Raw genomic sequence first — 72,089 nt, 5'->3', positions numbered from 1 at the left:
AAAAAAAACCATGCAATCGATTTCAAAATAATAATAACCGAAATTCCCATCAGACCAATTTTCGTAATATTTGGTCATGCGATCAAAAACTTTCGTATTTCGTGCTACCATGCGTATATTTTAAAATTAAATAATTTCATTTTTGTTTCAATTTCGATTTGTCCATTCTACAATTAATGCTGGTCTTGATGACAAAATTAATTATAGCGGTATTATAAAATAATTAAGAATAATACACTGAGCAAGAAGAACACAAATGTAATTGTTTCAAAATGTAGTTCTTTATTTTAGTATTTTTTTTATTTGTAAATGTGGGCAGTAAATAAACAAGGAATAAAAAAAAACAACAGAACAAGAATGGGGATGATAACATGAAACAAAGTTTCACTGTTATTACTACAAATTATATACTGAAAAATACAATAACTTTGATATACTTTCAGGTACAAGTATCCTGAGGTTCTGAAAATCAGACACTGACTAATTTAAAGTGCTCAAAAAAGTTTTCTGAATTCTGAAAGTAACAAATTTTTACCCACGATGGTTCTTCAAACTTTATCTTCAAAGTAATTCATATTGTAAAGGGAAATTTAATAAATCTCAAATAGATTTTCAGGAAATGTGAATTACAATACTTACTATGCATTTTCCAACTCAGATTTGATCATCAAATATACTTTTAATTAAAAATTATAGGTATCCAGGTCTATAAGAATTTGAATGATTTCAATACATATAATGTGCTTTAGTATTTTCTGTGTATGATCATATTACAATAAAAAGTAGGTAAAGACTTCCGTATCATAGTATAGCACCAGAAATGTCTTGTTATTATAAGAAATAAGAAATGACTTAGATTTTCCATTTCAAGTTTCCTTATTTAGGAATTAATATACACCTATTGCACATCGTATTTATCGATTCGCAAGAGCAGAGTCAAGATTAGACTATAGCTAACGATTGTCTTTAAATAGAGAAACACTTCTGATGAGTTCGGTGATGTTTCAACTATGTCGTCCAACCTCAGCGTTTCAAAAAAGGTGATGCTTTTTTTTTTAAATGTTTGGACTGGGGCACAGCAGCACACAAGATCTGTTTGCCGTTATTTAGAATAAAAAGGTAAAGGATATATAATAGCGCACGATGATGCGTTAATAAAAAAATTGGAAGCGTTTAATTTGTTTCCGTTTTCAATTAAAGAATGCTTAATCTCCCCAAATTCAGAACAATACGAATGTAAGAAAATATTTATGTCTTATTGACGAAATACTTAAGATCAAGAGGAGTAAATACATGGTTTTAATAATTAAAAAAAGATGCTCAACTAAATTCAAAATAATCCTCAACCATAAAATTCAATCCATATAACTAAAAAGGAAAACACTTAACTGTATAATTGAATTAGAAAGACCTTATAAAGTTGCACAGCGTCGGAAATTGCAAAAAAAAAAAAAAAACTCATATATAAGAAGGATATTACCGAAAACCTTTAAAAGTGCTATATTAAAGACATACACTTAACTTTTCGAAAATTTGATGCGTTTACACAGGTGGCGATTTCTGTAACCAAAAAAGGACCTATTAGTCACATTTTTATACCAGATAGGAGCCACACAACTGATTCATCGATGTAATCGTACACTGGAACAGAAGACCTCTTTTATTGGCAATTGTGTTATTTTTTCCCATATTTGAAATATTTACAAAGTAAAAATATATAATTTTCTATACCTTTTTATACATAAATTTATATCCTCAATATAAATAGACTGAAGAAGTCCATGCATCGATTCTTCAACATCAGAATATAGGATACTAGATTCTATGACTCAGATATTACCCATCATAGGTTTTGAAGCCGCCACTTTCAATAAACATTTATCCATGATTGTTAGAGAATATTTCAAAAGTGATTAAATAGGTAACAAGATCAATAATTTCTACCAGTTGACAAAGCAGTTGGTGACATAGTGTTTGTTTGTGCATTGCAGGTATTTGCGGACAATTGTATTAATTAGATCAGCGCAATTCGGAAAGAAAATTGGCTTATTTGGTTGAAAGGATGACTGCACTTAAGGATATTCGAAAAATAAACTTCAAAACAGATTTCTTTCTTTTAACTGCAGAAATGATCAACATTTTATCTACAACTTTACTTAATTACAATAAATAAATTGTGTATTTACGATGTACGAATGTGTTTTTAAAATCGAGGGTCATCAAAATTTCTTCAATCTCCATTCGATAACGAGGACGCCCTCTTTTATACTGGCCTTATACATAGTCAGCGCATGTTTGTCTATTGTTCTCCTTTTAACAGCAGTTGTATATTTGCATTTGTAATGTTATGTAAAAATGAAATTAATAGACAAACATACGCTCATGGTTAAAAAGAGAAAAAAACTGCTTCTTCTTACACTCGCACATAGCTAGTAAATACATGTACCCAGTAGGTGTTTTATTATACCGATGCTGACTTTACTTTCGTTACGTTATAATATATATGCCACAATCCGTATAAAATCAAAAGTTTTCCGAGATGAAAAGCGTGGGAAACAGAATGCTGCCGGTGAATAGTTTGATGACTATTTCACCATGGGCAGATAGCACAAAAACTATTTTATGGTAGGGGCTCTTTGTATTTTTATTACATAAAGCTTTATATAATTTCCAAAAAATGTGCAACTTTGCCTTATTTTCTATTTACATAATGCAGGGAATTTGAAATAGTCATTCTGAGGAAATAGGGTATTGCCACTCTTCAGGTTAATCGTTTGTTTTATACTGTATTTGATTATATATATATAAGCTAATTTGTGCTTCATAATCACATAGTTTGACGACTGTATTATGTTTTGATATTAATTGAAAAAAAAAACTCTTCCAAGAAAATAAAAAGGAGTTATCTTGTAGAATTCTTTGTATTTTGTTAAAAAAATTATTTTAATTAAAAAAAAGTCCTACACACATATGTATAACAGTTGTAGAAAATAGCATACCAAGCAAATCTGAACATTTTCAATAGTCAGGGTTGCGCCATTGCAAACTTTTAGAGAACCCATAAGTCACTTTTAGTGAATAGAATCTTGGCATTTTAAGTCTTTAGTAGCTATGACAACAACACAGTAAAGCACTCCCTTTCTGTTTGTTTTTGGTTGAAAACTTATATCGGGACTGTTTGATTAAGCAGGTTGGAAAATCCTTAACCCCCAATTTGAAGAAAATAGGTTTTAAAGAAGAGATTTCACTTTCCCAGTAAAACAAATTTATCTCCTAACGTATACGTATCTGTTTTCAATGGACACTAAGGTTCCTATTTACATATTTGGTATCTTGTATCTTCCTTTGTCCTTACTCGGATGAATTTAAAGATCTTTATTCTTGATGAATTGGAGTCAAGGTGCAAGAAAGCCCGACCCTACATAGTTTTTCATTATATTTGATAAGAAATGCATGGAATAACAAATATGTTTCTTTCATACATTAACAATGTGCTTGGTTTAATATGAAGTCGTTCCAAAAAACTTCATTTTAGACTGTCAAATATGCAATGCATTGAATTTGTTGTTACATAAAAGTAGACTTTAAGTGTGGTTATGAGTGTGTGATTGGGCATGATGGGATGGATGGTAAAGAGAGAGCATAAAATGAATAAAACTCCTACATTTGCATTTGTGCATAATTCCAAAATTATGGTGAATACATGAAGGATATGGAAATAACGAACATTATTCAATATTAAAGTCTATAAAACAATGCAAAATAGGAGCAGAGCAAACACGGACCTCCAAAACATCGGAGGTGGGGTCAGGTACCATGGAGGACTGAGCATCCCCTGCTGACCGGTCACACCCGCCGTGTGCTCCTTGTCATGATCGGGAAATATCGGAAAAAAACCGTCGTCTATTCAATGTATAAATAATGGATTAACAATTAGTATGAAAAACGTCAGTCAGCATTTGACGTAATGATATACTATACACTATAATTACAATATACTTACAATAAAAAAGGCTTAAGCAATAAACAATTACAAGCAATATAAAATTTTTTTAAAAATGGACTCAAGAAATCGACAGAGATTTTTTCATTCAATTAAAGGGGATGAAGAACGCATGGTCACCTGACTTAGTTTAATTTCGTCATAGTCTCCGATTCTTTAAACCAAAACCTGATTTAAACCATCAGTACGAGTATATTTTTTGACAATTTGTTTTAGTTTAACATCTTATATTTAAAAAACCTAAAAGTTTTAACTATTTTGTAAACATTAATCAATTACGGTATAGATCGATTTTTCTCTTCTGTTTCCCTACTCTGAACGTTAACACAATCCGTGACGTCATACACAATCTCTTTGACAGCAAAGTCATACTCGTTGCATTTACTGGCACTATTATTCTGTTAAAACAGCTTATATTATTTTCCTTAACTAAGAAAGTTCATAAATGCTTTTCCTAACTCTAAGTATTCAATCATATTGATTATCGTTCTTGTCAAGTATTTTAGTTGATGATTGCCCTTTTAACACAAATACATGAGCACGCGTTGGTTGCAGCTTCCTTTATCAATCTTCTAACATCAACTTGGGTCTGTTAAAATTTCCCTATTGTTAGTTGTTGTATCATTAATTAAAAAAAACACATAACCACCACGCCCATATAGAATAGATATTGTATTTTATTTTTGTATTTTCAGACTAAGACTTGTAGTAGATATCGATCACAACATGGCATGAATAATCTAATCAGTCCTTTAACACGTAGGAATGTCGAGTGAAAACTATGATCTTAGGGAGAAGCCAACGGGAATGGGCCAAAAGTAGCTTTTCCAACTAACAAAAGTTTGGACTCACAAGAAATTGAACGTAAAATTGCTGCGAGGATTTTCTGTCCAACTTGTAGGCCTAGAGATATGAAAGTGATTCATTCCAAGAGAAAATCAAAAACTAAAAACCAGGCTTTTTGATATCCTAGACAGCTGCTTTTTCAATAAAAATGAAATGTAAATTTACTTACCTTGTCATAGGTCAGTTGCAAAATTCTTTTATTAAAACATTCTAATAGCACACCAAGTAGTCTGAAGTTGACATCAAAAAGATGCATGAGCTTCTGATTGACAATATCTATGTTGTTTTTGAAGACCATGTCTTCCAACAATCTATTGAAATTCCCATGGATACCAATTGCGCCTCGTCAATAGCAGACCTATTTTTGTATTCATATGAAGAATAATTTGTCCAAAATCTTATACATGAAAAGAAAAAATAACCTGCTGTGGCTTCCAACTCGACATTTAGATGTATCGTCAACGTATTGTCAATTAAGAATGACAATTTTCGTTCTTATGTTTATATATATCCTGGTGATCTCGAGATAAAATGTACAGCAGTCTGATACAACTGTTTCATATTTAGATATTTTACTTGAAAAGACGTTAATGGTAATCTAGCAACCAAGCTCTACGATAAATGCGATGACTTTAACTTTACAATTGTAAACTTCCCTTACTTATGCAGAAATATACCTTCATCACATATGGTCGTTACAATGACCTTGTCAGCAATATAATTTATCATTGAGTCATATGCTGACTGGTGTTTTTCATATTAATTGTTAGCCCATTATTTATACACTGAATTGACGACAAATTTTCCCGATATTTCCAGATCATTACAAGGAGCACACGGCGGGTGTGGCCGGTCAGCAGGGGATGCTGTCTCCTCCATGGCACCTGATCCCACCTCTGATGTTTCGGAGGTCTGTGTTTGTTCTGCTCCTTTTTTGAACCATGTTTCTAGGTCAAAGGTCAAGGTCGTTGCAGAATTATATGAATTCCGGAGCTCCGGACTCCTGGTCCGGAGTATATCTTCTCTTCCCTTTGTCTAATCTGGCTAATACTTCACCCACATAGTGCTTTTGTAAACGGGTGTCCAGGGACCCAGAATCATCTTTCTAGGTTAAAGGTCAAGGTCAAAGCAAAATTATGTGAAAAATCCTTGTTCCGAGCATATCCTCTCTCTCATTTGTCCAATGTGGCTCATACTTCACTCACAAAGTGCAAGTGGTCAATGAATGTGCTGTGACCTTGAGAGATTCTATGTCCAGGGTGAATGTCAAAAATAGCCTCTCTGTTTAAATTCTTTTCTGGGGCATATTTTACTTTCCTAGTCCTAATGTGGTCCATACTTTAAAAAAGAGTGCCTTTTAGTAAAGTGACCTTGAACCATGTTTCTAGGTCAAAGGTTAAGGTCAAAGTAGAATTAGATGAGAATTCCTCGTCCAGAGCATGTCTTCTCTCCCATTTGTCCAATATGGCTCATACTTCACTCAAAGAATGTCAGTGGTCAATTGATATGCAGTGATTTTGAACAAAGTTGCTAGGTCAAAGGTCAAGGTCAATATAGCCTCTCTGTATAAAATCTATGTTCGATGCATAATTTCTTTCCCTTAAATCAACTCAGCCTAAAGCAAATTGACTGGGTATGGAACATTTGTGATTTCCTTCCATATTATGATAGAGGAAATGCAACAATTTTAATAGAGGATCTATTTTTGTATTATTTTCAAGGGAGTAGTTACTTTTTCTCCCCTTTAATCTCAAACACCTTCAAAAGTAACCCTTTTCAGCTACTTTACATTTTCATGTTCATTGCTAAAAGCGGGGCCCTTTGAGATGGCCACCATCTCAATAATATCTAGTTCGTTTTTATTATGAAGTCAGGTACAACCAATTTACAAGTAAAACAAAATTAGTTAATGTGTCAAGTAAACGACGAAAAGTTAAGAATAAATTCAACAATGGATCATGGAGAACTAGAAAAAAATCCAAACAACTTGTCGTTCGGTACCTATTCATTCTATATATATTTCATTATAACCATCGAACATTTATCTCTGCTGGAGGAAAACCTGTCCCAAGCCGAGGATACTTTTCGTTCGGTATCTATTCATTTCCTCATATATTTCATTAATGAACTCTTTTGGGGTCATTTTACTAATGTATTTCTGTTAAACATAATTTCTTAAGCTTGTATATCTTTACACTTATGAGCATAATTTTGGTTTCCGTTATCATTTTGTTGAGCCATTATTTACGCACTGATTTGTATATGGATTTTCGGTTATTTTCCGATCATGACAAGGAACACTAGGCGGGTGTGACTGGTCGGCAAGAGATGCTCACTCCTCTAAGGCACCTGATTCCACCTGTTATATTTTATATTAGTTTAAGAAGTATTTTATTCATAATATACAAAAGAGTATACAATGAACATGGATTGAACAGCAGGTCAACGGCCTATGTTAGTTCTTTTCCATTTAAGATAAAGGTACAAATTACATATTTGAGTTCTACAAAGACATATTCATTAACTAATATTACAAGAATTAAACAGTATATTATATATATTGATATTTTAGAATATTGTATTTGCTCTTCTCCTGCTTTCTATTATCTAATGGACTTTGAATACTGTTAATTATCTCCATTCATTTTACCATTGTAATTTTTTTAAATGACGTATAAATATGCTTCTCCTTTTATACAGTCCCTACTATGAAAGAGTTTTTATGCTATAATTAGCCCATGGTGAAATGTCATCAAGTACTCATGCTACTGTAAATGTATATTTTGGAGGAAAATGATATTTTAAGAGGCTGGCAGAGATTTGAATAGTGCTTTCTGAATGGGCTTTATATGAATATATGTAAAAACGACATTTAGCGATGTACGTGATTTAGAAGAAGATGCTGTTAGCGAAGGCGCTAAATACAAAACACAGCCAAATGCAATCCGTTTACAGTATTCACCCGAATTAATCTGTTTCCCTCGCTTTTTCATCTCTGAACTCTATTGGTTTTATCCGAATTGTAACGTAACACAAGTAAAATCAGCTTCAATATGATAAATTTTTTACTTACTGACTTTTCGGTCAGTAGCAAGTTTAACTTCATTTAACTCGACAGCAAGTATTTTTCTCGGCCGCCCCTCGGGAACAATTGCTGTCTGACGATAACCCTGCTATTGCCCTCATAGCCAGTTAATAGTTGTATACTAATTCATCTTAGGAAATAGAATTCAAATTATACAATTTTGCTTTTTTATCAAAATTTTAAATTTTTTGTGTCAAACTCTATGAGGATGTACATGCAATTGATATTTTGTCGAATCACATCCTTATAAGATTTTTTTGTAACCATACGAGGGTTGTCCGTAAAGTTCGTGGACAAGCTAAGAATTAAATAAAAGTTGCGTCATTGATATTTATTTTTAAGCATGATCCTTTACTAAATGTGAACTGAGAAATGTAAAATCTGATTCAATTTCAAATATTTAATTACAATAATGACTTCAGAATTAGACGTGGAATGGAGACCCGGAGCACCGCAAAATTTTAATTAAAAAAAATAATTATCACTTTATGAATTTCATTTGTATTTCATAAAATTCTGCAGAAATCTGGATGACTTTTACATTATTAGGTTGACAGAAGTTATCACCTCAAACCTGCACAATTTGAACATTCAAAGTTGTAAAATGACTGAACAATCAAAGTTAGAACAAATGAAGACGGATCGGAATTGTTCAAAAAGGGACGTTTTCGGAATAGGTGGAGCAGTGAGCCGTGATAAAATTTTGCTTAGACATCGGATAAACACCTACAGAGACCAATACATTTTGTAAACAATCGGGAAAACATAGTAAAAGAAGCTGTACATTAGTATTTAAGTGGCGTATAATATTTTCGTACGGAAGGAACAGTTTACAGGATCACATGCATGAAGGAAGACCATCATTCCGATATTGCAGTGCTGTTAAAAATGAACTTCTTTACATGACTTTACCGTACTTCCGTAAATAAAATAGTTTTTACACGGACAGAGATTGGAGGATTGCAGGATACGAGACGGGCGTTGTTAAATATTATTTTACGTGCACATATTTATAGCTGGTTAAAGCGACATACAAGAAATATATTGAGTTAAACGGTGACTATATCGAGAAGTTACATATAATGCTTTTGACGTCGGGTTACGTCAAGAATTTTCATTTTAGTGCTCCAGGTATGAGTGTATGTCTTTTTTAATCTGATAAAAATATAAATATTTATGCTTTGTATTTGCTGAAAACTTGCATGTTAATAACATGAAACATGAATTTAATGAAATTATTAGTTTCATATATTATATCAATATTTGTCAGTAATTATTAATGTTGTCTACGAACTTTACGGACAACCCTCGTAATTCAAGGAAATCAATTCCCTTGACTATGAATCTTCCTTGCAGTTCAATGCATAAAATTTGATATGTTTCATAACTTTCTAAAACCATTTAATCCATTTTTTAATGATGAATTATTAATCTAATAATAAAATAACAAATCGGATTTTATTTTTAAATACCGCCATGTGAGCCTTTAACTCTTAATCTAAACAAACTTAATTTTAATTCAATTTATTCGCATATCGTATAACTTAAATCCACTCGACGTGCCAATGGAATATTTACATAACAATACGACTGAGTCAATAGCCCAACCTCAACTCCCTGAGTGTTTAACCGAATTTGCAATAAAAAAAAGTTTGAATAATGACTGATCATTGAAATGTCTTTCTTGAAAAGGACTTTTTCAAAAAAAAAAAAAGAAAGATTTTTATTTATTTACATGCATTCACACGAGACTTCGTTCAGTGGATCTGCGGGCCACAATTTGAACAAATTTGTATCTGAAATGCCTGTCATATCCTCAAAGACCAAAGTTTGAGCAAATATGAATTTGCATTATAAACAGCATTCTTGAATAATCGTTACGGTAACCCTGGTTTTCTTTTCAGAAAATGTGGAACGATTTTTTCCCAATATACAGCTAGACGAAACTTTGATCCTTAGCTATGTAGCTTGAACTAGCCTTTCCCTTCCGGTGTTATATTTAAACCTAATTATATTATGCAAGAATAGGCTTGCATATTGAAGAAAAATGTGAGGGGAAATGGCTTCTTGTTGATTTAAATGTTTGGCATATTTTGATTGTGAATGATATTAGTCTCTTTGTGGTCTTTATTGTGATTAAACAATATTCATAGTTCAAGATGACAGGAAATGACTTCATTGACTTGTTCTCATCCACTTTGGACGAACCGAAGTTAGCTAAAAATTTATTTCGAGATTCTTTTAAAACCAAGAAAAATGCAAAACGAATAAATGAGGTCGAAGTAATATGGATTATGGTACAGCTGAATAGCTAAAATGTTTTGTTTTGTTTTTGTTTTTTTTTTGTAATTTACAGGAAACAAAAACTCAAAATAAGTTAAATGTTCTATAACAAATATTGACTTAAAAAAATATATTAAATGATTATATCTTTTCCATCTTTTTTTCATAATAATAAGCTCAAACCATATTAAGATATCAAAATAATTTTAAAATGAAGAGTGAAAAGATCTTGTAAGGACTGGATTGCAAATGGATTAGTATTTTCCTGATATTTATTGTCACAGCCGTAACAATAAGTAATAAAATCCAATGTTATTTTGGACTTTCTTTACATTTTCTGAATGACAGTTGTATTTTGTATCACAGATGACAAAAATGTTTGAGATATAATTTCAGTATTCTGAATAACACATAGAAGAGTGAAGAACCAGGAATCTTGTTTACATTTTTTCATTTACTTGGCCCGGTTTCATTTTTAATGCATAATTAATTTTTAAGTGTTTTTAAAGTTCTCAGAGAATCATGTCCATAAAATGTTTGAATTTATTTATAATACATTTTAATGCAGACACAATAGATTTTCTTACTCCATAAAATATATAATCTCTTTACTTGAAAAAAAAATTTTGCATGTCTTACATATTGATAAGGATCTGTTGGTTCTTCTTTTTCTTTTCCAGAAAAAAAGTTTTCAATTTCATATTTGAACTTATTTTTATATTATATTTTATATTATTTATTATATTATTTTATATTTCATTATATTTTTCTCAAGTGAATAAAAGACTGACAATGTCTCCTGGAAGATACACCCTCAAGCATTCCAGGATCCTACAAAGCAGACTGAAGCTGAAGCGATTACAACAAGCAAAGCGGAGGCGTTTAGAGCTTAAAAGTCAGAAAGGTCTGCAAAAGATGCATCATAATCTGTTCTTGAAGGTAAGTCAGATAAATACAACTTATCTGAAACTTTATTTATATGTGTGATGTTTGTTTTTATCTATCATTTTTTCCGAACATTTCTATTGCAGCGGATACATACAGCAGCAAAATTGGTTTCAGTGATGAAGTTGATTTGGAAGACATTTCTTTGAATAAATTAGATCAACTACCAAGTACCAACAAATCTTACGTGGTATTTGACCTAGAAACTACTGGTTTATGTTTGTGAACTAGTTTTTTCTTGGTAGAAATATCTAAGGAATATATTATATAAGGTTAAGAAATGAGTTGCATTTGACTTAGAAGTATACACTATGGGAGTTTCAATATTTATTTTATTTATTTCAACCAGGACATCAGACATTGTTCAGATTGCAGCTGTATGTGGAAAGAAAAGAGTTCAACATGTACTTGACACCACAGTCCCCAATTAGTCTTGATGCATCTACAGCAACTGGACTTACTTTTGTTGGTGGTGTGCTGAAGCATAATGGCAAGAAGGTGAAACATAAAGAGCCCTTTGGAGGACTTCAGCAGTTTGTTGAAATTTTGAAGACTGCTGATTGTAAACCTATTTTGGTTGGGCACAACATACAATGTTTTGACTTACCAGTGTAAATGAATCAGCTAGTCAAATTAAACTACTTGACAGTTTTGATAGCACTGTCACTGGTTTTATAGATACTTTACAAGTGTCTAGGAAATCTTTCAGCAAAGTTGATGTTAAAGATTTTAAACAAGTCACTCTTGAAAATGCTTCCATTGTAAAATATTATGAAGCTCATAATGTTATTGCTGATGTAAAGGCATTTGGGAACTTTTTGAAATGACGTTGTTGGCTCTGTGTACAGTTAATGATATGTTCACATTGAATTATTATACCATTAAGAAGTCTTTAGAGCCGCTTGTTAAGGCAAAGATTGAATCTTCCATGATTTCAAAGAAGTTGATTGTAAATTCTCTTAGTTTGTCTAAGTTGGTGCTAATCCACAAGAGTGATCCACATAATGGGTTACGAAATAATTTTAGTGAACCATTATCGGGTTCAAAGCAGCCTAGAATATCTAAGTCATCTAATGTAATCAACAAATTGTTTGAATATTTGAATAGCTATGAATGATAACTGTTTGTATGTATTTTAATTTAGACAATACAGTGTGTTAAAATTAAGGTCTAACAACTTGTATGGGAGATTTCAGTCAACACTCAACCTAACGTTAGACTGTATTTGGTTTTTTTATGTTTCAGTCAAAGGGTGCAAAATGCTGACTTAATATTCTGTAGTATACTATTTTTGTGTATTCTGTTGAACCCATACTTGTATGTACTTTGACTCAGTATTGTGGAAAGAGTAATGCTTCCAAATTGATGACTGATAAGACTGTGGATTTTCATTGTGTCCACTCGAAAAACAGGAACATATACATGTATAATATGTGAAATACATCTGTAATTGATGTCACACAGAAAGTATTATAGTTTTTAAAATTATATTATATTATTAAGAATGTTGTTATTTTTTTTTTTTTTTTTTTTTTTGCAGTTATGCATCTATTAAATGAAATAAAATTAATCAATAGCTATGTATTTTTTATCTTTCCTCATTTGAAATTCAAAAATCTCAATTGAACAAAAAAATGTATAAATAAGTAGTGGTGATGAGAAAAAAATATGCTGTTTTTAAATAGACATAGATGAACATAATTTGAGAATTTGACAGAAAATCACAAGTCGATTTTTTCTCACAATAATTTTAATAGTGTTCTACTTCAAGGTTTTGGGGCTGGTCGAGGGTCGTATTTTGTTCAATTTAGTCCCCAAAACCCAAGGAAAGAAAATAAAACAACAATAAAATTTCACTGTTATTTGTTTAATTGGATATATTTCTTTGATTTTAATAGGAAAAATCATTCATTAGCATCAAAGTTAGTGTTTGTACGTACAAATTCTATGAAACCTTCATTGGAATCTCATATCGTCAATTGACAAATAGGGGTACCTGTGATTGAGAAACTCTCAGTTATAATATTGACACCCCCCCCCCTTTTCCAATTCATCATACCTTACTATGAACAATCTAAATATCTGAGAACAATTTTTTGATAAATCACAAGTAGGTCCAGTACTAGGGACCTACCTTAATTCTCACTTTAATTTTATGATTATAGCTACAGTACTGTAACTGTAAGATCCTTATTTTACGCAAATACTTGATATCACGAAATCGTGAAGACAATGGCTGGCACAGGTCGATTGATCAAGTAATTTATCAAGAATTTCAGAACTAAATAAAAGTAAGTTTCTTTCTTTTTATATAAATTACTTCTCACGCATAATGCCTAGGTCACATTTCCCGGCCGGTAGCTGTAGACCTGTGGTAATCGGTGGTAATCTGTGATGTTAACGATGCCCCGACATCGGTCCACATTGGCCTAGTAGTCCTTAAAGTATCAGTCACATTATCTAGCGTTGGGTATACGATCGGCAACCAATGCATTTTATGATAAAAGTGGCGTGGTTGCCAGCCGGACTTACAAAGGCGCAGCGATTTATTGCTAACCATAAAAAGATGTTCCAGGATAATCGGCCGATGTATATTAAATTGCTCATACATTGGTGGACATCGTTCGCACATCGGTCAACTACGGGCCAATGTTTGGTCGAACATCGACCGATGATCGGTCGTTATCTGTTGAACACCACTAAACTCCCCGATGACCTCAGATTCAACGGATATTGGACGATGCTCGGCCATACATCGGCCGATCCTTGAAAGATGTGTTAATGATGGGTTGCCGATGAGGAGCGTTGTGTTTATGATGGGTTGCCGATGAGGAGCGATGTGAGGCATCGTTGGAGACATCGCTAAATTTTAACTACGAATTATTTCCTACCGATGACCCCACCGATTCGAAAAATGGCCCCAGTCAGCGTCCGATCACAAGTGGTGTCCGGCCGGCAACCACGCCATTTTCATAAAAAAAACGCATCGGTTTCTCATCGTATACCCCATCGCTGGATAATGTGACTGATACTTAAACGAGATAATTATTTCTTCTTGTATATATACATGTACAGTAATCAACAGGATACATTTCAGATTGTGACTCTAATAATGAAATATATTTGAAAAATAATCAACATACCTTTAAAAGATAATACATAGAAAGATTTTTTTAATTGTTTTTTCAATTCAATAGTGCATTCTTATCAGTTAAAACTCTCTCTCTTTTACGTATGTAAGAGTGGGAGGTTTTTTGTTGCCAACTTATTTTTTTTATATACTTCATTTCCAGGCATATTATCAGCGGTTTAATGAATTAGATCCCTTCGTAAAATTTTAGAGATATTAAAAGAAAGTTAAAATCAGTATGTTGTTTCTTCTTAAACTTCTCTTCGTAGATAATTATTATACAGGTCTATATTATTATATGGTCTAAATCCTTCAAATATATAATGTTAGTAGCCTACCAGTGTTTTGGTTTTTGTTTATTTAATAATTATTCTCATAAAATAAGTTTCATTGGCCAGCAAGTCGGTACTTCCTGGTTTTCCTTTTATAAATACCGAGACACCGGTCCATTCACACCACTTTGGGAAACTTAACTCTTGCCTTTGTCACCTCTTGAAGGTAATTTTTTATCAATAAAATTTTTGTAATTTATTTGAAGTATAAGTTTAAGAGATTGTTTTATTTCTGAAAAAGAAAAATTTAAACTATAAGAATACAATTTTTTGGCTTAGTCCATTTCTGATTATTTTTCGAAGTAAGATGTATTTTGCCTTTAGAAAAAGTATTTTTGTTCGTATTTATTATTTTCAAAGTCTATCGCAATATGTTTTGCGATATTGAATTACATGAACGTGTATTTATATATGTTTCAGATCTGTCATTGCTTTTGCACAAGTCTGAACAAGAAATATCAACAAATATCTTTGCAAACTCCCAATATGTTATAAACGTTTGAACCTTTTTTTGGGGAAAAAAAATGTTAAACTGACATAAAACTTTACGGAACAAACCGCATCAGCCAATTAAATTTCCCACCTATTAATCACTGCTTAAAAGAGTCTAAAGTTATCAAAAAAATTGCTTCTATATCTTTATGTGGGATTATTGTGGAAAAATGTCTTCTGCACTTTCAAAAACAGCTATTTGCTGCTTTTTATTTAGTGGTTTAAATTTGTTAACAATTGAACGGTGTCATGAAGGAATATTCATTTATTTTTGCTCCTTTGAAATAGGTTTACCTCAGATTTGAACTTCGAAGTACTAAAAATAATCTGAATTCTTATGACAAAAGGTTTTCGAATTTTATTGTTAAGTCTTGGAAATATCTAGGGAGAAAATTATGGGACACAGAATCGAGTACACGAATTTCAATCAAAGTTAGTTGATTTTTTAAAAATAAATTATGAATAAAATTATGAAATTCGTTGATCAGTCAATGCGCCTATGAGATTTCAACCTGGTAAGTTTTCCTCTTTGTCCTACCAAATTTAAGAGGGTGAAGTAGAAATATTTGAGGAAAAATCTTTATGGAAATAAAATTATAAATGAAAGAGGCTCTTCACAAATGTATATTTTACAGAAAAACAATGCTCCCTACCTAATTGCAAATATAAGATATTTTTAAGTTAGTTGAATATTGAAGGAATATGAGATTCTGAAATTCATTAGTCATGTATATTTGTTTCTACGGTCTGAAGTCGCAGACAAAATCTGGTAGCGAAAATCATCAAACGAACCCAGTGGCACGAGCTACGTTTTCTAATATTATTTCTTCAGCGAGTCCTTCACCCTCACTTAACATTCGTTTCCGAATTCGAGGCAAAATGCACTAAAACCTAATATATTATTTTTGTAACTACGTATTGAGTCATTTTTTATGCCTATGTCATATTTCATAAGACACTTGTCCTTATATGTACCCCTTTTGTAGAATTTTCTATGTTTTCTGGAAGAGCACATATACATTTACTTTATAATGAAACATAACAGCTAGTGCAATTTGTTTCAGGTCCAAAAATATGGAAGCCTCTAAATATTTGCTCATTGCACTGGTGCTTACAATATGTGCAGTTGTTTTTCAACTGATTGGATTGGCGTCGCCTTACTGGACGTTTGTTGATGCAACGATAGTAAAAGTTAATTTCGGTTTGTGGAAGATGTGTACTGAAACTGTTTCGACTGGAGATACCCAGTGCGGAGATGTGGTTATACCAGATGGTTATACAGGTGCATTCTTAACAAAATTTATCATGATTTTTCTAAGATTTGTTTTCGAATGGGAAGTAATTGATGGAAAAATTATTTAGCACAAAATGGATGTCAAATTTTTAAGGATAATAATAAAAAAGATGAATACAAAATTTTATGTTATCACAATAAAGGTTAAATAAGCTAAAACCTCTAAAAAACAACTTTAAATTGAAAACTGTTTTCTGTTGCTATTTGAACATCAAATGTTATTATTACATAAATATATTTTTTTAACAGACGATCTTAACGCCGTCCGAGCAATGGGCATCCTTGGATTGCTGGTATTGGTGGTAGCAGTAATCATGACAGTTTTAAAAATGTTCGTTTTGAAAGAAAAGAAATCAATTTTATTTGGGGCCGTTGGCACAGCTTTTGCTGGAGGTGAGCTAATTTTATTAAGGGGGTATCTGTGGGATTCTATTTTGTTTAAAAATTTCATTTTATCATCATTTTAAGGCTATGTTATAAATACTGTAGACGTACTTTTTTCCACGGGGTCATAATTCCGCGGAATCTCAATTTCTGTTTTATCTGCGGGTAGCTAGATTGTCACTATATGCCTTGTATTTATTTTAAGTACGCTTGGATTAATTTCCGCGGAAAATTTGTGACCGCGTACATAGCGTAAATTAATACCACGCGGAAAAAAAGTACTTCTACAGTATACAGTTCCGCGCACTTTTTTAAAACTCACATGTTTTTTCGCAATGATTGTGTAATTAGGCAACGAGATATAATTTAAAGTGATTGTTTAATTTAATTTAAACTTTATTTTACTAATTAACTAAAAACATAACTCACGCAAAATAATAGATGGGATTTTGATTTGTTCCTGACTGATAGATTCTAAATTGCGTTTCGTGGTTTATCGTCAAATGCAGCCCTCTTTGTATTAATTCATGTCTTTGAAAGCCGTCCTTTGCTTTGTCTATACACAGAAACCGTGCACCTTATGTAACATCTCTATTTTCTGTACTTTAACATAGCCCTAAAGCGCATGGCTGGGTTTCACAAAATAATCCTAACATTTGTCGTAAAATAGATCTTACGACCATCTTAAGAATCATAAGATTTGTCACTGTTATTTCACAAAACTATCTTAAATATATTTCTGTTCATTGAAAAGATATTAATGTAACCTATCAATAAATAAACTACATGTATGAAGGATATGGAAATAACGAACAGTATTCAATCTCAACGTCCGTTAAACAAATATACAAAATAAGAGCAGAGCAAACACGGACCTCCGAAACATCAGAGGTGGGATCAGGTGCCATGGAGGAGTGAGCATCCCCTGCCGACCGGTCACACCCGCCATGTGCTCGTTGTAATAATCAGGAAATAACGGAAAAAATCCGTGGTCAATTCAGTGTATAAATAATGGACTAACAATTGGTATGAAAAACGTCAGTCAGCATTTTATGTATCTCGAACACATCTGGAATTACTTTGGCCATTTTAAAAATTGCTCAAGTTAGCAATGCTTGGTCATAGCTATTGTGATATTCTTTCGGGATATGGAAATCAAATGAAACAATTTTGAATCAAGTAATATATGATGTTTGGATTTTGCATGGCAGAAGAATTGGGGGTGTAATTTCAGTTGGGAGGGGACACAAGCAAAGAAAAAATACATTGAAATAATTAAGTGGAAAAACATAAAGTAGGTACATGTTAGATTTTCTATCGTTTATTTTTTGGCAAATTGTTATTTGCGCCGGGGGTGAGGGTGGGTGTCATCATTCCTTCTGGCCTAATAATGCTCTATCACTAAAAACCGTTTATCTTTAAATATTCCTCGGTTTTAGCCAAAGTATATACTTTCACAAGTTGCACTTTAGACTTAAGACATGCATTTAGTTGTCTGAAGATTTTGATAGATCTTAAAATTATCATAAGATATTATGACAGTTTTGTGAAACAGCTATGGTGCAATCTTAATATAATTTTCGGCCTTTAGACAGATCTTAGTCATAAGATAGCTTTATGAAACTGGCCACAGGATGATAACAGTATTCTCACCTGTTTGACTGCTTTTTAGGTGAAAAAGCTGGTGTTTTTTTTTCAGAGTACTGTAAATGAGCAAAGTACTTAGAAGCATACACATTTTTAAGAAGTCTAAACTCGCTAAGTAAGGTATTGATCCTTACGTTGCGGGTCGGAATCCCACTGTGGGACGTGGAGACTGGTCCTTCGGATCAAACCCTGACTACTATTTAGGCATAGTGCATGCAAAGTACAACACTATAATATAAATAAATTAAATTAATGGAAAGTGATAATGGTATTAACAAATTGAATGACTTCACCAGAATGAACGTAAATCAGACCCAATTCCTGATCATACTAAACAAAATTATTTTCTCAATTTAGTGTAAACTCTACAGTTAATTTGTGCCACCAACTCTCGAACTCGAACAACCACATAACTACGTATTGCTTACGCCTTTGTTATTATTTTTTCCCGATAATAAGTCCTTAAATATTTCAAAATTTATAATTGATCACAATTCATATGTTTAAATATCCCTACTATATGATTTTTCTTTCATTATTCTTTATTAAGTAAAGTTACGCCATTTTGAGAGAATGAAACAATGTACGATTTACTGATTGTCGTAATTTATTAGCATAATTAATTCGTTCAATTATGTAAATCGCACTTCACCCGAGTATACCCGATACACCTGACGCATTTCATAGCGGTCCGGATTTCGTTCTTTATTAGTGTTCTTAAAAATTTCCAATTTAACATGTAATCAAGTATGTAAATATCTTGTGTTTAGTAGTTTAGTAGTAGTGCTAGTTGTTTTTGTTTCTCTTTTTCCTTTGTTCTTATGACTTTTTAACTTTTTTCTTTGTCCTGAGGAAGGGACAGGGCGTCTCGAAAATTTGACAATTTTTATTGTTCGTGTCGTTGGTCATTTTTAGTGCTTTATATATATATATATATATATATATATATATATATATATATATATATATATATATATATATATATATATATATATATATATATATATCTGCTAGGAGACAGATTCCGAAGGTCGAGAGTTCAACCCCGGGCTGGGGCGGAAGTGGGTATCCATGTAAAAGTGAATTTCTTTGTGCTTTCTATATTAATATTTCTTCACTTAGGGCAGTTTTGTTATTTTAAGAGTTGTTGTAAAATGTGCTTTATAAATAATAATAAATTTCATTACAACATTTATTGGTTATAATCCTCTGTGAAAAATAATGTTCAGATAACTGTATCTCACTTCTATTCTCAATGATCGTGTAGTGTAGGGCAGCGCCGCGAGAATTCCATCGGCATCGAAGGCAAGTTTTTTGACTTGCCAAGATAGCCGAGCGGTCTAGCGCGCTGTTCCTGCACTGCTAGGAGACAGATTCCGAAGGTCGAGAGTTCAACCCCGGGCTGGGGCGGAAGTGGGTATCCATCTAAAAGTGAATTTCTTTGTGTTTTCTCTCTCTCTCTCTCTCTCCATATATATATATATACATATATATATATATATATATATATATATATATATATATATATATATATATATATAATTTGTTTTCTTTTGTAGCGGTGTTTATCCTTATTTCAATAGCAATATTTGCAGCCAGAGCGAAGGACTTGGTAACATTGGTTACAGTCGACCTTGACATTGATTACCACTTTGCTTTCGCCTTAAGCATTATAGGAATGATAGCAGCGATCGGTGCAGGGGCCGTCATGTTGGTTGAGATCATGAAAGGATAAATAAATTGCAAACTACTTTTGTATGAAACATTTAAAAAAAAAATAGATTTAGACATATTAGTATACAGTCTGGTGTTTTTAATCTTTTATAAATATTAGAAATCCCAGTGTAATTTACTCATTATCATCAAATCATGAAATGATGTATGAAACTAGATAATATTTTTTTTTATTTTTTATTTGCCTCATAACGTACGCATACATTGTCCATTTTTGTGTTACAAGTATATAAGAACCAGGCCATTAAAATTATTTAAGAAAAAAAATTGTAATTGTGGGCCATTATCATTTAATTTTAAATCGTCATCGTTAAGAAACATCATATATAATGGATAATGTTATGCATGAAACATTATAAGTCGGTAAATATGTCTAACTTTCAATTTTGCTTATCTAAAATATAATTTTGAGATACAGCTGATTAATTTTATTTATGTTAGTAAATAACTATCATAAAATCTAATTCAAATAATTATGCTAAAATTAAAAATCGCAGAATACTATTATTTATTTTTTAAAACTCATTTAAGCATAAAAATTATTTTATGTCTGTGACAAGACGAGAATAAAATCGATATATTTTAGTTTCACTTTATTTCCAACAAACAGCAGATGTGTTAATTTCTATTTGTTTGCTTAATTTGGCGCTTCTGGCCGCAATGAACAATTTGCGGGTCTATCACAGGGCTCCCTTACAATCAACCATCAATAAAAAAAAAATGATCATGACGTTGTACATGTAAATTTGGGGCCAAAATATCAGTAAAGAAGAAAACACTAGAGCACGTGTTAGGCTACTCATTCACACATAAAAGATTTCGCATAATTATGACGTAGAAAACATAAATTACTATGGCAGTATGCAAGACAAACAGACACACAGACACGCATATTTCCGGATTACATACTCAACACCCAACTTTAAAGATTAATTCTATTAAGAGAACGTATGAAAATTTAAAAAAGTTAACTTACAGGATAGTTCGTTAATGTTTCAATGTATGATAAACATCAGACTAAAATAGGAAGCAGTTAAATAGAACTTAAGTAATTGCAGCACATGGCAAGATCAAGAACAAGATTATACACTCGAATGACTAGAAACAGCTGAGACACATGAAATCTAATTTTAACAGTTGATCATATGATTAAATATAGAGAAATTACAAGTCAAGTCTCTGGCTTGGTTTCCGGATACGTTGCAGATAACGAAGTGGTGTGTTGTCTGATTATGTGTAGTCTCTTAGATGTGAATGGTTTATGTGTACCTTGTTGGTCGTTGGATGCTGTTTCCACTTGCTGCTGTTGTCTTCAAAGCTTTGTCCAAGGTCGGATCATCCTTTGATAAAAAGTTTTTCTGGATGTGTTCACCACGTAGGCCTCGCACAAATCTAACACGTGGTGTATTACCTGAATGATCAACAAAATTGCAATGTATCGTGAGATTGTGCAGATCAGCTTTGTACTTTAAAATTGTTTCGCCATGTTTTTGGTTCCGCTTGTGGAACCGGAAACGCTCTGCAATAACGAGGGGGTTAGGGTTCAAGTCCTTATTGAGATGATCAAGCAGCACTTCAAATGGTATGTCAGACGGTTTCTTTTCCGATTACTATATTATACACTTATCCACTGGTTGTGAGTGGGATAGCTCTTTTATCAAACCCACGACAGGAAACTATATCCTAGGGCTTGCCCGAGGGGAATAGTTCCTGTCACGGGTTTGATAAAAGAGCTATCCCACTCACAACCAGTGGATAAGCGTTTTATTATACTGATGTATAATATAATTTCTGAGGTTTGAATTTTTTGGAGACAGATAATACTGCAAGAATAATCTGAAATCCTGATGACGTCACAATGCTACTGAAGTCATTATGACATCATCAGACAATAGATTTATCGCTGGAAATCAAAATTAGAGGCAAAAATTGCATGAACATTTTCTGAGGGTGGATAGCAAAAACTATACCCCGGGGTATAGCTTTGCTTAGCGTGAACTATAAAAGATAGCTATTTTACCTTCTGAACTTTATATAGGAATCATTTTAACAGAAGTATAATAAATCGTCTTATTTAAAGCAGGGGTATAAAAAATGAATTACAAATATAAGTTTAATTTGAGTTGAGATTTCCTATTATGAGTTTCTTTAGAGGTCAACATCTGGTATCACAAAAGATACCAACACAGGAGCTCAAAAAATGATGTATCATTTAACCCTTAACTTGAAATGTAGGAGGGTATATAGTTATTGAGATGTCCATCCGGCTGTTACGCTCTAGGGTACCAAACTCTTATCCACAACCAGTCTTGTACTTCTGTATGGATTTTAACAAAACTTCCACAAAATCTGCGTTATATAGTGCCATTGTGCATCTTTAATTTTACTTTTTGGTCGGACACATTTTTGAGTTTCCCATAGCAAAACATGGACACGGCCCTTCTTTTTATAAATATTGAAGAGTACTCGTTTTTTATCCGCAACTCTACCTATACCATTGAATAAAATCGAATGATACTTTCACAGATTTTTAATTACATAAAACCATTCTGCACCTCCTATTTCATTTTTTTTATTTGACTATTATTTCGTGTCTCCAAGAACAAAACATGGACTTTTCCATTATAATGATATGGGAGGCGGAGGTATCATTTAGTGAACTCATTGCTCGCAGTACTATAGCCTTTTATTTGTTTGATGTGATGGTGATCAATGAATATCTCAATTGAGTTTTTAGAAAGGAAATTTAATTTATTGAAAATTTTGATAAGGGGTCACAAAAAATCCATAAACCAACTTCCCCATTTCAGCATAATACTCTATGGAATAAAGAAAATAATTATATTGACATGAAAAAAGACCGAAAACTGTTAATTTCTATCTTATTTGAAGACAATTACATAGACGTAAAATTGGAATTGTCAAAAAAATCCTTGAATCGATTGAAAAACAAACTTTTATCCAATGATTTAACAAATTACATGCAATGATGAAATATACAATCTGTAATGCGTTAAGTGACTGTTGACTTAATCACCTGGTATAACATTGTAAAAAAAAAATCAATTAAATTTCTACTGCCCATTACACATGACCATTGAAGATTTCTTTTAAGTTAAATCTGTACATCTGCAAAAATATTCATAGTGAATTCACGGAATTCAAGGGTTCATAGTTTCTATTACCAACATGCTCCTGATACATCATTGAAATACGTCGTCGATATATCTGAATATCGAGTTGAAGGCTATTGCAAGTGTTTGTTTTTATGTATAAGATTTTGGTCAAATTATGCCTCATATGAATACAAAAATAGGTCTGCCAATGAAAGGGGTGCAAATGGTATCCACGCGAATTCCAACAGACTGTTGGAAAACATGGCCTCAAAAATTCACATAGATATTGTAAATCAGAGACCTAAACATGTTTTAGGCATGTCAAACTTGTTGACATCAGAAACTCATTCTAAAATTCCAATCAAAGACTCTAGTGTTTCAAAGTAGGCGCATGTTTTGAAATATTTTCATTTTTTATCTTTGCATTGGAAATAAATTAAGTCAAGATCTAAATAAAACTGAAATTTCATGGGAACAAAGACTACTGTTTTAAATTATTAAGGATTCTATACAAGTATATAAATATTAAATAAAAATTATTTTATGTTATTTTTTTTTTCGTTTCAATCAATTTGAAATAAATAGTTGTAGGACTCTGAAGAAAAATGCATTTTTTGTTGCAGGAAAGAATAAATTATCTCATAGAATACATATAAGAGCACGTAGGAAATTGCATTATCAACAATTTCTGTTTCCAGATGCCCTTAAATTATCCAGAGAAGTTATAATTCACACTGTACTTAGTTTCAAGAAGTAAGAGAAGCAGAAAGATAAAAAAAGTGTCATGATTTTAAAAAATGGTTTAAATAAAATTAAACTAGAGGTATTGTGAGCAATGAGCTCTTTAAATGATACCCCCATAAGTCCGTGTTTTGCTCTGGCAGGGAAAGCCAACATGTGTCGGATCAAAAAGTAAAATAGGAGGTGCACAATGGCAATATGTAAAAAAGATTCTGTGAAAGTTTCATTAAATTTCACTCAGTGGTATAAGAGTAGTTGTGGATAAGAGGTGGGTACCCCAAAGCGTAACAGACAGACGAACGGACGGACATTCCGATTTCTATATACCCTCCCGCTTTTCAAGCGGGGGTATAAAAAAAATAAAGTATTAGCGAACCATCAGTTTTTTTATACTGTATAACATAACCTAATAAAACATGATACTGGAAAATTGACATCTACAGTTTCTCTTTTCACAATATGAAAAACCAGAAGTCTTTGTCGAAACTGAAGCTCTACTGGTTTATACTAATAGCAAAGGAAGAGATTGATTGATTGATTGTATATTGTTTAACGTCCCTCTGGAGAATTTTTCACCCATATGGAAACGTCACCGTATGCCGGTGAAGGGCTTCAAATTTTGACCTTTACTCGGCACTCAGGGCCATTGAGCAGTGAGGGATCTTTATCGTGCCAACGCCTGCCGCTGACACGGGGCCTCGGTTTTTAAGGTCTCATCCGAAGGACCCGGAACTTTCACTTCAAAGTGCCGAGCGCATGGCGAAGGAACAGTTGCTTCCCATTTATCATTATATGATGATGTTTTGTCATTATATGATGGTATTTTATCTTTATATGATGGTATTTTGTCATTATATGCTACTACTTTTCTACTTTATACTACTTTTCTTCTTTATACTACTTTTCTTTTTTATACTACTTTTCATTATATGCTACTACTTTTTCGTCATTATTTGTAGTCTCCTTCATCCAGACGCTTGTCTCTATAGCACTGCACTAATTCGCTGTTCCGCGATTCTCAGTGTAAGCGTCTAGGGGAGACAGTCAAAGCGCCCCCTAATAAAAACGTCCCGGTCAAGGCGTTCTCTAATTTTAGTCAAATCATCCCCTGATATTAGCCAAAGCAAAATACTATTTTTTCTATAAAATTATGTTAGTGGGCGATTTGACCAAAATCATGGGGCGCTTTGGCTAATATCAGGGGACGCTTTGACTAGAATTAGGGAACGCTTTGACTGGGATGTTTTATTAGGGGGCGCTTTGACTGGCTCCCCTAGACGCTTACACTGAGAATCGCGGAACAGCGAATTAGTGCAATCGCAACTTCTCGGGCCTTTCCGGCTAGCGGAAAAACAACCTCGAATGTATATGGTAGACGCCATGACAACCCTCCTTTTTTACGATCTTTGAAATAAATGCATAGAGACCTTTTATCTGTGGAATATGGAGTTTAAAACTTTATTCAATGTAATGATATTACTTAGAATATACTATAGAAGGGGCTTCTAAATTAGTCTATCCTATATTTGAATAAACAGGAAGATGTATAAAATTTTAACATCCGGTGATGTTAATACATTCGAGGTTGTTTTTCCGACCTCTATCGGAAAGACCCGAGATGATGTGATTGCGAATTAGTGCTATAGAGACAAGCGTCTGGATGATTGAGACTACAAATAATGACGAAAAAGTAGTAGCATATAACGAAAAGTAGTATAAAGAAGAAAAGTAGTATAAAGAAGAAAAATAGTAGCATATAATGACAAAATACCATCATATAATGATAAAATACCAGCATATAATGATAAAATACCATCATATAAAGTCAAAATACCAGCATATAATGACAAAATACCGTCATATAATGATAAAATACCAGCATATAATGATAAAATACCATCATATAAAGTCAAAATACCAGCATATAATGACAAAATACCATCATATAATGAAAGTTCTCCACATAAGGCAGTTACGGCGTTCCATAATTTTTACTTCGTCGCCCAGTGTATGGTTAGAGCGTCTGCTCTAGAATAGCGAAGTAAGGAGTTGATCCCTACGTCGCGGGTTCGAATCCCACCGTGGGACGTGGAAATTGTTCCTTTGGATGAGACGGTATAAACCGAGGTCCCGTGTCACATTCGGTGCTGCATAAAAAAAGATCCCCCGCTGCTCAAAGGATGTAAGTGCTGAGTACTGGACAAAATTTGCTGTTCTCCATCGGAAACTGGTGGCGTCTTCATATGATTGAAAAATTCTCGAGATGGACATGAACAGCAAAAAAAACAAAATAACTAACTAACTTATCATTTAATTAAGTAGACACACATATAATATGCTGGGTTTCGCAGTTAATGTGATATTGACTTATAAATATATATGAGGCGTAATTCGAAAGATGGATTCTATAAACCAGTTAGCAGGTATGAACTTCACGTAAAAAACTATAAACTCAGAAAATTTAACAGGTGTATATTTGCCACTCTTCTCAGTTTATTTCGGTGAATTAGTTTTGTGAAATATTTTCAATTCAACAATCAAATTATTTAGTATCTCCTTTACTCTTTGATGGGCAAATGAAAAAAAAAAAGCTGGGAAAATAACAGGTTAAGACAAATGAGACATTTATCTAATCAGTTTTAATTCCAGTATACCTAATTAAAATTTACATTAAAAACCGATATATAACATATTACTATTATAATTATTATTTACATTTTAGCGATCTTCATTTTGATTTCGGTAGCAGTTTTTGCAGCCAAATTGAATGAACTGAGTGGTGGACGTAAACCCGTTAGGTTTCATTTTGCTTTTGCATTCAGTATCCTTGGAATGTTGACAGGGCTTGGCGCGTGTTTTCCTCTGTTTATGGAAATGAGGAAAGGATAAATTTTACTTGTCAATAAAAATAGAGTAAATACCAATTCAAACTGCTAACAAATTACAAACTTTAAATAGCAACTATAACTTTACTGGGAGAGACAATTTCCTGTGTCTCCCAGGGTGAGAATCCTTAGTGCACCGACTGTCTAAATATCGCTGAATTTAAATATTCAATAAATCTAAATTTCTAAATATTCAATATACTACTTCAAACTGGATAAATGATCTTACTGCGCTAAACATATCCTGAAATTATTTTAAGATATCTTTACTTTAACATGTTTACTTATATGAATAATACTTCAGATCAAGGTGCAAGGTGCTGAAAGGCAGGTGACACTTCAAAGGGGAATTCTGACAACGCACTCCTGAAATCCTGTCTTTTATACCATGACGCAATGATGCATCATCTACGTCATATGCATTTCGTAAAACTTCAAAAACTTTACTTTAATCAATGTACTTGAACTACTTTATTTACTAATTAAACATCTATAAAAGTCTTTAATAAATCTATGATTTTTAATCTAATCCAGAAGTCTTATTTATAAAGTCTTAAAATATTCAGTGGAAACATTTTCAGAAATATTATAACAAGTCCAAAAAGAACTCTTAAAAAATTCCTATGTATTAAATGAAAATAAAACTTAAATTTGTGATCAAGTTATTTATAGAGCAAAGATTTGATCATTTAAGATAAATTGTACGGTCGATGCAATGACCACTTACTGTCTATCATTAAGTTAAATGTTGACTTTTCTTTAATAAAGACTTTTCATTATATCCCCCCCCCCCCCCCCCCCCCCCCCACGTGAAAAGAAGGCAGGTAGAAAGTAATCGGGATGCCCGTCCGTCTATGTGTAGTCCTACTGTCTGTTATAATTACTCATTGGGGTATCAATTTCTTATCCACAACTCCTTTCATATTGCCGGAATAAATTTGATGAAACTTTCACATAATCTTTATCACATATTGCCATTGTGCACCTTCTATTCTATTTTGATCCGACACATATTTTGGGATTTATATATAGTTAAACATGGACACTGCCATTGTATTCATATGGGAGGATGGAGTATCATTTAGTTAGCTAATCGCTCACAGTACCTCTAGTTTGAAAGGTGTTTTCTCCTTTACTAAACAAAAATTCGGGGCCATAGAAAAATATTATTATGCTAGTACAGTAATGGATTTGTTATTGCATATGTAGCAAATGTGAACATAGAAATTTGATTTGCATTTCTTTGAATGCTTACATTTTTTGTTTTAAAATTAGTTACATGTTATGTACATGTATATAAAGCAAATTCATTTATATGTTTAGATGTCTTGCATTCCTCGTTGTTTGCGAAGAAATAGAGAAAATATATAGTCGTTATTGAAAAGTATTTATTTTTGATGCAAAGGAAAAGAAAAAAAATGTCAATATCATTCAGAAATGAATTAATAAGAAATATTTGTTACTTAAAAAAGTTAAAAAAAAAAAAAAATCATATACATTCATTTGTAATTTTTCTGATTTTCATTCTATTTATCATAAAATATAAAACTATCATAGAAGGTCAAATTTGGAAAACATAATTTAAAAAATCTATTAAAGATCAAAATAACAAACAAAAAAATAAAGTCTGAATTAATATAGTTCTATCCGATACGTACAGCGTTGAATAATGGCTTATTTGCCCATCTATTAAATGTTCCTTTTAAAAGAAATAAAAAAAATTCAATAAATTTCTTAGAATTCTAAGTACTAGAGGTCACTAACTTACGGAAGAAACAACTTATAGATTTCGAGAAAAACTTGGAAAAGATCAGGGAAGAAGGAATCTTCCTTATTCCTGTGACTCCAAATTTTCCAAACGAGTGATGAGGTTAACGTTTTTGGAACAGATCAATTACAATTGAACTATAAGACCTATTTAAACAGAACTTGCTTAAATGATGTTGTCAGAATAAAATTTTTAAGAAACTTTTAAGAAAATATGATTTAAAATTTGCATGAAATCCTGCATGACCTAAGAGACACACGGATGTATTCAGAAGTTTCCTAGATTTACTATCTGGCTTTATAATCTCTCCCATTTATGTATGAATTTTCATTATTTACTCGAATGAACAATTATTATTTTCATACATCTCTGTGCAGTGAAATGTGAATGGTAGAGTTTGTTTAATGCGGTTCTATGGTAAAGCCAAGTTTTTGTTATCGCATATATAAGTTGTAAAACCTTTTTAAAGCAGCACAGATGGTGTATGTTTTTTTTCATATCGATATGACATAATTGTATAAATCATTGTAACTCGGGCTAGGATGGAGTCACAGTGGTGTTTTACCACCATTCATAATTTATGACGGGGTTATACAGTCATGTATTCCGATTTCTTTTTTTAGAAGAATTCCCATCAAGTAAACATTGGCATTTCTATTAAAAAAACAAATTTAGATAACTTTAACTTCCCGTGAAACAGAAGTCCAAGGGTCATATATGTAGTGATAAAACTGTTTATTTCGACAAAATTAGATCTAAAATGAATTTATCTAAATTCCAATGTTTAAAATTCTAATTTCATCCTAAAATTTTACAATTTAGCATAAGTAAAAGCTCTCATTTCATTACAAGATATAATTTTATCAATAAATGCGTGTTCTCTTTATCCGTATTCTTATGAGATTTAAAAGTATTATCAGTATAGAAAAAATAACAAAAAATACAAGTAATATAAATATATAAATATCTATTGTTTGGTTTTGGTGTTCCTGGTTCAATATATAAGCAGTAAAGGGACATTGTGCAGGGAAGACCCAAAATTCAATATAATATATATGCATTGTAAAAATACATAGGAAAACACTGACTTAAATATTTCTTCCTACTAAGTGATCATCATAGACATTTGTCAGCAATTTATTAAACCCATCAAAGGTCTTTGGATCATTTAATTCAACTTACAGACAAGGGGATATAAAAGGTAGGAAACTCCTAACAAAGGGAACCAATTCTGACTGAAGAAGTACTCACTCATTAATCATTTCAAATAACTCATATATTTTAACATATATAGACAATCTGCATCATTACACTAAAATCCTCCCCGCTCAATCAATTTCACAATGGATCAGTTTTACTTTCATTAAAACTAGCTTACCAAAGAATCTCTGATTATCTTCATTGATTGTAGAAAGGGAACAACAATACATTTTTCCCTAAATTTATTCTATTCTCTCTGAACATTTTCTTGCTAGCACTCAATTCGTGCAAGAAAAAAAAAACATTAACTGATGTGATCATATGGTTTACTAAGTTTACTAAAAATCCTAAAAAAGTACATAATACAATGTACCTGCCTGGAAAATTTCAATCAGCTCTTTTAACATTAGTAAACATAATGGCTGTACAGCAGATAAAGTAGACATTTTATATTATGTTTTTGCTCGAATGGTATTACTTTAGACTTTAACTTACTGAACATTTCACGACTCTAGTTTATAGTTTACGATCAAAGTATAGTTAACGATATCGTTTTGATATTAAGATAACATAATTAAGATAACACATTTAGATAATATTTTAGATAACATAATTTATCAACAACTAAGGTGAAGCGGATAAAACTTTGAAATATAGTTTAAATTATATATTTATCGAACAGATGTCTGCAGTAATTGACATAATTATCCAGCAAAGCACTCTGTAGACTAAAGCATCTAGTAAACAAACACCTTTCAAATTCGTGCGTTATATAGTTTAGAATCATATTTGTTAATTCCTTATGTTTTGTTACATGGTAGTTTTTTGAAAAACAAGTGAATTATGATATCTCCTCTATAAACTCACCTATTGCACACGTAATATGGTTATATTTCAGTTTTTGTAGTTACACATTGAGAGTTCGTCATAAATATTTATCGGATATTTTCTAAAATAAAAAAAAAAGATTGTGTCAGATCTTTATAACGCTTAGATGTATGAAAATTGAAGTCTTTCTTCCGATAAGAATATGTTGATCCCCCCCCCCCCCCACACACACACCCTCACTAGAAATGTTATTTTTATAAAAAAATATTTCTACATATTTGCTTTTAAATAAAATCAGGAAAAATCAAAACGTTAGCTGTAAACTCTTATCATTTTCCTATGTGTCATCCTCCCCATCCTGAAGCTACAGAACTGTAGCTCTCTGCTTGAGAAAATTCGGACAGATAAAGCAGAGTGCTACAGATCCTAGCGTTGTAAAAACCTTCGATTAACGCCGACGATTTGTTGTCGCTACTTCAGGTAATTTATTTCGTGTAGTTTAAACTTTCACTGTCTCTAAGAATTGCATACTATAATTAATTATATATTTAACTCTTATTTTTTATAATTTATTAAAGTTTATTGCGTGTACCCTGAGGTCCACGCATTAAATATATAAGCGAGGTTAAACCGGATGCCATGGGCAAACGACAGTCTACGCATGCGCGAGAATGCTAGAGAGTTCGCACCTTAGGTAACTTGCCCGTAGAATGATTCGCCCTATTTGAAATAGATTATGCCACAGTACTCATTGTCAAATTGCGCTTTTAAATTCGCATATTGCATTACATATTCACTGGTGGATCCGAATTTCTCTCTTATACACATACTTTTATATACAAACTAAACACTGATTTTATGGTACAAGCATTTGAAAAAGTAGAATAAAAAAACTTGCATGATATACATATATGTAACTTAACAACTTGAATAAAAAAACTCATTCAGCTACTAGTTCTAGTTTTAAAACGATGGAACACGTTTTCACCGGCATTAGTTCTGTGCACCAAGGCACCCAAAATACTTTTATACTTCAGCAATTCAGACAATCTGTCCTAACGGCTTTTAATGTGTGTCTTTGTGTGTGTGGGTGTGGGGGGGGGGGGGGGGTCCGACAAAAAAAATCTGCTTACTACAGATCTGTGCTGCACGTAAACCATCATATCTCTATTTTCCCATGATAGATTTCTTTAAAAAAAAAATCCAGAACAGGTGTCAAGTCCCAGCCATTATGGGTAACATGTCTCACAATAGCCCGATTTTTTAAACTGACAAATTAAACGCCGCTTATCGGAGATAAAATTAAACAATTTTGCTTTGAGACTAAAATCAGTCATAAGTAGGCAGATCATTATAGAAAATGTGAACAAACCTAGATGAATATTCACTTCACCTAGATATTTTCTTAATTGAATTTCGGTTAGGAAAACGTGCATTTGGTCCACGTATTGCAGTCCTTTTTTAAAGGACAGCAACTTGTTTACCTTTTAACGGTCCGAAAGAGTCCTCTATATAGTTTTGTAGTTTCATAGTTTGTTGGTTTAAAAGAGTTCCGTTTTGACGTCCGTAACAAAAAAAAGCCATTTGTTAGCAATGAATGGTAAGTAAATTATCAAGAATTAACGTTAAATGTATGATTATATTTAAAAAATACCTTTTTAAAGCTGAGGGAAATATAAAATAGAAGAAAAAATAACCGACGTGAGCGACAAAAAATCGTCGGCGTAAATCGAAGGATTTTACAACGCTTGGATCCGTATCTCTCTGCTTTATCTGTCCAAATTTTCTCAAGGAGAGAGTTCTGCAGCTACCCTATCCAGTAGTCAAGTTGTTTTCTGTAAGGCTGATTCATCTATTTAATTTATTTAATTATATACAGGACGATATACATTAAATATTCTGATGCCTAATTTAAGAGATCAATAATTTTGATGTGAATTTTGAATTATTTAATGGAACATGTAAATTAGGAAAATGGGAATAAAATAATTGAATGAGTACACGTATATATTCTTGTTATGTAGACTCACCATAAGCTCTCTTCTAAAGATGCAAATATCAGAAACCTTTTTCGTAACTTTCTTATTTTATATATATAATGGTATAAAAACTTAAACTCACCAAAATCAAGTGAATTAATCAGGAATATAAAGAATAACAAGAATATATGGATCTGTCTGCCAGTACATTTTAATTCGCCACTCTTTAAAGTCATTTAAGGGACAATTCTTGTATTTTTTTTAACAACAAATGAATGGAAATTAAACAAGAAAGGATTAGACAGGTACATGTTCCAATTTGTCGGTACAAATTGGGTTTTTACACCTCTCGCTTACCTCTTTGTCATTGACCTTTACCTTTCTTCAATCACCAGGATTATTACCTTTACACATTCAAAAAATCAAGAAAAAAATCAATTGCGGAAATCCCAAATATCACTGTAAAAATGTTGGTTAATCGTTTGAATAAAATACCTCTTTAACCGACAAAATTACAAAGAGACTATTTATTATCGTATCCAGTACCTTGAAACCAATCACTATAAAATAATGTGTCTTAGGTCCTATTCCATTAGTTATGTTGAAGCAAGATTCACTGTGATGATGTCCATTTTCCTTGTCCGTATTGTAAGTTGTAAATTCATAATTAATGGATCCCATGATAAAACAAGCGAAACAGTATGAATACGATATGGTGAATCCCAGGAAGTCGAAAACAGTCATATTAAAAGCAGTTGTTGTATCCGGAAAAAGGTGGATTCCAACTCCTAGCTGAATTATGTAGATAACAGCAGCTATCATTATCTGAATCGTAAAACAATGTTTCTAAATAAACTGCCCTTTTAATATCACTCATAATTTATATTCCACAATGCACCTGACCATCTTCGTCAAAAGAAAAATAAAAACAACATGGAATCAGTAACATTTTGTAAAGCAACCCCTTTAACTCAATCCCAGACCCTCGGGTAAGTTTATCTCTATAATTAATATAATGAGAGACAGAATATCCTCAGCTCCAGCTTCACTCATTAATATATTAGCAGTTCACTTTTACAAATGATTCTCATTTCAGGTTAATTTTCACACTCTTTAGTGTCTTAAAAAATCTCCAAAATGATTTTTTTTAAACCAATTTGCTTAGAATTAGAAAATTTTATTTAAATGACAATTTTTAGACAGAAAATTCTAGTTCTGTAAAGCCTTTGACCGACATAAAAGAAATGAAAATTCATATAATATATAAATTTTATTATGTGTACACAGGTTTTAGTGTTTCTCTAACAAAGGTTTAAAACTAAGTTAAATTGACGACTCAGAATATCTCTTATTGAACTTCTTCACTAAAACGTCCCAAAGTATTTCCCTTTTGTTATTCAGTCTTTAAGATTCTGCATTTAAATAATTTGCACTACTTGGCTAGCATATGTTCCGTTGATGAGTCTTTTGTGTGGTATAAATGCCAATATAGTTGGACGGGAAGGTTGATGTCTTAGGCTAAACAATGGAAATTCCTGTCTAGGTAAACGAGTTTAAAGAGTTCAACTTTCTGTTTTTTAAATCTACTGGTTTCATAACTCTTACAGCTCATCTTCTTTTTCTCAGAGGGATGGATTTTTTATATTAAAAAAAAACATCTTGTCATGATGCCGGGATTTCTGGTAATATTTCAAGTTTGTAAAGTGAAGACATGAGTCTGACAAAAGTTATTTTTTTTTTATTATTTCGGTTAAAATAAGTATTAAATCTTTCAAAAGAATGTACGTTATGTTCATGTTTTGTACATAAAGAGTCATTTTTTTTAAATCTATTAAAATATTCAAGATTGAATTCAGATATTGAAACAAAAAAAATCTTAAGGTAGAACTTATGTCAGAAAAGCCTTTGTCACGAGATTTTCAAATTTTTCAAAAGGATAAATCAGTACTTGCTTATCTATCAGTTTAAACTCATAGTATGTTTCCTTGTTTTTAAATCTAGTACAGTCTGTGAAACTTGGTATGGTATTTACATACTGCGACTACACATTTTCAGTTATCTTTAGGGGTACTTGTTTAGAAGAGAATATGAAAAATCCCAAAAATACCTCTTCAAACATTGCCGTTTATAGACTCTATTTACTAAACAATATTAAGCAATATTTCTCATGAATGATTTCTTTTATGTAATTACTAAAAATGTGAACAACATAAATACAAAGAAAAAATAGAAATTTTATTATTCCAAAATGGATTAGAATTTTTTTATTCTATGAATTTGTTAGACTTTAGTAAATATTGTAATTATTTATATGGTTTTGCCAATTATATGCGTTTTTTCTATAAAGGAAGATGATTATATCTAATACATTATAAACAAGTTTTTTTTAAGGAAAATATTAATTCTCTTATGTACAGTGTAAAAGCTTACAATCACAAGAACCAGTCTAACAGGACTACATGTATAAAGAATGATAAAACGGTGTTGACCTGTCTGCTAATATATTTACTTTTCTTACATTTTAAAGTAATTTAAAGGAACAATTCTTGTTTTGTTTCCTGCTACCAAAACTTTTTTTTACACATTGAATTATTTCTTTTAGCATATGGGAACAAATCTGGAATTCCATAAATTTCTTGTTTCAAAAGTAAGGAAATATATATTCAAGTGGTATTTCATGAAATATGTGTTTTAAATTTCAACTTTCAACTAGTAGTTTCATACCTTTTATATCATATCTGCCTTTTTTCAAAGGGATATATCTGTAAAATAAAAAAAAAATTGCTATTACACTGTAGCACCAAACATAAGATGTTGGATTTTTTTGTGATATTTCATGTTTGTGAAGTAAAGACATGTCAAACACTTTTATTTTCATTTTGGTAAAATTTCGGTATTTAGAAGGCTCCATAAAAATCACGTTTTGTTCCAATTCATTTATTCTAACTACTATTTACTCTTTCAAATAGTATTTTCAAGTTGTAAAAGGTAATATTTAAAACTATTCCATTCATGAAAACAAGATGCAAAGAGAAGACAAACATTCAGTTAAGCTCATGTGAGTTGATTTCTTTACAAGCAATTCTTACGAGACAGAATAATTAAAAACTTTTACCACTTCTAAAGAATTGGTGTAAAGCACAGAAAAAACCCATTGAACAATGACTGGGGGTCATTTTTCGACGTCAAATAATAAACCCAAGCCATTATTCGTAGAAAAAAATTGTAGCTACCCTTAATACTGTAAACCAATTATTATTCACGTCATCTTTTATTCACGAATAGTCAGATTCAAATGATTCGTCGATTAATTTCCGCAGCTGAAAGAACATTCTTTACAAAATCAAAGCAAAATAATTGATTCGCGGCTATTAATATTCGCGAGTGAAAGGAGGTCGCGAAACTCGCAGATAATTCTCGAACGCGAATAAAAGTTGGTTTACAATGTCTTTCGTGAAAAACAAAAAAAAAAACAAAAAACAAAATAATAATGATCCTTCGTAGATTTAAGGTAACCTGATCCTCAAGTACTGAAAATCGGGAGTTTGGATATTGATAATGCCATCAAAAATGTCTTCGATTACTTGAAATAATGTGAATTTATCCATGATATATCCTTAAAGTTTATCAAAATAGTTATTCAAAACATGGAGGAAAAATTATCAAATTGCAAATATATTTTCAGGCAATGCAAATCAAAGTACCCACAATGCGTTTTGTAATTGAAAAATGATTAAATTATATATTTCACATGAAAAAAATATAGATGTCAAGACATTTGGGAATAGTTATATGGGTTTTTTTTTTTTTTACTTAATCGGTACATTATTGTTTTTCGATGGTGTTAAATAATTACCAGTTATGGTTATACTAAAATATGTGAATGTGTTTGTGTATCTCAAATATTTTTAATAAGGCGAAGGGGAAGTTTGAGATGGCGCATTTCCATCATATGACGTTATTTAGGTGCGGCGACCAAAATCGCACTTTGTATATAATTCGATATTTTTAAAAGTATGAAGCATTTTTATTTGAATATTTCAGGACTATCTTGAAAAAAAAATAGCTTTCATCATGTATAGTTTTGTTAATGTACGTCGACTACAATCAATTTAATCGAAGTGGTGACATTACTTTTGGATAAACAATCGTATAAATGTTACGAAAATCGATACTTTCAGAGAACAAAGGACTTGAATGATCTTGTCTAATATTAATCTTCTTGTGATTGTTAATGACTTTCAATATTTTTGAAGGCACACAAAATAGTGTTGAAATTTTGAATGTCGGACCATCTATGCTATAAATATATAACTAGATTTGTTACATGAGATATAGTGTTGTTTATCAGTCATTCCAAAAAAAACATGACCAATTAAGATCTTTCTATGTAGCTTAAAATTATACCGTTCCATAATCTTGAAATAATCTTGAAATAATAATTTTTGTGATCGATTTCAACCCTCAATTTCAACATACACATAGAGTTTTGTAAATATTTATAGTTACCTACATTATATTTTCATGTAAATAAGTTTTATCTGATTGGTTGAGAAACATTTGTTAACACTATTACCCCCGGAATAATGAAGCAACGCCCTCCAGTATAGCAACAGTCAACAATGCTTGATGACAGGTGATAGAAAAAAAGCGACTGCGCAGAATTTATGCGCACACAGTTCACTGTTACATGTATTTGTATAAAACATTCAGTATAATATAATATTATACTTTCATGTAAATTACTTGAATCTGATTTGTCGAGAAACATTTGATAAAAAACATTACTACCCGATGAATAATGAAGCCACGCCCTCCTTCGTAGCAACAGTCAACATTGCTTGACGACGGGTGGTATTACAAAAAATAGCGACTGCGCGGAATTTATGCGCGCACGGTTCACTGTAATATGTATTTGTACAAAACATTCAGTATAATATAATAAATATTGCATGTAGTTGAGTGTAACATTGAAAATTTTCACCCCTCGAAAACCATTGTCAACCTCGGCTGCGCCTCAGTTGACAATGGTTTTCATGGGGTGAAAATTTTCAATGTTACACACAACTACATGCAATATTTATATAATAAATATTGCATCTAGTTGAGTGTAACATTAAACATTTTCACCCCTCGAAAACAATTCTCAACCTCAGATGCCCCTCGGTTGACAGTGTTTTTCTTGGGGTGAAAATTTTCAGTGTTACACTCAACTACATGTAATATTTATATATAAGATATGTATATGCTGTTAAAGTTTCGATAAGAAAATAATGTAATGTTGAAAAAGGAATGGCAAATCTTCATGTCGCTTCATTTTTATACAATTTCAAGATTAAATTATCAGCCCATAAAGGATTTCAAACAGATTGCAATGAATGTTAAAAATATTATCCTATATAAAAAGAAATAAAACCACTTCTCACAAAGAAATGCATGGATCTTCTTTCATGCGAAATCATTACATGTCGCTAAAAATCTATTAATTTCCATAATTTTTTTTTGTTTCAAATTTCACGGACAGAATGCAAATTTGTAAAAGAACTGAAACTTATCGCAAAGTAACCCCAGAACCTTATATCTTTTTTTATAGTAGCGAATCAGCTGTTTTAGACGATTACATTCTAAAAGTCAAGTTAACCTATATGTCTGTATGATTTTAATTTTTTTTTGAGACAATTTTTTTTTCATGTTTTATATCTTGGATTGGCCTATTTAACGTAGAATGTTATCATTTAATGCATTTACACGTATTTATATACTCTCTTTTGTTTCTTTTCCTACATTTTTTCGTACATTTTCCTACAATTCCTTGATTTCACTATACTATGGTCAAAAGTGAGGGGGCCAACCATCCTTTCAATGAACATTACCTATAGTAGAGGTAATGTTGGGGAAAAAAGTGGGGGGGGGGCCGCCCCCCCCCCCCCCCCCCCTGTTGCTACGCCCCTGGAGACATTTACTTTAAATGCAGAAAAGCGAATTCATACAAGTTCTTTAACATTTTATAAAAAATTTCTTTCCTTATTATACCACCGCTTGAAAAGCGGGAGGGTATGTAGTAATCGGAATGTCCGTCCATCCGTCTGTTACGCTTTGGGGTACCCATTTCTTAACCGCAACTCCTCTCATACCACTGAGTGAAATATAATACAACTTTCACAGAATCTTTATTACAATAGGCCAATTACAATGTGACCTCCTATTAAACTTGTTGATGTTGATCTGACACTTAATTTGGGTTTCCCACAGCAAGAATGAATTGAAGTGAGAGAAGTTATTCAGAATTAAAGGTCTTCTAAATATTGAAAAGATTGGTAATCAGAATGTTCTTTCCCTTTCTAAACTACGAGATACACAATATAATTACTTCCGTAAAGTGAATCTGTAAAAATATATTAGTTTCTCATATTTAATACATAAAGTTGCTTATCATTTACTATAGAAAAAACGACAGGTACCTTTTTTAAGACATCAAAGTTTACTTATCGCATAAGAAAATACTTTACACAGTTCGTGTTTCATATTCTTAAATTGAAATATATTTTTGAAAATAGATGATGCATGTATCTGGTTTCAATTTATATCTTATGCAGCCGACATTTACTTGAGGAATTAATAAAGTTGAAAAGGGTATTGTTTTTGTACGATTTTCATCCGACTATAAGTTTTCAAAATATTCTTGTCTGTCGTCTCCATCATCTTGACGCATGCCTTTTTCACACATATCGAAGCGGTTTGATGATCAAGACTCATTTATTTCCCAGGCGACAATTGATGGTTACATCAATGTTTTCTTGTTATATTAATATGGAAGGCGAGTAGTTTCATTAAGGACAGATAATACAAACAGAAAATGGATACCTGGATAGGTATATATTTTTGGGGCTAATTATACCCCCCGCTTGAAAAGCGGGAGGGTATATAGTAATCGTTAATTCCGTCCGTCTGTACGTCTGTCCGTCCGTCCGTCTGTCTGTCTGTCCGTCTGTCCGTCCGTCCGTCTGTTACGCTTTGGGGTACCCATCTCTTATCCGCAACTCCTCCCATACCACTGAATGAAATTTGATGAAACTTTCATAGAATCTTTATTACATATTGCCATTGTGCACCTCCTATTTTACTTTTTGATCTGACATATATTTTGGATTTTCCAGAGCAAAACATGGACACTGCCATTTTATTCAAATGGGAGGCGGGGGGTATCATTTAGTGAGCTCATTGCTCACAGTACCTCTAGTTTAATTACAAATGATGCAAATAATAAATTTCTAGAATATAAAGAAACCGTAAACCTTCCTTGATGTTGAAAAGTCTGCCCTTCGGAAACCATCCTTATTATTCTATACCAATATTTTTCACTTTAAATTTCATTTTTGTCCAATTTTGAATATAAAATTAAAAACTACGCGGTTAGAGTCATTCATTTTATTCATTTAAACACGACCCAAGTTGTTATTTAAAATTATTTTTAAAATCTTTTGACAAAAGTTTGTAACATTTGTCCTTAAGTAAGCTCATTGCTTACAATACCTCTACACTGTATTTTGTTAATGCATTTTACACACATTTTTCAACATTTCATACACAACAAAAAAGTTACTAGTACGTTAAATTTCTAGGAATTAATAAGATAATTATATAAGTTCAAGTGAATTTTTTAACACTTAAGCTCTTTTTAGCTCTTAACATTTTTTAACATGCATATGTCTTTGGACCTGGAGCAGCATTGATGCGTCATTTCAGCTTCACGTCTGTCAGATATGTTGAAAAAATATCTTTACGCTCTAAAAGGCCAAAAGTAAAAAAAAAAACCAAACGAAGAAAACATTTCAGAATATTTTTTTATATAAACATTTTCCCTAAAACACTTCATTCATGCAAAAAAAAATTGAAGCTGCTACATAAGAGGGAAAAAATAAAACAAAGATAATGAAATATAACATATACTGACTTAAAAAGATTATTGAAAGGTTACTGAAAGAAAGTTTCCCATTTCAGGATTTTTCAATCTTTATAACAATGTATATATATTTTTTTCTTTCTCTTCACCCAATCATCCTGTTTCTTTCTCTTTATTTTTCTCTTTTTCTCTTTCCGTCTCATAATAGCGTATTAAGTACACCACTATTATCTCTGTTTCTTTTATCTGCATTTAATTCATTTTCAAAAATTAAACAACGTTAAAAGCAGTGAAAACTTAGAAGAATAAATGCTTTACAAAAATCAGCAAGAAAAGCAATATTTCAATTATAGATAAAACAAAAACGACGTAACAAAGTAGACAGAAGTTTCTTGTTTTCATTTTCTACGTCTTTCCTCGTATTCTCTTCAGGTGGATTTGGCTATTCATTTTCTACGTCTTTCCCCGTATTCTCTTTATGTGAACTTAGCATTTCATTTTCTACGCCTTTCCCCTTATTTTCCTATTGTGAACTTGGCATTTCGTTTACTACGTCTTTCCCCGTATTCTCTTCATGTCAACTTGGTATTTCACTATCTACCTCTTTTCCCGTATTGTCTTTACGTAAATTTGGTTTTTCATTTTCTAAGTCTTTCCCCCTATTCTCTTTTTGTGAGTTTGGCTTTTCATTTTCTACGTCTTTCCCTCTATCCTTTGTATGGAAACTTGGCTTTTCATTTTGAAGTATGTTTCTTCTGCTCTCAGCAGTTAATGCGGGTGACACTTTACTTTAAGCTACACATGCCTTTTTTGGTCTTGACAATCGGTTTTGGAATTTTGTTCTACCACATTGACTCCAAAAATCAAATAAAATACAATTGCGAAACAATATCCTATACCAAAGGCTATGATTATGATGATTCCACGTTCTATATAAGAGGGAACTGACACTTCAACTGCTAATGTCAATACTTACTATTCTATCGTATAAACGAAGGCGCTTATTATTATCCGAACACTGAAACAGTATTTTTTTATAATAATATGACGTATGTAATCTGGAAGGTCCTCTAATCCACATGACGTCTTACCATCTTGTTTTGCGGTTAACATGAAAAGTGCTTGAAAAACCTTTTAGTCCGTAAGAGGCAGTCCCTTTAGACTCAATCCATATTTCTCAGGAAGTTTTAATTCCAAGAAAATGATAAAGAAGGAAAAGAAATCCACAACACAAATTTCGCCCATCATGAACAACTCACGATAATAAACAAAACAATAACGAAAACAGTCCTCTTATGTTACAAAAAGTTGTAAAATTATTGAGTATTTGAAAGTAATTGATCCTCCAAGGCGAATCCCTGTGAATCTTTGAACATGCATGCGTCACGTGAATTCATAAACATATGTACAGCGAAGGCCTAGAGTGACATAATAATCTCCTGCAAATGTGTTAATCAATGGGTTTAAATTCTGTTTAAAGTCTATAATTGCTGACAGTTAGAAAGGAACCGAAATTTCAAGGTGAATCCCCGTTATTTTTTTATTTATATACCACGTGAAATAATGCCTACAATGTAGATTAACGTCTCAAGATTCAACGGATGAACCAGTGTTTTTAAATACACCTTTCGGTAAATTGAAAATCAACAAAATGAGGTTATCTGTTTTGATTTTTATAAACCATCTGTTTTAAACGTGATGGGTATGAATTCATAAAATGTCCGTACAAGTGATTTTCCGTACGTTTTATCTCTACATTGTACATGTATTGATCAGAGACCAGAAGAGCTATTATGATATTTAGGTGTCTGTCAGTCTGTCTGTCTTCAAACAATTGTTTAAAATTGTACTCCTCCTACAGTTTTGGTCTAATTTCAATATGACTTGGAACTCATAGATTTTTTAGTGAAATTCCTTTAAATTTCTCTTTATATCTGTTTTAGTCTGATTTCAATATCACTTAAAAATAGAAAACACTAAGATACATAATATAGTGCATCAGTTTTTGAATCTGATAAACGGTGTTGCCTTGTTTACAAAAAAATATATTTTTTGTAAAATTCCTTTTATTATGCTACTCGTTCGTCAGTTTTGGTCTGATTTCAATATAACATGATAACAAGTAAACTGCACTATGATTGATAAAATATGCTTCGTGTTTTAATTCTGTCGAACGATGTTGCCATTTTTACTAAACCAAAAAAAAAATCTTTAAAATTCCTTTAAAACGCTACTCAACTTACATTTTCTTCTCATTTAATAATAGTTTTGGAACACAAGTCGAATACAAAAACATAAATAATTTCCTTTATCATTTTTTTTTATTTTGAACATGGTTGCCATGGTTTCTAAACAAAGAAACTCTTCGTAAAATACGTTCAAAAGCCAACTTCTCTTTCAGTTTTGGTCAGATTAACTAAACTGAAAAGCATAATTTTGTATTTTGGTTTTGATTTTGATAAACGGTGTTGCCATTGATGCTAATATAAAAATTTTTGTGAAATACTTTGTTGATTTTGATATTATGTAACATACATTTTTATCTTCATCTTTTTTTTATTTTGATGAGTGTTGTTGCCATGGTAACTAAAATAATAAAAAATCGGGTATATGTAATTTTCTTTTAAGAAACTACTCATCATACAGTTTTAGCCTGAGTGCAATCTTAACACAAAAAGAGACTAAATCAAAGGTCATTTTATTTATTGCTGGTTTTAGGTTTTAATTCCAAGAGCTACTATTTGGCTCCATGTTATAAGTACAAACAAGTAGAGCTACAGTCTCAAAAAAAAACTTCTGGTTTACAATTTGTGATAGCAGTGTTTTTTTTTTTTTGGCCGCAACCCCTCCTATACCTTTTCATAAAATTTTATGATGTTTTCCAAAAAAAGTCACATAATAACATTTAAGACCTAACCTTTAAGCTTACCTTTAAATGAGATGACAAGTAATTGGGCTTTTCCATAGCAAAACATTTAAATCGTTATCATTTCTGTATTATTTGAAGTATTTATCCGCTAATTCAATTAAATGGATGCTTCAATATAAGTCTTATTGCGTTTCTTTGCGAAAACGTCGTAAATTAATTGTCTTTATCATTTAGTTTCTTTAAATTATGCATCTAAAATTTTACACTGCTTTTGTAAAAAAAAACAACACTTAAACATAGCTTAAGGTACATTAATTATCAAATCAAAATATCTATAAACTACAATTTATAAACAACTTCAAAGTGGATGACAAGAAATCCCTTTTAATTCAATTGCTCCTGGGACAAAGGTGAAATATAAATGCATCAATGTATTCCAATGAAAAGTCTTGTAAAGATTTAAACTTATAAACTTGGATGGTTAAATAATCAATTCTTAAAATGCCTTTTTTAAATACTGAGACATACGTTGGCACTTTAGAAAAAAATATATTAATTGAATTTCTTGAATGTTTATTAAAACTTCATCATAAAAACACATATCAACAAAAACTAAGGACATGTATGCATCAGTTGAAATGCACCACCGAAGAATCAAGTCCTTAATGAATTGTATCATTCCAAAAGTTCAATTCTGAGAATTCTGCAGTGTGTCGCAAATTTATTCTAACTTCATTTAAGTGTTTCTCTTTTTTTAGCCATGGATGCACATTCTGTTCTTTTTGTCATAATTTGAAGATAGTTTGAAAACAAACAAGCATTTTTTATTACCACCAATTAACATATACTCACCGTCAATGGAGACGCAAAACCCTAATTTTAGGATGAAAATTATATACAGGTTATAACTATGTATCAAAAAAGTAAGGACATCTTTTACTTTGCCAAATCAGTTATTTAACGGTTGAATGAATTTCTTTCAAATTACCGAAAGTTGCTTTTTAGCCCTCTTAACAAAATTCAAAATTTTCCACTTTTAATAAAATTTTAACAATATTTTGGGTTTCCAAAGTTTTGAAACTGTTAGTCATAAGTATTGTACAAAAAGGCCGGGAAAAAATCCTTCTTTCTTTACCGGATGTGCTGCCTATATTTCCTCAAAATGACTGATAGCAAGAAGGGGGGATGTTTTATGAGTTATGTGTTACCTTCAAAAGTTTAATGATAACATCAAAAATGAATATCTTTAGGTAAAAAGTAAATTTACAAAAAAATAATTCTCCATTTAAACATTAAATGTTATTTTTAGACCTTAGAAAGAAACAAATACCCGTTAATTCTTATAACATCCCCCCTTCCGACCATTTAATGAAAACGTACTAGTCCGCCATATACAACAAATGCAGCCCGATTTCTACTATGCATTAAGTTTATTAATGTCTTAATCTAAGCGTAAATTATATTCTTGGGTATTTTTAAATACCGGTTTTTCAGATATTTCGGTCGAATTTTCTCTAACCTGGCGTAGTGTAGCAACTTTTTGACTTCCGGTCAAGAAACTGTCATTTATGCTATTGAAACACATAAACCTGATGGGTCGTTATATAGTGAATATTTGCTTCTGCAGCTCTTTTTTTCTTTATTTTGAGAACTTCTGGCATTAGCAATGAAAACCAGTCATTTTGAGGAAATAGAGGCATCACATCTGGTAAAGAAAGAAGGATTTTTCCCGGCCTTTTAGTACAATACTTATGATTAACAGTTTCAAAACCTTGAAAAGCCAAAATATTGAAAAAGAAAAAAAATTAAAAATGGAAAATTTGAATTCTGTTAAGAGGGCTAAAAAGCAACTTCCGGTAATGGAAAGAAATTCATTCAACCGTTAAATAACTGATTTGGCAAAGTAAAAGATGTCCTAACATTTTTGGTACATGGTTATAATCTGAATATTATTTTTTATCTTAAAATTCGGGTGTTGCGTTTCCATTGACGGTGAGTATATTATCTTTTATTGATGCTTTGTAGCCAAAGTCAAATATTTATGAAGCATGTCTGATAGAAGGTCGTACATTATTTGGTACTTTAGGACTGATGGTTTCATTTCGCCCTTTATATTTTATTTTTTTTAAATCCTTTGTTTAGATTATGAGAATGTGATCCTCATTTTGCACAACACATTTCACTTTTCAAATCTAAATCATAACGCAGTATTCAATAAAATAATGTTATATGAAAAAACAAACATAAGTGAAAATCAAAATTCCGATATAACGTTTAAATATAGCTAGAGAAGATTACGCATAAACCGAACCTTTAAAATATCAGAGGTTGGAACCATAGAAGTGTAATTGCCTTCCTTGACAACCGGTCAAAACTGACTAGTATTTCTTTGTCAAAAACCTCTCTTTACTTTGCATATAAAGTATGGAAAGTTTACAACTAGTTTCTGATGAAAGGAATTGAAACCTGCAATATATTCAACGTCAGGGGGATTTAAATGATATATAATATATTTCTAAGTGACAAAGAACACAGAACATATTCTATTAAAAATAGAGACGCTAACTCGAAACGATTGAACTTTTTCGTCGGATTGATTTACAAAAAGATATCGATTTTTTGTGCTTCAATAACTCGTATATTTAAAAATGGGTTTTGAATATGCGTTAACAACAATATATTCATTCATTTAGGATAAGATTATTGATCGGGAAGTACAGTTGTTCTTAATTCAGGATTCGAAAAGCAGAATAAAAAGGGCTAAGCCCTAACTGTATGTACGATTTCTGATTTCTTATTCACGGTTTTATATTCAAATACTCAGAAGACAGTTTTCAGCTGTGTAAAATCAAGAACATCACGAGTTACGTTTCGAAAATGATCGATATTGGAGTAGTGGATATTTTTTCCCTTTTAATTGTCATTGCAGAAATTAAACTGCCCATTTGCAGTGGATTAGAGATGTCGGGAGTGTTGCTCATAAAAGACGTTGTTCTGGCAGTATTTATGATTCATTATAATAAGCAAGACCAAAAAATAGCTTGTGGGATTGAAGAACTTGGAAATGTTAAACGCCATTTGATTTTGAAAAGATGTTTTTCCATTCGGATGTTCATTAGCGCTGTGATACACGGGGTACAGATAATTTTGCTCGACTTTGTTTTCTCTTCTCTGCATTTATGGACTACAATAGTGACGTCTTTTGCAATAGTATATTCTCTTGGACTTTTTCTTTTTTTGGCGCTTACAATAAAAGTAGAACTTATATGTGACACAAACTGTAAACAAACATTAAGTTGTACTTGTGTAATAGGAAGCAAAGTGGATTCCGAGTCGTCATCACAGAAACATCCCCGCACTGAGGCATGTTTTAAAATTGAAAATGAGATCAGCATTCAGAGGCATTACTTTTTTGTCATAATTTTTAAACTGTTTGACATTTTAGTAAATTCCTTATTTATATCTGTCTCTGTAGATGAATTATTTTTTTCCCGATATGAATCGAGTGATTCTGTTTATTTCCACTATATTTTATTTGGCCTATCTATCTTTGAAATATTGCTCGATGTTTTTGAACTTTTACGAATTGCTATCCTCAACTGCATGCATGTGGCTAAAGAAAAGTACGATAGGAAGAAAGAAAACGAAAGGAATGTCAGAAAGAATATATAAAGGAACACAAACTGTGAAAACATATGACGGAAATATAAACATTAAAAGAATAATTTAACATTTCAAACAAATCGATCGTCTACATGACCAAGGTGCTTAGACTGTAAGTAAAGAAAAAAAAATGCAAGAAAGATATCGTTTATCGCTAAAAAATCCTCCAGATTATAAGATATCCGAACATTTTAGATACTGTAAACCAACTTTTATTCGCGACGACTTTATTTCGCTATTTACCAGGGATAAACTAGTTCGCGACGATTAATTTTCGCGATCAAGCCTTTTTGCGTCTGTTTTTAATAGAAAAATATACTATAAGGACCGGTTCGCGGCGAGAAATATTCGCGATGACGAGGCTCTCGCAAACTTCGCGAAAATTTCTCGCACGCGAATAAAAGTTGGTTTACAGTACTGAAAACAGAAAAATCATCATTTATACCAGGTGCAGTGAACGAGTTAAATTCGTTCCAGTGCGCAATAAATATAACAGTAGATCCGCCTCATTTTATATTTGTAAAAGGACGCTACAATTTACTCCACACAATACTTCGGGAAAATTGCTTGTTAAGCGTTGATTTTAAAAGATGTCAAATAATATTTAGTTGATTATGCTCTTCCGGTAAGGACATGTATCAGACACGCATCATTATTTTTCTAAAACGCTAATTACCCGGAGGCCAGGGAAGAGTTAAGCGATAAATTCTTGAAACTGCATAAAATTCACGTTTCTGACATTTATACTTTACTTCCGGGGATACTTCACTCAGTATTGCTGACGATGCTTTTTTTTATTGAAGCTTCTTATAAATAGAATTCTGGCGGATATAATTAATTGCCTTTATATTTTAAATTATATTAATGGATATATTTTTGACAATAGCTTAGCTCTTTATATATTCCTTTGTTATCATTTTTTCACAGCTGGACAGCTGTAATTCATTTTTGTAGAATATGAAACATTGCGAGAGGGCAAAATTATGTGTCGATTCTGTGCGTTCTGTCTAACGCTGTTGTATTTATTTATTGCTATAAAATATCTTCAAATCATATAGTTTTATATTTTGTCCATTATTTTTAATCATGCATTATGTTAGATATTGAAGTCAAATGCAATCTTTAATAAGATTTGTTTTGATGTTGGCCTCTCTTGGAATCAATAATGAATCTCAATGTTATAAAACTTCAAAACTAGGTCATGCAAGGTTAACCTTTTGATATTAAAAAAACCTAAATGCTTAAACATTTATAAATATGAATGCATATATGCTAATAAATACAAATATTAACAAATGACATACTTAAGGAGGAATGCCATACCAACTTTTCATTTCATAGATCTCTGAGTCACCCTTTTTAAACAACGATCTCAGCATACAAAGGCTCTAAATTATATTCACAAAAATATGATTTTTTTTATTTTTTCAAAGAAAATAAAAAAAATATATTTTTATCCTATGAAAATCAATATAATTACAAATAATGTGTCTTATTTTTATTAAAAAAAAATTTAAAAAGTCTAATCAGCCTTTCTTTACATATTTTATCAGATATTCATATGATGAATTCATTTACATCAAACTTTTAACTCGAAAAGAACTTTTTTGGATATTAATATTTTTTTTCATTCTGTTTGACAAAATACAAAATAAAATCATATAAAATAATAAAAGCTAATATCGACCTTTCAATGCTGAAACCATTCATTACAAAGTGTTAATATGTAATTTAATCAGAGATATATTTAGAGATTATTCAATTCTTGTTCCAGATTCATTCCTATATTGGTCAATCAAGCAAAATTATTCGCATCAAACATTCCACTAAAAGAAAGTCATATTAACCTTCATTAATCATTTATTTTGCTTAATCGAGAAGAAACTTTATTTTCTTTTTTACAATGACCGAACAATGAACATAAGTTTTTCTTTCTGGAATGTTTTTGATTGCTCAATGATTTCAATAGTAGTACGTAAACAATAATTTATCGCATTTGACGATGTCAAAATCCCGTCAAGGGTTTCATTCTATTTAGCAGATCGTAATTCTGCTTCACATGTACTTCTTATCTAGTTCATACCTTTATTGTATATGTTTGATTCGGCATATAAAATTAAATAACATCATCTTTTTTTTAATTTAAAACGGTTAAAAGCTCAGTATTATATATCTCTTAATTTTTTTTATGATATGCATCTATTTACATGCTATGGTACGTCATATTGGCATGTAAGCATCCTCATGTATTGAAGATTTTTTTATTCAAATCATGGTCCTTTGGGGTAGGGAGGGAAACGATAATCAAATTCAATTATAGGAAGAAAATGTTTTCTTTAAATATTTTTTTATGAAAAACAGCAAAGTCATATGCTGTATCAATATGAAGGCATTCTCAAGTAGTATAAAAATTCAAGCCTCTTGTTGAAAGTTTCTTGTAGCCAATTCTTATCTTCTATAAAATGCTTTAATTCAGTATGAGTATTACATTCTTAACAGACATTGAAAGTAAAATAATTTGATCCTATTAGAGATGGAAATCTTTATAGGACTATTCAAACATAGTCTATATGTTTTAAGAATATTGATAGTGTTGTCATTTTTGTGTTACCATACATCCTGGTATTCCAGGTCTGTAAAATTCTTGGAAGAAATGCACTATGTCCAAAATGTCTACTGCTGTTTTTATGACTCAGAACTGTTTAATGCTCAAAGACCACTATTAACACACTGAATTGTCGTTTGTTTATCCCGATGACAAGAAACATACGATTGGTATGTTTACTTGACCATGGATGATCACTTTTCTATGTCACATGATCCCACCTCTGCTAATTGTTTAAGGTCCGTATTGCTCTGCTCCCTTTTTTGTATTGTTTGAATAAATTTTGAGTTTGAATTATGTTCATTATCTCCATTTATCACACTTCAGTCTATTAAAACTCGATAAATGGAAACTAAATAAAAACTGATTTTGTAACCTTCTAGATGTTCTCTGCCCTTTAAAAACACTGTACCTATGTTTAGATGCTAAATTTTATATGCAGAAAAACTTTTAATATATCAGGGTTATACACTAAAAATCGTTATTCCTTTTAATTATTTACTAGCATTTTAAAATCCAAGACTAGAAAACTTTTTAAGTACACAAAAGTTTTCGGTTGGGTAATATCATATTTTTCACATTACACATGTAAAAGGACACTGATTTAATTGGTATAACATTACGTAACATAAAATCGCATGAATTTTTCAAATTAAGTTTGGCATACTTGGTATATTTATTTGAAATTTTGCTGTATATATTGATGAAAATGATATGAGGCCATGGGGGCAAGCCTATACGTATCTAAAAATTATAATCTTCTGTCCTTTTTTCGTGAAAAAAACGGACTGAAAATAAATTCTAAAGCGTCAAATGTGTTTCAAATACTTTTTAAAAAGACAATACGATAAATGATTCGTGATCTTACTGGTATTTAATTTATACATATATATAGGTTGAGGGTTTTCTAAAGAAACTGGTTTTCTGTCATTGAGAGCATTCTTCTTATGGGATTTTAAACCTTAACAATTTTCTTTTCTCCAATGACTTGCATTTAAATGCATATTGAGAAACAGGAAGAATACCTCAATTCCAGGTTCGTGTTGAAACTTGATTCAAAAATTAAGATATTGAAATTATTGGTTTTAAATCTAATTGACTTCATCGATTCCTTTGTTCGTATTTGTCTTCGATCTTTCAATAGACATTATATCAGTCTGTTTATTAAGACGTTGTGCATCATTCTCCGTATCTTCAATTATTAGGGGGAAAATGATCGATATTGGAGTGGTGGATATTTTTTCTCTCCTGATTTTATGGGCAGAAATGAAGCTGCCTCTTTGTAGTGGGTTGGAGATTAATGGATTGGTCAAATTTTCAAAAGTTTTGCAAGCACCATGTAAGTGTTTTTGTGATAAGAATGGTAAACGAGGTTGTGGAATTGAAAATCTTGGGGAAGTCATTCGTCAATTGATTTTGAAGAAGTGTTTCACCATTCGGATTATTATAAGTGCCATCATATTTGAAATAAACTTGGCATTACTTGAATTTGCTTTCTCCTCCCTGCATTTGTGGACAACTTTATTAACAAGATTAGCTATTGCATATTCGGTGGGGCTCGCTTGCTTTTTAATAGGATCAATACAGATTAAAGTGAAGTGTGGATTTATTAGCCAACAGGTATGTGCATGTCTAAATGGAAATGAACAGAGACAACACTCTCATGAAGAAAAATGTTTTCAGATAATCAATGGATTAAGCATTCGGAAGCATTATATCTTCGTAATTATTTTTAAACTTTTTGATATTTCAGTTAATGTCTTATTCTTAGTTGTTACAATTGAGGAGTTGTTTAACTCGCCCCCCAAAACAGGCGCCTCTTTATATTACAATTACATTTTATTTGGTCTTTCTTTGTTGGAGATACTGCTTGATGTGATAGAACTTGTTCGAATTGCTATCCTCTGTTGCGTACATTTGATAAAAGAATTAATAAAAAGAAAAGCACAAAGAAAAATTGACGAATCAAAAGAAAATCCAGAATCTTCTGAACCCCATAAGTTCTCTAAGTGAAAGATTTTTTGTAAATAATTTTTTTGACATAATTCTAATTGTAGAAAAAAAAAATACAGTTTTCATTATGTAATACATGTACATGTAACTATATATTACACAAATTAAAAGTGTTAACTTTTATTAACTGTATATTAACAGGACGAATTTATTTTATGTTTATTACAGTAGTTCATGTTGCATCTTGATATATTTATGAGATGATTTCCTTTAAAATAATATTTTTAAATAATATATTCTTTCATCTAAACAACTTGCTGTTGTGTTTAAATGATACAGTTGTATATACAAACCATTCTACGGGTAGTTTTACAGTTAACCAAATCGAATAGATTTGACACGTTTAAAAGAAAGAAACGATGAAAGATTGTTTCACCATGAATCACACATTTCACCAATTGCATGTTTTATTAACAACAACTGTCTTCCGCTCTGAAAATATTCCATGATATTTATTGCTTATCTTTAATAAAGCACAGTGATTTTGATTTATTTTGTTGATTTTTTTAAAAGAAAAAAAAGCAAAAGAGTGTGTTTATATATATTTATATCTGGTAAATACGACAATAAGATTTTTTTTCCAGTTTTTATTCAACAAAAATTTCCGCACCTGGGGTGCCAGGGGCCCCCTGGATTGTAAATTTAAAATATATATGTATATTAATATACAAAAAATATAATTATGCAGATTCAAAAATATTTTTAAAGGTATTCATATACATGTAGTTATATATATGGATTATATAATATATATAATTTTTTTTTTCTTATATGTCATATAATAAGACGATGGACCACTCACAAATTCGGAGGTACAATCCTTACACACCACAGAGTCCATATCATAAATTAACCTCCGAAATACAAGATTACTGGCTATCCCTGTACTGAGTGATGAAAAGAAAAAATTATAAGTAATAATAAAAATAATAATTTACAAATTTTCAGACAGAATTTTTAGCATACAATAATCAAATTTGATAGTTTGTGCTTGTCAATTAACAAAGTAAAAGTTAGCAAGCGATGACTTCAAAAATAAATTAAGCCCATCGCCTGTTATTTCTTCCTCTAATAATTTACATTTCATCTTATATTTAAAAATTTTAAATGCTATGAAAAAACAACATTATTCAAAACTGTGCTTGTTTGGTTTTCATAGTAACTAAAACCCAATACAGGATGTTTCCAAACAAAAAAACAATGCAAGATTGAATGAGAGGAGTGAGCTTTTGCGTGAGAGAGAGTTGAGACGAGAGTTAGAGAGAGAGAACAGGAGACTGAGGAGTGAGATCGACAGTTTGAAAAGGGGTGAGAGTGAGCGTGAGAATGCATATTTTTCTAGAGATGAGCGTTTGGAGATGGTTGAGAGTGCGAACGGCAGTTTGAATTGTTATAGGAGAAATAGTACTAGCTTGTCTAACCGTCTTGGTAAAAAAGTTGTTCTAGAGCCTTACAGGATTTTTGAAGAATAAATGTAGGTTTTTGTTTTTATATATGTATGTCACCTCAACTTATCTTACCATTTGTCATTCATCATCATCTTCATGTTTTCATTATTCCATTTTCATGTCCATCTTCATATTTTTCTTCCTGTGTTGTCCTGAAATTATATATATATATACATGTACAGTGAGCTATCGTAGAATCCATTATATATTCTCATTGCATTATCATTTCATATTTATATTTCATATTTACCTTGATGTTGGCCGGACTTTTCTCGCTCACATTTTACGTTATTCACGCCTTAATTCCGCCAGTGTGTCAGTGACTTTATTTCCGGTGATTCCGATTTAGACAGTCGTACCGTGTCTATATGTGCATTGACAGTTTGCACGAGGTTGTGTCGAGAACTATAGTTATAGTTTTAACAAATTATTTATTTGTTATTTGAATTTAAATTTGAACAGAAAAAATTTAAAGACAATGTTGTGATTAGTTTTATTTTCTATTGTATGTATACCTGAATATATATGTACAGATAAATACTATACAAGTATGTGTATTATATGTCACAATGTGTTGATTGCTGATACAGAGATATGACATTTGTCATTGTGCATATTGTTATAGAGTTTAACCTTATGTGATAATAATAATTTATTACATAGATATCTGTTGTTTTGTAATATAATGTTGTTGTGGATTAATTTAAATTGTTGATTGTTTTAACTATTTGAGCGAGTATCTGAGTATATATGCAGTATGTATCCATTATGTATAATTACAAATGTACTCTTCATATTTTTGAGAGAGAGACTTGAGTGATGTATTTATTTGCATATTTGTTATTTAATATATTGATGATATAGTCATGCATACTTTATATCTTGAGACTTATGTCTTCGACATAAGGTCTTAAGGTGGGGGGAATGTAGTGGAGTCGTATATTTTAATTAGAGTTATCTCTCTTGGATCTTGGATGGGGTGCGCGGTTGTCATTGACAACCGGTGCCACCGTCTGGGATCCGGGCGTTTCCGTTCCGCGTTCCTAATCAGTTCGTTCTTTTTAACTACCAGACTTAGACGTTTTTAGGAGTTTGTCTCCAATTTATTTATCTACATATTATTTATATTGTTACCGTAATATTATTTGGTCAATCCCGATTGCTGAAGTGCTGAAACTATCTATAAAGGTAAATACTCGACTACATTTCCCTTGCATTTCATTGTTTACTTGAATATTGTTTTGTTATTTGTTGATTAATAAAATACTATTTATTAAATAAATCAAAGTCATCTATCATATCTGAATAATCGTTATTGTTCTTTATTGTTTACGATCTAGATCTAGTATCTCGTGATAATCCGGGATAATTTTAAGTGGACTTTATTACAGACCACTGTTACAGAATTTTTATTAACTTTGATTAGTCGCTAAATTCCTTTCCCCAAAAACTTGCATGATAGGCTTTTCGGACATGTTAAATATTAAGATTTTGTAAAGGAGGCAAGATTTTGTTTTACTTATATCTTCTAATTTTTCTTGTAATTTAAAGTGAAACTCTTTGTTGATATTAATATATTTTCCCATACTTGTATCGCCATATATTTTAGAATAAAAAAACGTTTTTTTAATATTAAATATTCACATCCACAAAGATAGTTTCGTTTTGACTTTAGTTTTTTAGCTATATCATTAAGCAATTTAAAACCAGTATCATTTACAAGATCTTTCACATAATGAAAGCCGCTTTCGTTCCAGTTCTGAAAATACAAGATTTTCCCTTTGTATTTAAAATTTGTATTAAACCAAATATTTTGTCGTAAAATTGTGTCTATTGTTTCATTGTCATTTAAAGTCTTGCATTCATTAAAGGCAGTAAAAACCTCTTTGTAGAATTGTGAAAGCCCTTCCAGACTATAGAAGTCAGAAAATTTTGTTAAATTTGACTCTGCAATATATTGGATATTCATTTTATGAGTTGCTAAAACTGCATTTAAAAGCTTACTTAGACTGTTCTTAATTTGTAGAAGTTTAGATACCCAAGCTGCTTTAATAGCTTAAATTTTGGTGTCGGATCAATTACTCCTACACCCCTCTTTAATTTCTCGATAATGCGTTCTCGATTGCCCAATAGGAATGAAAAAAATGAGCTTATTCAGACTTTTGATGTAATCATTGCCCGGATTTTCTAAAACCGTTGCAGGAAAAACAATTTTTGATAAAATAAGAGAGTTCACAATTTGACATTTACCGAAAATAGTAAGTTTTCGGCATCTCCATGAATCCAATATTTTTTTCAAACTCCTTTAGTTTACATATCCATTTTTCATTACAAATTTCTTTGTTACAGACCCTGTGACGTGCTACTACCCCACACGCTCGCTGCACGAACGGTACACGAACGCTACACGGTTTGCACGAAACGCTGCACGGTTTACACGAAACGCTACACGGTTTGCACGAAACGCTACACGGTTTACACGAAACGCTTTGCACGAAAGGCTACACGGTTTACACGAAAGGCTGCACGAAACGCTTTGTTCACGTTTTTCACACGCTTTGTGCACGATTCTCGCACGGTTTGGCCTTGGTTTGGGTTTTTCTACTCGGAATATCTCGGGCAGTTTTACCGCTTTTTCATTAATTCAATGAAAATCGCTGAAAAACCAAATTAAGCAGCTGTTTAAATTAACTTTGTACATTTGTATTATAAAAACTGATAGAAATATTCAATACTCTGACAGTTGTAATTAATTGATAAATAATTGTCAGTTCGAATTTATTTATTTATTTATCCAACTGTTTAAGAACGAAATGCCGATATCGTAAATGACTGTTTAATAAAATACAATTTTTATATACAGGTATTAGTCATTTTTTTCAATGTAATATTTTTACGAGTATAATTTCATAAATTGATTCAATAAATTGAACACAATTTCGATTTCTCACCGCAGGAATATAAACTCATTGATTTTTAATAATATTGATTATATTGCATGTGTTTGATTTCCGTAGGCGTATTATTTTTTTTTTATTTTGATTTTAAATTATAAATTAAATTTGCCTATATACTCTACTAACGATTATCGAAACATTTTTAAAGATTTTTTTACGCAAGCATTATCAATAGGAGGGAAACCGGTAAAGGGCGTAAAGGGGGGGTTAATGGGATCTATTAATCTACCCTATTTTAATTCTCTTTTTAAATGAAGCTTATCAAATTACTTCAGTATACCCATCAAACTGTAAAATCCTTCATTTCAAAACAGGACTAAAAGTATGTTTGTATGTGTACATTTATTAATAGTCGCAGCATTTGACCATACATTGTACATACAATATAGATCGATCTTTATACCGGCATTCCGGTATATTACAAGAAAACTGAAATATCTTAGATGAAATAAAAAGTACCTGATTTATTAAAAAAAATAATATACAATTATTCATGATTTACTCCTATACTTTTCTTACATGGTATTCATATAAAGACTACCATATCAGTTCTGTTTATTTTACTGTTTACGGCTAGAAATTCGGATTTTCAAATAAAAGATGAAATCCGCTGATTTATAAGTTGTACCCATCAAATACTTATAGAACCGTTTTATTTAAAAAAAAAATCCAGTTGTAATTTCCAGGTGTCATTAAGCCGTGAACTCAACATGTACATATAGCAAAACAGGTTTTCACTTGGAGCCCTCGGAGCCCGTGATCGCTGTTGAAAATGACCTTGATCACAGTTGAAAGGCGGAAAGAAGATTCCAATACATTTATAAGGGGTGTATCTGTACATACATTTAACAACGAATTTAAACAAGAATAGAAAATAAAGCATTTAATTAAACTTACATTAGATTGAAAGCTACAACAAAAAATGAAAGACTGAACTGTCTAGTAATTTAATTTAACACCACCACCCCCCCCCCCTCGTTTATAAAGATATGGTCGTCAGTGCACGTGAATTAAAATTATAAAATCCATTTTTTTGACAATAATGAGCAACAAGTTTTATGTATTAAAAGATATTATTATACCTCTATTGATAATACTCGAATTTGATTGGCTGGTAAGAAAACTTTAAAACACAATAATGACTCCACATGATACTGTTTACAGCAACTGACCTAGGAATCATCGCACGTGGGATATAATGACCCGGTCATTATTTTTAATGACCGCTAAAAATGACCGCTTAATCAAAAGTTCGTTTTTGAGTGAAGTTAATGAATAAAATAATAATTATTCGAAAAAAAACAACATGTTTTTAAAATTGTGCATGGTCTGTTTTGCATTACCATACAGAATACGGTAAAATTTTATCGTAACAATATATCGTTTCAACAGTTCAATAGGCCTATATCGTTACAATTCAGTTCAATAGAATGTAGAGGCGGCTTGAATTCTGTGTTACATTTTGATTGTGCAGAGGAAAAGTAATCGTTAGTTATAACATTGTATGTCGCTATCAAGCAGATATTGTTTTAATCAGTAAATCATGATGCAAAAACTTACACGAATTGCAGACGTCAATGTAAACAACTTCACTCTCCGGTCTGTAGCGAATCCCGATCCCGATCAAAGGAAGAATTGATAACGGTTCGAGATTCATACTTTTCAATATATATCGGTATGATAAAACAATTAATTACCCCTTGTGAGTTCAACATGGTGAAAAAAGGACCCTCGACCTGGCCCACTCGGTCACCTCACCTCGTGGGCCAGGTCTCGGGTCCTTATTTCACCATGTTGACCTCACAAGGGGTAATTAATTGTATATTAAATGACACATCGTTTCAAATGAAAAGACAAGAGCGGAGTCCTGATATATTTTTGATTTAAATTTAAAAAAAGAATATTACCGGTATTTCTTTCTTTCTTTGAGAAACAAATGTTTAAGAAGCCATGATCGCGTTGATACATGTAGTATATTGAATACAATGCCCTTAAAATTGTTGTACCCGGTACATAGCTGATTTATTTGAACATATTTTCTATAGAAGGAAAAGAAATCAAACAAATATAAATAATACATTACCGTTTAATTTAATTTGTTTTGTTTTTACTCCTATAATATCACAAACATAACTAATTCAATTATAAAATACTAATACAATTTTACATCCTGACCCATCGATAGCCATATTTAAAATGAAATGACTTCCGAATGAATCTTACACGATTCTTGCACGAAAGTCGCACGTTTCTCGCACGGTTCTTACACGAAAGTCGCACGTTTCTCACACGCTTTTCGCACGCTCGCTACACGGTTTGCACGAAACGCTTTGGAGTTTACACGAAACGCTGCACGGTTTACACGAAACGCTACAGGGTTTGCACGAAACGCTGCACGGTTTACACGAAACGCTACACGGTTTGCACGAAACGGAAAGCGCACGAAAGCCAAACGCTTTTTTGGGATAGTAGCACGTCTCAGGGTCTGTAGTTCCAAGATATATTCCTAAACATTTTAAAGTATCTTGCTTATTTTCGTCTGATTTATATGTGTTTTGTGAGCTAATCTTTCCTTAAGAGGCCCTAAAATGACACATTCTGTTTTAGTTATATTTATACCCGCACTTTCTAAAGAAAGTTCGGGTATATTGTTGTTACTCATGTACGTCCGTCCGTCCGTCTGTCACACTTTTCTTCCCTAAACTCCTCCTACATTTTAGACAGTAGCTTAAGGTATCCGATCCATATTAGCCTCAGGTTCAGTGGAATTGAATGCATAATAGATATGTATGGGCTGAATACTCAGTTTAGTTAGAACTAATTTTCATCTTTTAGTATAAGAATGTAAGAGTCGGACATGTCCTAATTTATGACCTTTTTCTGCCCTTGACGAGTTATCTCCCTTTGATTTTACTCAATAAAAATTAATTTTAAAAAATATGTCTGGTCAAAAAATTCTTTCTAATTGTTTTTCTATTCCCAATGATCAAAACATCTTTCCACCACGGCATTTTTTTATATTTGAAGTATATATTTTTTTATCTTAAAAAACTTATTCCTTCAGTAGATTTCAATGCAATCTTTAATAATTAATTTCTGCTTAGGTAATAAAATATTTGAAATTTTTTCTTGGTAAATCCCTTCATACTTTAAAATGCTTTAAAATAATATCAGGATATCTAGAAATTTTGGTCCTAATATGGGTCGGAAACCTTAATCATCTTTTAAGAGATGGTTGGTGGTGTCATGCAGATGTGCAGTTAGGTTTCGGAATTCTGATTTTTCACCGGGGTGTCAAATGGGGGTCGAAAAATGACGTTTTTGGGGCAAAAAGTCCCGTCTTCCCTGAACTCCTTCTACATTTTACTCAGCAGCCTAATCACATTTTGGGGGATGATTGGTGGTGTCATGTAGATGTGCAGTAAGGTTCCGGAATTTTAATTTTGCCCCGGGGGGTCAAATGGGGGTCGAAAAATGATGCAAAAATGTGCAGTAAGGTTTCGAAATTCTGATTTTTCACCGGGGGGTCAAATGGGGGTCGAAAAATGACGTTTTTGGGGCAAAAAGTCCCGTCTTCCCTGAACTCCTTCTACATTTTACTCAGCAGCCTAATCACATTTTGGGGGATGATTGGTGGTGTCATGTAGATGTGCAGTAAGGTTCCGGAATTTTAATTTTGCCCCGGGGGGTCAAATGGGGGTCGAAAAATGATGCAAAAAGCCCCATCTTCCCTTAACTCCTCTTACATTTTAATTAGCAGCCTAATTATCTTTTGGGGGATGATTAGTGGTGTCATGTAGATGTGCAGTAAGGTTTCCAAATTTTGTTTTTTTATGCAAAAGTCCAGTCTTCCCTGAATTCCTTATACATTTTACTCAGTAGCCTAATCATCTTTTGGGAGATGGTTAGTGGGGTCATGTAGTTGTGCAGTAAGGTTTTGGAATTTTGATTTTGCCCCAGGGGTCAAATGGGGGGCGAAAAGTGATGTTTTTATGCTAAAAGCCCTGTATTCTCTGAACTCCTCTTTCATTTTACTCAGCAGCCTAATCACCTTTTGGGAGATGGTTGGTGGTGTCATGTACATGTGCAGTAAGGTTTCGAAATTTTGATTTTACCCCGTGGGGTCAAATATGGGTCGAAAAATGACGTTTTTTGTGCAAAAAGCCCTGTCTTCCTTGAAGTCTTCCTTAATGTTACTCAGAAGCCTAATCATCTTTTAAGAGAGTTAATTGTTTTGAAAATAATGTAAAACATCAACGTCAAGGGGTAAAAAAAAAATCGCATGCTGGAAAACACCTTGAATTCTTATGAGTAATTAATGTACATGTCAAATGTGAGAGTCATATCTCATCTCAATCAACAGTTATAAGCAAATGCAACATTTTTTGAAAAGTAGGTTAGGCTTGATCGCTTCAAGGTCAAGGTCACAGTGTAAAAGTCATGATTTATTTGGAAAGGTCTTATCACAGGTAATAATATACATGCATTATCATATGAATGCCCTAACTTTTCTCTTTCCAAATGATGAATTTATAACAATTTAATTTCTTTGCAAGTTGGTCAAACTTCTAGGTCACATGTAAAAAAAAACCATGCCATTCTGACAGATAAATACTAATACATAAGTTTAATATGAATGTCTCTTCTCATTCAGTAGATATGACCGTGATGACCAAGGTTAAACTTATTGAGACAGATGGACTGAGTCTGACATACAAATGTACATATTTCTAAATGAATTGAGTAAAATTGGCCCAGTGGTTCTAGAGAAGTTAAAAATGTAAGCACGTTTTCAGACAAACAGATGGACAACACGTCATGACAGACATTATATGCTTAAGAAACCAGAAAAGCTCAAATGAGTGTTTTTAAAGGGTTACAATATGGTTGGAGTATTTTTCATGCAGAGATATATATGACCAACATACATGTATTCATGTTTCATATTTTCTTTAGTAATTTGTTTGTTTGTTGTGAATAAATCTCTCTTGGGCCTAAAATGAAATTAAGTGTGTTTGCAGTTGCCTACCGACCCACTGAAAATGCACCCGACCCAAACTTTTTTAGGGATTTTATTTTTTTTCAATTTTTCAGAATATTGAAACAGTTTTGTTTTCAAATTTTGACACCTTTTTTTATCAATTGGAGGTATATAACAAAAGGTGAGCTCATTCATGTCAAGTAGGTGTTTGATAACCTCTTTTATTTCTTATCTAACAAAAAACTGATTTTTTTTCAAAAAAAAAAAAAGAAAAAAAGAATGCCTTCCTACCGACCCAGACTAAAAATAATAGGTCGGCTACTGCAAACAAAGAATTTTTTAAGGTTGGCCTTGGGGATTTTTCCCTCATTAGGAGACACCACCAAATAATAATGAAGATAAGATGTGTTTGTGAAACACTGATGTCCAAGTATGGAGGCCTATGGCGAAGGTTGATGGTTTTCAAATATATGTCAAACTCAAATGTTAAGGTAAAAGGGTTCAAATTGTTAGTATCAGAAGAAAGTCTGGTCACAAGGAATGCACATGTGAAATAAAGAAATCCCTAGTAATTCCTGTTCAAAAGTTAATTGCCAAGGTTTTTTTTTTTGTTTAAGTGGTTTAAACTCTAGGGTCAAGGCCAAACATATTTATACCTGTTGACAGTTCACAATAAATACATATGTCATGATAAGTATGAAAGCCCTAGCACCTACTGATCAAAATTTAGGCAGAGTTTAAAGTTTGGTATTTTTATTGTAGAAATAATTATCCTATGTCAAGCGATCAGAGGTAAAAATTAATGGTCCCCAAATAAAAGGTCTTAATTGTTACAAGAAATAAACCTATAAAATGTCGAAGCTATTTGTATAGCCCATCCCACTTAAAATTTATGGGCAAGCTAGCTACCATTTAATTTCTGCAGACTTATAGACAGACATAATATAAACACAAGAAACAAAATATGTATAATAATTAGTCAAATGGAAAAAAATATATACTATTTAACTGGAATCACAAAATAAATTGTTATTTCAGGGGCAGGAAGTGGGTAGGGAGATTGGAATCCCCCCATCCCCACCCCCACCCCCCATCTGGCATTTGCTTTGTTATTTAAACAGGACTATATACTGTAGAAGGATATGGAAATAACGAACAGTATTCAACCTCAACGTCCAATAAACAAATATACAAAATAAGAGCAGAGCAAACACGGACCTCCGAAACGTCAGAGGTGGGATCAGGTGCCATGGAGGAGTGAGCATCCCCTGCCGACCGGTCCCACCCGCCGTGTGCTCGTTGTCATAATCAGGATATAACGGAAAAAAATTCGTGGTCAATTCAGTGTATAAATAATGGACTAACAATTGGTATGAAAAACGTCAGTCAGCATTTCATTCAATGATATTGTATTTGCTGACAAGGTCATTGTATCGACCATAGAATTTACGAAATGATGACTTTAAACGAGACTGTTGATATTCTTGTTTCATCAACTTGCTTGTCAATAATTTACCTCGTTTAAGAAATTGTTCATACGTAGAGCATGCTCTTGCATATCGAATCAACTGAGATATAAATACTCCGTATGCAGGTGATGAAGGTATATTGCTGCATAAGTAAGGGAAGTTGACGATAGAAAAATTAAAGTCATCACGTTTATCATATAGCTTGGTTGTTAGATTACCATTAGTGTCTTTTTCAAGTAAAATATCCAAGTATGAAGCAGAAGTGTCGGACTCTGTGGTATCTTTTATCTCAAGCTCACCAGGATATATCGTGTCGACGTAGGAATGGAAATTATCATTATTAATTGACAATAGGTCGTCGATATATCTAAATGTCGAGTTGAAGGCCACAGCAAGTGTTTTCTTCTTTTCACGTAAAAGATTTTGCATAAATTCTGCTTCATATGAATATAAAAATAGGTCTGCTAATAACGGAGCGCAATTTGTACCCATGGGAATTCCAATAGATTGTTGGAATACCTGGTCTCCAAAAACCACATAGATATTGTCAATCAGAAACTCAAGCATCTTCTTGATGTCAACTTCAGAGTACTTATGTGTGCAATCAGAATCTGTTTTAACAAAATAATTTTTCAAATGACCAATGACGAGGTAAGTAAACTTACGAGTTCCATTTTTGTTGAAGAAGCAGCTGTCAATGATATCAAAAAGCCTGGATTTTAATTTGTCGTGCGGAATTGTTGTGTATAAAGTTGAAAAGTCGTAAGTTTTTATGCTGCTGATTTTTGTAAAGTCTTGTGATTTCAAATTGTCCAAAAGTTCTTTAGAATTTTTAAGTATCCACATCTGATTTACACCACTTCTTGAATATAATATAGTTGTACGGTACTCTTGAAGTTTTTCCTTCACTACTGTCAATATTTTAGTGAGGAGTAACGAAAGAGGCTTGGTTGAATATGTACTGGAACCTGCAATGTATCTTTGTTTGAAAGTATTCTTATGATGTTTCGAAATCTAAAATATATATAAGGTAGTTCAAATTTATTTTAGCTCTGTTGAATATTAAAAGTATTCAAGTAGCAAGTAAAAATGACTTTGGACATCTTCTCCCTATAAACTTAGAAAACATTGACCTCACTATCATTGTTTTTTATTTGTTTATTTGTTTTAATTTTTTTTTCTCCTGCTTGTCAGGAAATTCTGGGCTGCAATTTTTTGACTGAGATATGAACCCCCCTCCCTATTCCCGAAAAAAATTCTGGATCCGCACCAATATTGGCAGTAACTGAATGTCACATCGACAACGGGAGATAACTTCACAATATGAAATTCGTCTAGTGTGGCATACGATGATCTTTGACCCTTGTTTATCTTTTTACCCCCCACTATACTTAAACATCTACTTACCGACTCCCTGTGTCTCGTCAACTTCATGAAATATAAATCCAATTATAACACAAAATGAATTAATCCAATGCACACCAGACTGCAGCCATGTGCTAATTCCATTTGGCGAACCTTCGTCGATTCCGTCACCTTATCAGATGAAGTGGAAATCGGCCGAGGTGTGCCAAATGGTGTTTAATCTATAAATATGATAATGGGTGACGCAATGTGATGTGATGTAGAAATTTACATGTTCACATGTATAGTACAAGAACAAATTTTAAATAAATTCATAACAAACGATATTAAATTTTAACAAACCTTTTCCATCTAGCCTATTCCAAAAAGTATGTGCTGTGTGATTTTGGTGTCGAGTGGTGGTGGGGGGGGGGGGGGGGGTTAGTAAATTTAAAAAGGTCCTATTATGAGCAAAACATAAATCAAAATCTAATTTCAGGTGCGGATCCAGAATTTTTTTTCCAGGGGGGGGGGGGGGTCCACCTAAGTCAGAAAAAAATCCTATTTCAGAAATTGACAAAAAAAAACCTAATGTAAAACTCACCCAAACGTCAAAAGCCTATATCGTGGGATTGGGGGGTGGGGGTAGTTCTATTGCCGCAAATGTTTTGCTTTTCATACCCATTTTAAACATATTCGTGTTTACCAGGGGGTGTCTGCATTTTCCAAGGGGGGGTCCATTGTAACTTTTCCCTTGTTTTAGTATATACATTTTTTAACCTTGTAAATTCCTGGGGGGGGGGGGTTGAACCCCCCCCCCCCGACAGATCCGTGCATGAATTTACATCATTAATAGAATTCAGACTGGTATATAATGCATTAAGCATGTATAATATAAATATAAGAGGTTCAGAGTTATAGGTCACAGATTCTGAGAATTTCATACTGAATTAGATGAATACATGTAAATTATAGAATTATTTTGACTTTTTCCTTGGAAAGCCGCCCAATATGTAGGAGCGTGTATTTAGAGGCAAACACATTAGTGCGAGTATTACTGTCTCATGACAGCATCTAGTTAATTTTGTGCCCACACTTTGCCAAACTCGTAAAATGTTTAACGCATTTTCCAATGATAATTCATCTTCCAGGGGAAGCGTAGTATCATCGGCGTGTTGTACACAAGTCATTTAATTTCTTTTTCCAATGAATTAATTTTGAAACCTTTTATATCTTTACAATTGTTTATTTTCAAATTTAGTATTTCCATTACAAATAAAAAAGTAAAGCAGATACTTGACATCCCTGTCTACTTCCACGTTTCATTTGACATTTTCTTGACAACCATTCATTGTTCTTTACATAAAAAAGGGGTTTTTATAAAATATTTCAATCTATTTTATGAAATTAGGTCAAAATTTCTCTAGAGTTTTAAATAGGAAATTCCGAATCGAAGGCTTTATCCTCCTTGTTATTATTTTCGCAGCATTCTAGAATATCTACGATAAGTCTAGCATTATTACCAATAAATCTACCTTTAATATATCCTGTCTGGTTTTCATTTATAGCGGTATCTATGACATTTTGTAGCCTTCTAGCGAAAACAAAAGCTACGATTTTGTAATCTATATTAGTTAGACTGATAGGTCTGTAATTCTCTAATTTGTCTAGAGAACCTTTTTTATGAATAAGGGATAATATAGAACATTTTTGTGTATTTGAAAGTTCACCTAGTTCAAAAGAATAAATTAAGGCATTGTAAAAATATGTTTTTAAGTGCTTCCAAAACATTTTGTACAATTCTACTGGTAAACCATCATTTCCCGGGGATTTATTTTGTTTCATATGATAAATTGCCTCAGCACATTCTTTTAAAGAAGGAAAATTTTCAATTGTTTCTCTTTTTCATCTCTTATTTTACTTTCAAGATTTATTTCACTTAAATGGTTATCAATGCATTCATCCGAAACATGTTTACTCGAGTAGAGATCGTCATAAAATGAGCTAAGTTGTTTCAAAATTTCACCAATTGCATGTTTTATAAACAACAACTGTCTTCCTCTCTGAAAAATATTCCATGATATTTATTGCTTATCTATAATGAAGCACAGTGATTTTGATTAATTTTGTTGATTTTTTTTTAAGAAAAAAAGCAAAACAGTGTGTTTATATATATTTATATCTGGTAAATACGAGAATAGAATAATAAAATGAAGATAATTGATGACCGTATCATTCACTAACAACTGCGTCTTATCCATTATTACGACGAAAAATCACTTATGTATGAAAATCTACTCAATGACATGTGAATATTTACCTACATATGTACATAATTAAATGTTAATCTGTTATGCATTCAGGAGAGATTTATGTACCATAAGTTTATCATTAAATTGTTATTAAGGTCAGACGAGACGTTCCTCAAAATCAGTTCTGTATATCTTTGTATGTATGAAAAAAATCCAAAATTTTTATAACATTCTGACTTATAAACCAGTTTCTGGACTTTTAAAAAAAAATTAACATACACTTAAGCATTTGATATTGGAAAATTATTTTTCTTCCCCAAAAGATTATATAAGAAAAACTACCCCTATCTTTCAGAAATGCCTGGTAAGGTACCTCAATTTTTTTTTATATTAAACATGTTCAAGTAGCAAAACTTCAATGACAAACTCTTAAAAAAATGTATCTATTATTAAGGAACGTCTCGTCTGTCCTTAAACATATATAAAGGAGATTGGCTGATAGAAAAGGGGTATATTTTCTTTCTTTTAGACTAATTTTTAAATGTTCCTCAAAGAAAGTAAAAAAAAAACCTTATCCACTACGATAAATAAAACTAAAAAAAAAATTTACGGATTAAGATAAGTTGTAAATTTACACTGAAATGTTAATAATATTATATATTAAATTAATTTTTTAAAGATATTTTTGCCCCGTCCAAAAAGTTGGTTATTGTTATCTACTGGTTGGCATCTTCAGAGAGATATAGGATAATTGAGAATCTGTCTGGCCTGGTGAAATCTACAATGTATGACTGACGGAAACCAAAGGAAGTGTTTAAAGGAGAAATTACGTCATAGGAAAACAAATTACAAACGAATTCATAATCTTACTCGAACGAGGTTTTTGAAATTATTACATCAATTTATCTGCCAGTAACTTAAATTGACTCGGTTTGGAAACTGAGAAAAATTTTAAAAATTCATCAAGAGCTTAACTGTATGGGTCATTTCATGGAATGCATATTTCTGTCTTAGCTCCTGAGCATTCCAACAGAGAGCACTTGAACAAAAAGTAACTTTACCTATTGATTCTGCGGGGTGTTTTCGATGACAGCTTTATTTATCATTTGAAACATAATTATAGGCTTGCCAGGAAGTAGCATGATGCCCATGTATTTGAAAATGGGAAATATCGTTTGAATAGTCCAAGGATGATCGATCATTTAAAATCCATGCTTTTAGAGCATTGAAACTTTATTAGCCGCTTTGTTTACCAACTGATGTTTTATACACCATGTATTGAATATACAACAGTTACAATGCTTTAGAAGGAGACTGTTGCTTTAGGACAGTTTCGGTTGGGTGAACATTTACAAAATAGCGACTACGGATCTTCAGTATGGAGCGCATCATGCGCCAAAAAATATTTTGTCAAGTACAATTTAAACTGCTATTTTTACACTCTTAATGGGATATCGTCAATTATCCCTTAGGGTTTTTTTAATATGATCTAGATAACATATGTAGATGAAACTTACATTGTACATACCATACATCTTGCCTTCTTAGAAATATAGTTGCATGGGCTAATAAAATAAAAATTGTCTGGGAATTCCAGGCCACTTAAAACTATTCCAGTTTGAGGGCACAACCAAGCATTTCAAAGAACACCATAAACAAAAATTAATTCAGGTAGGTAGCATCGTTTTTCTTAAGTGGGTGGGGAATAGAACAGTTAGAATGAAATTCGACAAGCTAGAAGAAACCTGACAAGTAAAATAGTTTCCAATATCTTTCAATGCTAAATTTATTTTAGTTATTCACTACAACATTACCTTATTTAACTTTACTGCCAAACTCCAAATTTCACTCTCGATTTAGCCCGAGCCTATGCTGATAACTTACTTGCAAATTGTGAAATTCAAGGCCCTGGGGTCAAGGGTTTCCTCTGTCAGGGCGGGGCTAAATAAGTATCAGTACCGACCAGACCCAACCTGACACAAAGCAGTCCCAGGGACTGCTTTCTGGGACTGCTAAAGCAGTCCCACAGCGGTCCCAGAGCAGTCCCACAGCGGTCCCAGAGCAGTCCCACAGCGGTCCCACAGCGGTCCCAGCAGTCCCAGCGGTCCCAGAGAGCAGTCCCAGCAGTCCCAGAAAAGCAGTCCCAGCAGTCCCAGTGGGCGGGGTTTATTAATTTAATGGGCGGAGCTTACTCAGAAATGAGATTTCCAATAAACAATGGAACTATAAAAGGCAGTAGAAATTGATTCTGGGTAGTATGCTAGGAATCCTTACATGTTCGAGAAGGTCATTTATGAACAGAACATGTACGCGCATAAAAATTGAAATAATTATTAATAATATTTATTGGAGGAAGAAGGCTTTCACACTTACATGTACATATATGAATTACACTGAATATGAATATTTAATCACAATTCTTGGGTATATTAATAATTCTTCTGTGATTGATACTGGTTCCCATATTTATTTTTTATACAGAAAATTAAACGTGAATTAAATATTTTTCAACAGAAGAAGCTTTAAATAGATCGTATCATTATATGGCCAATTTAGACTAAAGTTAGATACTCTAAAGTTAGAGTTTTCTTAAGTATTAGGGCTTTTAAACAATTCTTTGTTAATTTTGCCAAGCATTATTTTTTCAGTCATGATTATTTTTAAGACATCTCAAAAATATCGTTATTTTCTCTAGCTCTGTAAAACTCAGTTTTAAGTGTTTTATTTGAAAATGTTCGAGTGTACATCTGCAAATCAGCAGAATGGAATCCTCAGATTAAGTTTAAAATAAATTTATTCTGAAAGAAATTTAAGTACATTTCATTTATCACTTTTATCGCATTAAATAAATTGAAATTAGGGTCATTGTTTACCAGCATGTTCAATGATGTGTAACACTGATACAAATACCCAAATAACATGTATCGATTTTTCTGCCCAAAGGCGATTGAAACAATGGGTGTTGATACCTTCTTATAAACATTAATCGGCCAGGTAAACACTAGCAAAACAAAAAAGAAATAAATCACAATTCCCGGTATTTTCATTTTTTAAAAATAAATATACATGTACTCTTTTAATAACTTGTTTATTAATTAAAGCTACCGGTAATTCACTAATTCCCCAATGATCATTCACATAGTTTATGTTACGGGAGAATAGTAGCATAATTTTATTTCATGGTCATTTAATAAATTGTTGGGTTTTATTTGAGGGTTACATGGAATACTCTTTTTTTAGCATGGTCCTTATAAAAAGTGTAGAATTATTAATAAAAAAAACATCTTATATCTAACTGTAATGATTATTTTTAATTAGTACCAATGCAAATTTGAGTACATATTAAAATTTAACATTAAAAAATTAAAAAAGGCCCACATGTAGCTATTTTTTTCTCATAAACTTGTAGTTTATTTTTAGGGATAAAAATTTTCTCATGAATTCGATCTTTATTTATCAACTTTTTTATTTTTTTTATTTATTCTAAATACACATTAATTTGTGTAAATATACAGTCCTTGAAAATATTAATTAACTATAATAATCTCTACTTCTTAAAAGAATGTAATAAATCCTTGCTTATTAAACAGTTTAAACTTCTCTCTGCTGCAAGTAAACAAAACAACAGGGAGTCTGCAAATTCAGAATACACAAGAGGGCGGAGCTATCATGTCACTCAGAACCTTTTTCACACATGAGTGAACAAAGCAGTCCCAGAAAGCAGTCCCAGGGGCAGCTGGGACTGCTGGGACTGCTTTTCATAGCAGTTACAGAGCAGTCCCATAGCGGTCCCAGAGCAGTCCCACAGCAGTCCCACAGCAGTCCCAGAGCGGTCCCAAAGCAGTCCCGGGGACTGCTTTCTGGGACTGCTTTGGTGTCAGGTTGGGTCTGGTCGGTACTGTATATAGTAAAAATACATTATTTCTTGGAAAATCTTCTTTTCTGCTCCTGGGTATTAAATAAATAAACTAAGTGCATAGTTATAATGAGCAAGAAAGCCTCTACCAAAATTGTGAATTTAATGGCCCCAGGGTCAGGGTTCTGGTGTTAGGGTGGGGCTCTATAGATTATATAGTGGAAATACATGAATTTTTAGAATATCTTCATCTCTGCTCCTAGGTATTAAATAAATAAACTAGGTGCATAGGTTCGGTACGCTTTGTGCACGGAACGGTACGCTTTGAGAACGGAACGGTTCGTTTTGTGAACGGTACGGTACACTTTGTGCACGGAACGGTTCGCTTTGTTCACAGAACGGTACACTTTGTGCACGGAACGCTTCGCTTTGTGCACGGAACGGTACGCTTTGTGGACGGTACGTTTCGTTTTTTGCACGGAACGGTTCGTTTTGTAAACGGTACGCTTTGGGAAACGGTATGTAAATGAAGTGGGCAGTGCCTGTTAACTTTAATTTTTGATTGGCTGCTAAAAATTAATTCATTTCAAATGACTTTTGAAGTACCTAATGCACGTACATAATTATATTTCCGCTTTTAACAAATTAATTTCTCGATTTCAATTTAAACATTAATTTACACTACAGCGTTGATTGAGGAAAAATGAAAAAAAAAATGAAAGGAAGAGAAAACCTCATCCCACCGATGTCTTTGACATTATGTATAGATATGTACATGTATTAATATATATAGAACTCGTAAAGATTTCCGTGCTTATTTTTTACGTATGCTGAACCTTCATTTTAAAACGGGGAAAAAATTAAATGAATTTTTTGTTCACTTTCAAATAAAGTTGTAAGATAATTAAAAGGAATTAATATGTATATTGGGTATATACTTGTTCTATACATATAACGCTACGTACATATGTAACTTATTTTTAATTCATTGATCTACATAGAAATATATAGAAATAGATATGACTCTTCCTGCTTCATTTTTATTCCTAGTAAATAGATATGTACATTGTTTTTTTATTTCTAAAATAATAGATTAACCGTTCAAACGTTTGCTTCACAAGAAAAAATATCAGTAAACAAAATAAATACGAAAATCGGCAGCAGAAACATGAAATCAATACAATAATTTTGTATTTCTCGTTACAGTTTCTGTATGGAACGGTACGGTTCGTTTCTGAGGTGTAGTAGCACGGTTTAGGGTCTGTAGTCATGATAAGCAATGGTCCTTATCTTCCATAATTGTGAATTTTAAGGCCCCTGGGTCTGGGGTACCATAGACTGGGTGGGGGTGGGGGTGGTACTTATATAGTGAAAATGAGTGAATTATTGAAATTATGCTCCGTGGTAACGGAAGACCTTAATTACATTATCTAAATCACAAGACGTGAATGTCAGTAGACCAAGGAACGGATGTTTGGATCATGCAAAACATCTAAAAAATATCAGTTCATATTTCTACACAAAAACACCTTATTGCAATAAGACAGACGAACCCTTTTTCAATGGTTTGATGGCTACTAAAAAAGTTTTTTTGTGATATAAAGTTAAAACTGACCTCTGAAAACATAAATACAGATGATGTGAAAGGTTGGAAAATTACGTAAAAATGTTTTACATGATGGTTTCCTGCGATTGCAACAACTTTCCCGTTGCAGGCGTTGTACTTTCGAAGCAATGCGTGACATATTCACCTTTAGTTGAATGGATCATATATAAATAAAATGTATCATAATTCATGAAAAATTCCATTTGAAGGATAAGTTGATATACAAAAACATGAATAAATTTTTTGGTTGGTAAGAGTTAAAACTTACACTCCTTGATAAACCAGTGTAACATGTAACTTCCAATGGCATGTCCAATCACAATGGTTTTCTCTACGGTGTCATTTCAAAAAGTTAACGTCAAAACCATACATATATTTTATTTATATTATTAAACTAAATGTATAAATGCTAAATAAAAAAGTCAAAGTCA

General features: G+C 32.0%; 1 protein-coding gene across 1 annotated transcript; it reads left to right on the top strand.

The window, feature by feature from the left end:
• The first annotated feature begins 14,755 nt into the window (after positions 1-14,755).
• Positions 14,756-20,333, top strand: LOC134269374 (uncharacterized). Its single transcript, XM_062751571.1, has 4 exons — positions 14,756-14,790; positions 16,181-16,398; positions 16,660-16,803; positions 20,001-20,333. The coding sequence occupies exons 2-4, from the start codon at positions 16,191-16,193 to the stop codon at positions 20,174-20,176; spliced, it is 528 nt and encodes a 175-aa protein (XP_062607555.1). The 5' UTR covers positions 14,756-14,790; positions 16,181-16,190; the 3' UTR covers positions 20,177-20,333.
• Positions 20,334-72,089: the final 51,756 nt, after the last annotated feature.

Source organism: Saccostrea cucullata, unplaced genomic scaffold (assembly GCF_032062105.1).
Source record: "Saccostrea cucullata isolate Sc308-1 unplaced genomic scaffold, CSIRO_AGI_Scuc_v1 ctg1087, whole genome shotgun sequence".
Taxonomy (NCBI): domain Eukaryota; kingdom Metazoa; phylum Mollusca; class Bivalvia; order Ostreida; family Ostreidae; genus Saccostrea; species Saccostrea cuccullata.
This window is presented reverse-complemented; position numbering and strand designations above follow the sequence as displayed.

Bases quoted from the DNA above. Each gene is read 5' to 3' on its own strand.
- LOC134269374 (XM_062751571.1), top strand. From the start codon at position 16,191: ATGGAAGCCTCTAAATATTTGCTCATTGCACTGGTGCTTACAATATGT. The intron at 16,399-16,659 runs GTGCATTCTTAA...TTTTTTTAACAG, and splicing joins TATACCAGATGGTTATACAG to ACGATCTTAACGCCGTCCGA. The intron at 16,804-20,000 runs GTGAGCTAATTT...TTTCTTTTGTAG, and splicing joins TGGCACAGCTTTTGCTGGAG to CGGTGTTTATCCTTATTTCA.